Source organism: Pinus tabuliformis, chromosome 4_1, assembly GCF_031772625.1.
Source record: "Pinus tabuliformis cultivar Carrire ecotype Pingquan chromosome 4_1, CPIR1, whole genome shotgun sequence".
Classification (NCBI taxonomy): domain Eukaryota; kingdom Viridiplantae; phylum Streptophyta; class Pinopsida; order Pinales; family Pinaceae; genus Pinus; species Pinus tabuliformis.
The window spans coordinates 383,404,993-383,477,081 of NC_142303.1; positions in this window are offsets into that span (position 1 = coordinate 383,404,993).

The window sequence follows — 72,089 nt, forward strand, 5'->3', positions numbered from 1 at the left end:
TCAGCACAACATAATGAACAGAATTGCCTTCTGTGGATCAGGGCTGAACCTCAAAATGCAGCCACTTTCATTGCACAGCACCAAAGAATGTTAAGTGACCCTAAAATGAAGGATCACATTAGGCAATTACAAACAATGGTCCTGCGAGATTGCCAACACTATGTGAGAACCAAGGCACCTTTGGCTATTAAGGCCAATAACTTATTCTGGGAAAACTACCCCAAGGAGAGGCAGGAATATCACCCTTATAATCCACCTAATTTACTGGCAACAATCTCAAGGGTACCTTACTATGTTAGATGCATGCAACAATGTGCTGAAAATTGGATTGGCTACAGATTTAAATTTCCACTTCTATGGTTATCTGGTCAGCAATACAAGGGCTAGTTTGGACTATCCAAAAAGGAGGAGGTAGCAGCATGGAGGCAAATACAGACTGTCTGTGGGTTTAGAGACAAGTTTGATACCACTTTCTATAACTACTATCTCAGTAATTTACACTGTTCATCCCAGTACTCCGACTCAGATTCAGAGTAAGCATTGCATGAGGACATGCAATCTCTTCAGTTGGGGGGGATGTTAGGACTCAGAATTGACCATTTTTGACCTTATATTTTTGCCATAATATTACCCTTTTTCAGTTCATAAGTTGAGAGCTTTGATTACATAATGACCTAATTACCCCAAGGTATGAAGTAACTCTCCGCATGACTATGTGTTTAATTATTCATTACATATTCATGTAATCTTTATATTTATCTTTGGAAAAGTTAACCAAGTGCTAAGTTGAACTGTCTAAAGTCTGCAGGAATTATAATTCATAGTTGTTGTAACACTAGAAACAGCAACTACGCAGTTGCTGCAACACCAGAAGCAGCAACCACGCAGTTGCTACAGCCAGCAACAGAAACTATCTAAAGCAGGGAAATGTTATTTTGCAACAACTGGAATGCCAGAAATAACAAACAGCAACTATCAGAAGATCGCCAGAATTCCACACTGACGCAGCATGATCAGCAACTGTCCAAAAAGGGTAAAACACAGTTACAGTTGCTAAAATATCAGGAACAACATGGGTTTACTAAATCAGCAACCATGGGGAAGCGACAAAGGATAGTGCAAGGATTCCAAGAAGACGGTCGAAGTTCGGTTACCAGTTGTGTAACAGTAAAGAGACCCAAGAAAGAATATACTGTCACATTGTTGTAACAGCATCCTGTAACAAGGATGGATTTCTTATTTTTGACAGAAAGGTTTAACTGAATGAACTATGACAGTCTATTGTAATAGATGTCTCCTCTATAAAGAGGAGACATCTACATTAGAGAAGGGGGGGAGAAAAACAGTCTGTAAGGGAAATTTTGAAAGACAACAGCAAAGTCTAAACTTTTATTGTAACTGGATCTTTTGGCAGATGAATAGAAGATTGTTATGAGCACCTAATCTAGCATTTGTGTTCTGGGGAATCTTGTGAGAGGGACCGGGCCCACCTTCCTCACAAGATTCACCCATTTACTTTTCTGTCAAGTGTGTAAGTGTGTTTGGTAATTTCTTTTTGCTGGTACTATGTTTTGGATTCTGTAGCATTACCTCTGATGATTTCCTTTTTTCTGGTACTCTGTTTTGTTAAATTGCTAGAAGCTGTAAAAGAATATTTCACCGGTGAATTAGAGTTGCAGTGTGTATTAGCAATCTGGTTACAGGGGCAGGTGCTGAACGTCCTTACCTGGAGGATAGGGTCCTGATCCTCTGCTAACAGAGCATCCATCACTTCTCTTTTTAGAATTGTATTCTTAGTTAACTGCTTTCATTTTACTTTTGCAATGCACTGTTATAACATAGAGTGAGAAACAAAATCGTGTATACTACAGCGCTTTAATGCTTTTAAAAATTAAGTACATACAGTACGCGGTAGCCTTTGAAATAAAATACTTTCCCAGGTTGACAAATTAATGTGGTACTTGACTGTTTAATTGATAAACAATTCAACTAGCCAACACAGATGACCGAAGGTTGAAAATCCCTTCTGATGTGTTCTTCCGATATGATGGACTCCCTACCCAATCTACATAAGTGAAGCCCTGTAGCTTCAATCCCTATGTTTGTCTCTACCATAATCCATACTAAGATGTGCCTCTAAGGTATCTCAATACATGCTTTGTTGCCTTAAAAAACATCTTGGTAGACTAAACCATCACTTGACTCAGATGGTTCACCACATAGCACAAATTTGGTCATGTGTTCACTAAGTACATCAGTGAACCCACAAGCTGCTTGTACATAGTAGCCTCTACCACTTGTCTTGATGTAGCAACCTCCATCCTCCAGTTATCTGCTAGAGGATTCTGCATGGGCTTGCACTTCTCCATGTGGAATCTCCTTAGTATCTCTTTGGCATACTTGCCCTGAGACACAAACAACTCCCCATTCTTCTGCCACACTTCCATGCCAAGGAAGTAATGCATGAGACCCATGTCTCTCATCTTGAATTCTCTTGCAATGTCCTCCTTGCAAGACATGATCAACTAATCATCACCAGTCAATATGAGATCATCAATATAAAGTATGATGATCAACAACTTACCTTTCACCATGATGTGGTACAGGTTCACATCCGCTTCACTCTTTGTGAGGCCCAACCTAGTGAAGTAGTTGTTTATCCTGGTGTGGCAAGCACGAGGTGCTTGCTTTAACTCGTACAACACTCTTTTGAGTCGACACACATGCAACTCACGATCGAAGGTCTCAAAACCTTCCGGCTACTCTATGTACACCTCTTCCTCAATCTGGTCACTGAGGAATGCAGTCTTCACATCCATCTGATGGATCTTCCAACCCATCTGTGCTGATAGTGCCAACATAGAACTGATAGATGAGTACTTTGCGATAGGAGAAAAAGTCTCATCATAGTCAATCCCCTCGACCTGTGAAAAGCCATGGGAAACAAATCTTGCCTTATGCTTCTCCACACTACCATCAACATCTTGCTTTACCTTGTAAAGCCATTGGGAACTCACAACTGACTTGTTCTCCGGTCTCAGAACCACGTCCCAAACACTATTATAAACAATGGAGTCATACTCCTCCACCATAGCATCAACCCAAATCAGCTGCTGCACTACTTCCTCAAAGGAAGATGACTTAGTCTCAATGCATTACCCAGCAAGGGCCATGTATCCAGTGTACCTCTCAGGTGACCTCCTCTGTCTGTGCTAATAAGATGGTGCTCCCACATTCTCTCTCGCATCCTCCAACAATCTGTCAATCTCTCTTGTGCGCTTCTCTCCATCTCTGGAAGACTTTGCTTGAGTGGATGTCTCCACTCCTAGAACCTCTGCATGCAGCTACTCCATATCATTTTGAGGCTCCTCCTCCTTAGGAACCAACAGTTCCTCCACAGCCTGTAGTTGGAGCTCCCTCTCAAGGGAAACTCGCATGGCCTTCTGCTCATCAAACTTGAAATCTCTGTGAACCACTGTCCTCCGACTGGTAGGCAAGTACACCCAATAGTTGTGAGGTGTATCAGTGTACCCCACAAATACCCCCAACTCTGTTGTCAGCTAAAGCTTCTTCCATGCATTCTTTCTCACATGGTAATATACCAATGAGCCAAAGATCCTGAAGTGAACCACATCTGGTCTCTTACAGAAGAAAGCTTCTTTTGGTGTCTTCATCCCAAGTATGCGATGCGGGCTTCTATTCTAAAAATAGACCATTGTGTTGCATGCCTTATCCCACAAGTGAAGTGGTAGGCCTTGATCATGCAGCATTGCCCGTGCTGCCCCTACAATAGTTTTGTTCTTCCTCCTGGCCACCCCATTCAGTTGTGGGTTATGAGGTGTCGTTAACTCTCATTTAATTCCTTCCGCTACACAGAAGTCCTTAAACTCTTGAGATACATATTCTCCACTATTGTCGCTTCTTAAGGCCTCGATCTTCTTCCCTGACTCTTTCTCAACGAAAGCTTTGAACTCACAAAACTTTGTGAAATTTTGGTCCTTCTTTTGCATGCAATAAATCCATCCTTTACAAGAATAGTCATCAATGAAAATCACATAATATCTTTGCTTCGTTATCAATGCTGTCGAGAATGGTCCACACAAATCAGTATGAACTCGCTCTAAGATAGCCTCTACTTGACTGTATCAATCATGAAAGGAGTACTTGGTGTACTTTCCCAAGGTACAACCTTTGCATGTGTCATCTTGCTCAAGTTTACCTTTGGGAAGTCCTGTAGATATCTGTTGCATTATCTTCAAAGCCCCATGATGCAAATGGCCCAATCGCCTGTGCCACAACTCACCAATGTCTTGGCTTTGCACCAATTCTGCTTTCTTACTGAATGCTGCACAATCATCTACCTCTAATTATAGAGATTCTTCACCTGAATCCCTATCCTCTTGGTTTGACCCGTGGCTACGTGTCTTAGAAACACCTTTCCTTTATTGAAGACAACATCGTAGCCTTTGTCCTCCAACATTGCGACCAATTTAAAGTTCTTCTTCAGTCCAGGCACATACATCACATCTATCAAGGTGAGAGGAGCTCCATGCTCCCTCTGAAAAGCAACCGTGCCCACTCCTGAAACACTATACCTTCCGTCGTCACCCATCTCTATGCACATATTGAGGTCTTTCTCCTCCAAGGCACTGAATAAATTTTTATCACCAGTCATGTGGAATGAGGCTCCACTGTCAAGATACCAAACAAAACCCATCATCAATGAAACCATGCATGTAATGAGGGTAAAGTACATTTAGAATTGAGAGGTTAATGCCTCACCTTCTAATCCTTCCGAGGATCCCTTCTTGGACTTCTTTGATGGGCAATTAGTTGCATAATGTCCCATCTTGTGACAATTAAAGCATCTTACTTTAGACATGTCACTCTTCTTCCCTCCATGAGAAGAATTTGATTTGAAATGGGAAGCCTTCCCCTTCCCTTTCCTTGCCTTACTTGCTAAGGCCAGATTTTCTTCATCATCATTCTTGGATGAAGAACCATCTCATGTGCTCCTCCTGATCTCCTCCTACATAAGATCCGGCCACCGTGTTTCCCAATCCGACAGTTTCTCCCTTCCATTCATAGAGTCATGGTAGCTATTCCAACTCTTTGGAAGGCCAAGGAGAGCGAGTCTCACCATATAATCATCGACAGTAGTTATTCCCACACTACCAAGCTCATCTTTGCAGGTGGTGAGCTTGTTCAGATATGTGGAAATCGTATCACCCTTCTCCATATTGATTGTTCGAATCTTATCCTTGAGTGCCAATTTCCTCTGGTCACTATTGTTTTGGTATAGGTCCTTCAATGTCTTCCACATTGAAAATGGAGTATCCTTCCCATGGAGACTCGAGACAATATGGTCTCAAACTCCCTCAAAGATGATCTGTCTCACCTTCACCACACACTTCTTCCACTCAGCCAACTCTTGTGCATTAGTTGAAGCTAGCTTTGGGATTTCTTGATCAATGAATTCCTTCAAGCCATTATCTTCTAATACAGCCTCCATTCTATCTTTCCATGCTATGTACTTCGAGCTGCCTTCCAAGGCATATTCGAGTCTCAATCGACAGAATGCCATTGGCCAACCTTGAAGTATGATATGAATTCGATTTGCACCTGTAACCCCGAACTTCAAACTTCGAATTCTCTTCTCAGTACACTATTCACATCTCCGATACCATGTAGAGATTTCTACAAATCTAGCTCTGATACCATGTAGAAAATCTCTACAAATCCAGCTCTGATACCATGTAGAAAATCTGCTGGTATGTTAACCTGACAATGCAATATAAATGAAAGCAGAATACTATAACCTACTCCTACTATCAATTTACGGAAGCTCAAAGATTGAGCTAAACAATATAACCAGAAGAAGAAGAATCAATGGCACAATACACATGAAAATACTTTGGGGAAAACCTTAGCAAAAAACCCCACTATTGTATTATCATACATGGTGAAAAAACATAGGAATTATACAAAGCCTTAGCTATCACAACTAGCCAACTCTCAGTACAATCCTCACAGATGCTCATAGGAAATCTTTGATTCTCTCCAGCCTTCCTCTCTATCCTCCAAGCTCCTATTTCCTTGCACTGTTCCTTGTGGATGATTCCCAGTTACCAAGTGGAAAACCCTGCCTCCAAAACTGTGCAATCATCAAGGATTTATCCTTGACCGCATGCATGAGTTTTCTCCATGAGAAAACACATGCAACTGATAGTACACTGTCCTTGAATTTTAATCTCAACTGGGTCTTTCTCAAAATAGACATGCATGAGTTTCTGATGAGGGAATCTTCAGTTAACTAGAGTAGCACTAGTTGAGTGCATTAATGCATCAACTGACTGTTAACTCACTATTAGTTCCTCAAACAATTTGGAACTAATTTAACTGGACTTAACTCAGTAAACTGAGTTAACTAATTACAACTCAAATATAACTCAATCTAATCTCCTTAATTTAAGGGATAACTCTTGCATGACCTCAGAAAGACTTCTAACTTGAATTTCTCCAACTAATTAATTTAAAATAAATCAATTAATTATTTTCAAGTAGTTGTTAAGCCTAAATTAGATTTTAATTCACAATTTAATTCAAGGACAAATTAAATTGGAATATTCTTGTTGCCATATTTCAACGGTATTTGTCTTTCTTTTACAATTGTGTTTTTATTTGAGTGAAAGACCATAAACTATCATTCTTCATGCAGGGTAGTAGGAGAAACTCTTACTCTACTAATTGGTCATAAGGCACTAGTATGATTTTTTCATTCACATATCTTTATTTAAAATATTAACTATGGTTGGATTCATATAAATGAAGAAAACTCATTGAAGTATTGCTCATCTTTAGCCCACCAAGTGATTGGTTACCATGTGCGTGGTTTAGTTTTATGTTGCATTTGATTTTAAGCAATTTTTATTTCTACATTGCAAATTTTCCAATACCATATGTTATCACCTAGAACTGCAGTCACATGTATATAAGTCGAGTCCAAAATTTCATTGTTAAAGATGGATGTCAAATGGTTGTTATCCTATGTTTACCACTTAGGGGTCATGTTTTTCAATGATATTGATGAGAATCATTTTCAAAACCATTAGTCATCCTCCATCATGATTGATTAAGACATGTCTTATCTCGTATATGTCATTTGTCCTTTTCGCATTTTCGCAGCGCAGTTTGATTGGTTGATTTGAAGCGCAATGATGTTTTAGCCTTTTCGTAGCGCCAGCCATTTCGCAGCACATGTCGCTAAGTTATAACTATCTGCGCTACGAAATCGCGGATTCGGGGATTTTGCAGCGCAGATCCTTAAAATGTCATGTCCGGGAATGAGTCATTGTGTCCGGTCGGTTGTTGTCAGTTGGTGTACCTTCCAAGCACTTACGAGCCATCATTCCACCAATAGGTTCATAGTCATGCACATTAAGTTCACTCAAATGTTTTTGTCATGCATAGTTGTGTCATGATGTTCTGTTAATATTGCATGAAGTGGTCAGCTTATATGTTAAGACATTTGAATTGAAATGAACCCGAGTTTCTTCTTCAAGAGAGCCGCATTGCAAGCGAGCCTGCGTTCCAAAATTTGAATTTGCTTTTCGAGTTAAGGCTGTCGGTGTGTCTCTGTGCAAAAGATTTCAAAGCGTAATGGAGAAGAAGGAGCATCGGTCTGGAAGGTGTCAAAGGGCAGAGCCTGAAGGATTGGACCTGGCATTGAGGGATGAAGGCGTTAAAAGGGCCTTCAAAGACGCTGGTTGCTGGAGTTTTTGTGAAAAGCTGAAGGGAGGCTACACTCAGGTAACAAAAGAGTTTGCCTTGAATTTTACAGGCTTAAATTCCAAGGTATCTATGTTAGAATTCCCAGTATCTCCAGAAGCTATTGCTAGTGTAACTGAGATTCCCAGAGGGGGGCAGGAGTGGTTTAAAAATTTCAAATTTGATATGAGCCCCTGTAAAGAATTCTTGAAGGAAGCCTATGTGAATGAAGATTTAACCAAGGCTGTGCCTAGAAGTTATGTTAAGGAGAGTTATGCTATGCTTCTTACTTGTATTCAAAAGTATTTAACTTGTGAGGGCAGATATAACAAAGTTTATTCCTATCATTTCAAGTTGTTGCTGCATTTTATGGGTAAAGCATCTATAGACCTCCCATTTTACTTGTTTCGTAGCCTCAGTAAGATGTGTGACAAAGTTCAATTGAAGAAGGATGATTGTGAGACATCATTGTTTCACCATGGTTTAGTCAAATTGTTAGTGCTGGATGCTCTTCAAAAAATTGGCAGGGATTGGAATTCTTTCATATATATGGCCGGTTTCCAGAGTAAGACAGGCCTCACCCCACAGCCGGTTAGAGAAAGAGAAGAATCAATGGCAGAACTTACCATAGCTGAGCTTAGGAAGGAGGCTAGGGAGGAAAAGAAGGTTAAATCTCAGTTGAACAAACCAGTCAAGCCCTTGGTTATTAAAGAGCCACCTCAGCCACCTCAATCATCATCAAAGGAAAAGGTCAAGCACAAGAGAGGTGTACCTGGATCAGCTGGGTCTGAAAGTGTATCAAGAGTTAAAACAAGAGGTCAATTAAGCAAAGAGAAGGGCAAATCAGTAGCTGTGGAGGAAAGTCCATCAAAGGCCAGCTTAAGTGATTTACTTGAGGCTATTGAATTTGAGCAGGAAGAACCGGTGCATCTTGAACCCATGCATATTGATCTAACTCAATCATCCCCTGAGAGCACTAAGAAATCAAAAGCTTCAAAGAGACTAAGGTTTGATGAACCTAGTGAGGAGTTTGTTTTCAAGCCAAGAAGGCCAGTTACAAGGAAACAAATTAGAGAAGCTGAGAAAGTGCATAAAGGAGAGGAAGTTGTAAAGTCACCCAGAACAGAGGTAATTGAAGTATTAACCAAAACAGTGGAGGCAGTCAAACATAAAGACAAGAACAGAAAAGTTATCATTACCCAAGGAGGAAACGTGATAGCCATAAAGAATCAAGTGGGAGCAGCCAAAGAGGAAATTGTCAAAGCAAAAAATGTTATTAAGGAGCGTGCAGTTAGGTATGCCAACTATAGAAGAGTTGTGTTAAAGGGTAGCAGAAGCCTAGTGAGTCATGTAGATTCAGTGGCTGATGTATATACATGGACGGTTCCAGCCCCCAAACAATCTAAACATATCAGGAAAATGAACATGACCCTGAGAGCTAAAAACAAATCTTTGAAGAAGGAGATTGCAAATTTGAAGACACAGCTAGGTCAACTAGCTCACTGATTTGAGGAGAAGGTGATATTCTTAGTTTTGGTGAATTTTGTTTAAGTTCCACTATTTTGAGTTCACCTAAGTCTTTGACACCTGTAGAAGAAGTTTGAAGAGTCATAAGTTCAAACAAAAGACGCTTTAGTGCAAATGTACTCTGTTTTAGCAAAAACAGCAGTTTCGTAGCGCGCTACGAAACTGCTGTAGGTGCTGTTTTATAAGAAAAACAAAGAGTTTAATGATGAGGTCAGCAAATTTTTGAGGGAAATGCCTCAAGAACATAAGGGAGACCATAAAAGACTCTCTTAGCTATTCAGAGAATGACAGGTGTGCATTTTGGAAAAGGTGAAATATTTTGTTTTTTGCTAAAGCTTCGTTAAAGGTACTTTATGACCGAATTGTTAGGGTTCTGGTTAAGGTTACTGGAGATTTTGGTTTGTACACCTGTTCAGTCCACAAGGTTTCCAGCTCATTGGCGAATATGGTGATACTCGTTGTTTTTGAAGAATTAAAGAGCTGGGAACATGTTCTTTAAGTAGTGAAGAATGATGGGAGACAAGGACCGTGAAAACAGGGCACTTATCTTGATTGATTAATGAGCCATCTACGCAGCCAGTATCCAAAGCCAGCTTGTTCAGTGTATTCTCCTCCAAGATATCTCAACCAAAACAGAAAGAAGACATGTGTCAAGAGCCAGGAAGGAATCATGCTACGAGGAGGACAGATTTTGAGTTTTGAATAAATTAGGACCCTTTGTAATTACAGTTCAGCAATTATGTAATTAATGAATTAGTTACACAGTAGATAGGGATAGTTAATAGCAGCCTTCGATGCTCCCCTCATGCTGGAGGAGGAAGCTCGAGGTGGTTAAGCATGTATTCCTATATATGGATCAGACTTGGATGTAATTGAGGTTGGATGTTTTGATAGAGAACTAGTCTATTTTGGTTTATGTAAAGCAGATTTCAGTAATGCAAATGACTGTTGTTTTATTCTCAGGATTCTCAATAGATCTTATTGTTCAAATGTATGGTGGTTTATTCTCTTAGTGTTCTTTTACAGTCTTGTCATTGCATAATCACTCAGAACTCATGTATCATGCTCTGACTTCCTGTATGTTTTGGCAAACTGTGTTTTATGTAAGTTGTGTTTGAACATTAGATGTAAAGAGCCCTGATTTCTATGAAAAGATGGTGTTTTTGTTTGCTGAGATGTGTGAGACTCCATAAGCCCAATGGGAATTAATTTGATATTTGTCCAGCCAGCATATTTTCTTCATGTGTCTTATAAGAGTTAGCCATCTTTCCTTGTCATTAATCAATATTCATAATCTGTGAGAGAGCCCTCTCAGACTAAGGAGGCTAAGCCTTAGTCCAAAGCTTGGTTTGAAACAGTTACACATAATCTAGCTGATTGGCAGCCTTCAGTGTGTGATTTTGTGATAACATTTTGGTGCGTCTGCCGGGAGTCTGAAGATTACTCATTCCCGTAGTGATATGATTGAATTTCTGAAGGTAGCAGGAGTTCAAAAAAGGTTTTCGAGGTTGCATTCTACCTTGGTGACTCCATGAATTTTAAAGTTTGAAAGGTGGCTTCGAGAGGAAGGTATACAAGGAGTAATCCTGACCCAAACCCACCTAGTCCTGTGGAAAATCCTAATATCATCTCAAGGAGTAAACAAAGATTTTCTGACATACCAGGTACTTCAAATATTTCAAAGTCTTTGTTTCCTAAGTTTTCTAGAAGTCCTGAAAATAAAATTGTTGATGATAAAGTCCAAGAAGTGTTGTTGAGGTCTGAAAATGAAGAAGAGCTTATTGGTATTATATTAGATTTACAAAAGAAAGGTATTGATACTTCATCTTTAGTGTCACAAAAAGATAAAGAAGAGTTTTGGGAAATTGTTACTTCTGAATTGTTATTAGAGGAAGAGGATTTGAAACAGCTCAAGGAGCTTGACCCTTTTGAAGTTTTGCTTAAATCAAAAACTGGTTTACCTCTCCCAAATTGGAGTTCTTTTGTCAGTGGTTTACAAAGTCCCAATAGCCCTTTCCGTACTCATACTTTATCTTCTGCCTCTGCTAGTCCAAATACTCCTCAGTCAACATCTCATACTAGTTCTGGTCCTCCTAGTCACACAGTACCTGTTATCCCTGCTCCTCCTTTCATTATGGTTGTACCTGCTAGGTATGCTCCCCTAGCTCTCCCTGCTGTTTTGCATGATCTCCCTAGTAAATATGCTGCTAGGATTCCAACATGGGGTGGAGATGAGGACATTACAGCTGAGGAACATGTGGATAGATTCAATGACTTTGTTGATAGGGAAGAAGTGGATGATGAAGATGTAAAGCTAAGACTGTTTTCTCAAACCTTTATTGGGGAAGTCCGGAAATGGTTTAAAGCCCTTGGAGCTGGTAGCATTCATAGTTGGCTTGAGTTTGAAGATCTTTTTTTGAGGAAATGGGGGAATAGGACCAATCCTGTTCAAGCCCTCACTGAATATAACAGTTTAAGAAGAGCTCCAGATGAAACTGTCCAAAAATTTTCTAAGAGGTTTAATAAAGTATATAATTCCATTCCTGCACATTTAAAGCCTTCTGGAGCTTTGGCACAGTTAAGGTATGCTGAGTCATTTGATTCAGATTTCTCTCTTTTACTCAGAGAAAGAGAGTCTACTACTCTTGCTGATATGCAGAATGATGCAGTAAAGGTTGAGGTAAATATGCTAGCTGCTAAGAAGTCAAAGATGGCAAAGGCTAAGATAAAGGAAGAGGAGAAACCTTCTACATCTGCTCAAGAAGAAAAGTTTGAAACCATGATGAAAACCATGGAGAAATTGATGGATCAATTAGCACTTGGGAATACTGCTGCTCCCCAAGCACAACAAGAGCCTAGGTTTAGGAATCCTCAGTTTAGAAGGCCTCAAAATCAGCAAAGACCAAGGGACAATAGAAACCAGCAAGCAGATCCTCCAGTGAGACCTCCTTTCCAGCAAAACATGGTGGATGAAGAAGAAGAACCTGAGGTACCTGAGGAGTCTATTCATTGCTTGGGTGAAGAAGACTCAGAAATTTTCTTAACAAAAGAAGAGCATGATGAGTCTAGTTTGGTAAAGGCAGAAGAGGAGCCTTCAGATTTCTTGAAGGGTTATCAGCATGCCATATTTGAAATTCAGAAACAGTACAACCTCAGAAACCGAGATGTCCCTATTACAGCAAATAAAGCACAACCTAAGAAGAATGTTTCAAAGGCAGTTGAAGATAAGAAGGAAAAGACAAAGCAGACTGATGGTAAAGGTGATTCCTCTGGTGAGAGAAAGGATATTCAAAGCCCTACACCCCCTAAGGAACTTGAAAAGTCTACTTCTATTTTTAACATAGAAAATGAGATTGCCAAGATTAAAATATCAGTTCCATTTAATGAGATTCTGAAAGTAGACAAATATAGAAGCAAGATTGTGGAAATGCTTAATTCTCCACTAGGAGGGGCTGATATTCTAAGTGTGCAAGAAGATAATCCTATTATCTGTTTAGGACCAAGACTTGAAGATGAACAAAGTGATGAGTTTCCTCCTTTCTATATAAGCATCAATATCCATGATATGACTCTTCATAATGCTATGCTGGATTCAGGGGCATCACATAATCTCATGCCTAAGGTAGTTATGGAAAGAATGGGATTAGAAGTAACTAGGCCATACAAAGACTTATTTTCTTTTGATTCAAAGAGAGTTCATTGCATTGGGTTGATAAAAGATGTGGTTGTGGCTCTAACACAAATCCCAGCAAAAACAACTGTCATGGACATTGTTGTTGCAGACATTCCACCTAAGTTTGGGATGCTTCTTTCAAGGTCGTGGGCTGCAAAGATCAAGGGTACCATGCAAATGGATCTGACATATGCCACTATCCCAGTGTTTGGCGAACAAAGGAGGTTGTATCGTGAAACAAGGATGGCATACATGGTAAGTAGCAAGGACAAGCCTCAGAATTTTCCTATCTACTCATGTGATACAGGTCTGGGGTCAGCTATCTTGTTTCATGAATCAGTTGGTAAAGAATCACAAGATGAGCATGCAGAAAATCAGTATCAGGAGGAACAGCAAAGAAATGAAAGAGATATCAATGGTTGTTGGTCCTTATACTTTGATGGAGCAGCAGGAAAAGATGGTGCAGGAGCTGGAATTTGGATTATTAGTCCAACAGAAGAAAGTAAGTTTCTATCATACAAACTTAACTTTGATTGTACCAATAACATGGCTGAGTACGAGTCTCTGGTGTTAGGCTTGGAAACCTTGATAGAGTTGAAGGCAAGGAACATTGTTGTTTGTGGAGATTCTGAATTAATTATTAAGCAAGTACAGGGTGCATATCAAACAAAGGATGTAAGGATGAGAGCCTATAGAAACTTAGTGTTGGAGCTGTTAGAAAAGTTTCAATCCTATTCCTTCAGCATTAAAAATAGAAATCAAAATTCTATTGCAGATTCTCTTGCTGTAGCAGCCAGTCTTTTTGTTATTCCCAAACATTCTTCTGACAGCTATGATGTGAAAGTTCGCCATAGACCAGTCATCCCAGATAATATCATAAATTGGCAAGTATTTGAAGATGATCAGCAGGTAAGAAATTTTCTTGAGTTGAAAGAGGAGTTTGAAAATAATCAAATAGATCAGCAGAATATGTTAGCTGAGACAAAGGAAAAGTCTGAAGTGTTGCAGTTGCAAAATAACTTAATCCCTAAAGGCCTCATTCCTCTTGAAAAGTTATTTGATCAGAATGATGTGTTTAAAGCACCAAGGTTGCAAGCTAATGAAGAGGAAATAGAAAGCTGTAATTTAGGTGACTCAGTTGTACCTAAATTAGTCAAGATTTCAAAGTTTTTATCAGCTGATATGAAGGTCAAGTATGTTGAAATGATGAAGAAATTTATTGATGTTTTTGCATGGAGCTATGCTGATTTGAAGCAGTATGATTCTTCAATCATACAACACACCATCCCAATTAAGCCAAATGAGAAACCTTTTAAGCAGAAATTAAGGAGAATTAATCCCCTTCTGATGCCACTGATTGAAAAGGAGGTGAAAAAGCTTTTTGATGCAAAGATTATTGTTCCAATCAGATTCTCAAATTGGCTTGCTAACTTGGTTCCTGTCAGGAAAAAGAATGGGGAGATTAGAATTTGCATAGATTTCAGGAACCTAAACAAGGCTTCACTGAAAGATAATTACCCTCTTCCTAAAATGGATCTTATTTTGCAAAATATTGTTGGTTCCCAAAGAATGTCTATGCTGGATGGTTTCTCAGGGTATAATCAGATCCTTGTTCATCCAGAGGATCAGGAGAAGACAACTTTCACTACACCATGGGGCACATTTATGTATGCAAAGATGCCCTTTGGTCTCATGAATGCAGGCGCGACCTTCCAGAGGGCTATGGACATTGCTTTTGCTGAAGAAAAGGATAAATCAGTGGTGGTATATCTTGATGATATCACAGTATTTTCAAAGAGGGAAGAAGACCACTTAAAGCACCTAGAAAGGATCTTGTTAAAGTGTAGGAGGTTTGGTATTTCCTTAAACCCAACCAAAAGCATCTTTGCTTTAACCTCTGGTAAGTTACTTGGGCATATTATTTCTGAAGGAGGTATTAAAATTGATCCTAATAGAGTCAGTGCTATTCAAAGACTGGATTTGCCAAGAAGCAAGAAAGAGGTTCAATCTTTTCTTGGAAAGGTTAATTTTGTTAGAAGATTCATTCCTAACTTTGCTGAAGTGGTCAAATATATAACCAAGATGTTAAAGAAAGGAACAGATTTCAAGTGGACAGCTAAAGCAAAGAAATCATTTGAAGAAATTAAAAAGGCCCTCACTCAAGCGCCAGTCCTCATCAGCCCAGATTTTACCAAGGAGTTCCTGATATTCACATTTGCTTCTGAAGATACAATTGCTGGAGTTTTGCTGCAGAAAGGAAGTCAAGGTACTGAACAACCCATTTCTTTCTTTAGTAAGATATTGGGTAATGTTGAGTTGAAATATAACATTTTAGAAAAGCAAGCATATGCATTGGTGAAGGCCATTAAGGATTTCAGAATTTATGTGTTGCACTCTCATATTGTTGCATACGTGCCAAGTGCTGTTATAAAAGATATTCTTACACAAGCAGACCCGGATGGAAAAAGAGGAAAGTGGACAGCCAAGCTGTTAGAATATGATATTGAGATCAGGCCCACCAAGTTGGTGAAGGGTCAAGGCTTGGAAAAGTTGCTAACTCAGTCAAATCTGGACTGCCTTGGTATCAATTTTAGCACAGAAATTTCAGAAATTTCTGAGAATGAGGAAGAGTTGGTCCAAATCAATGAAAAATTTTTGACATCAGAATGGTATAGGGATGTGGCATTTGTGTTGCAACACAATAGAGCCCCTGGTAACCTTTCCAAATCTAAAGCTCGGTTCACCAAGCTAAAATCCCTTAGATATTTTGTGTATGAGCAGAATTTGTTTTGGAAGGATGCAGGTGGGATTTTATTAAATTGTCTCATTGAAGAAGAGGCTGATAAGGTAATTGATGAATTTCATAAGGGAGATTGTGGAGGCCATCACTATTGGAAGGCCACTGCAAATAAAGTTTTGAGGGCTGGATATTTTTGGCCGACTATGTTCAAAGACATTTATAAAAAGATAACAGCATGCCATGAATGTCAAGTATTTGAAGGAAGGAGAAAACTCATGCCTTTGCCATTGGTTCCTATTTATGTTGAAGCGCCCTTCCAGCAGTGGGGATTAGATTTTATAGGGGAAATCCATCCTCCTTCATCAGGACAGCATCGCTGGATCCTCACAGCCACTGATTATTTTACAAAGTGGATAGAGGCGATACCTACCAGGCAGGCCAATGACTTAGTGATAATATCCTTTCTGGAAAATAATATTTTATCAAGGTTTGGTTGTCCAATCAAGATTATCACAGACAATGCCCAGGCTTTTAAGTCTAAAAGAATGATAAATTTTTGTCATCAATACCACATCTCCCTGGGTCATTCCACTGCTTATTATCCACAGGGGAATGGTTTGGCTGAAAGTTCAAACAAGAGTCTTGTAAGGATTATTAAGAAGCTGCTGCAGGATAATAAAAAGGCTTGGCATTTGAAACTGAAGTATGCCTTGTGGGCTGACCGAATTTGCACGAAGAGGTCCATTGGAACATCTCCTTATGAACTTGTGTATGGAGCAGAGGCAATTTTCCCAACATCTCTTGGGGTACCAGTTATGAAGCTAATTCAGGGATTAGAAGAGGAACCAAATGCCATACAACGAAGAATTAATCAGTTGATAGCTTTGCAGGAGAAAAGGAATGAGGTGTTTGAAGATCATCAACAAAACCAGAATAGAGTCAAGAGAGCATTTGACAAGAAGGTCAAAGAGGTCACATTTCAAATTAATGATAAAGTCCTAAAATGGGAAGCCAGAATTGAAGAGAAAGGTAAACATGGCAAATTTGAGAATTTATGGAAAGGGCCATATCAGATTTCTGCTTTTCATGGAAAAAACACTTACATTCTGCAGGAAGTTGATGGAACACCATATGCTGGAGGGCCTGTTAATGGCAGGTTCTTAAAGCATTACAATCAGTGAAAGTCTGCCAAATATCTCATGAGCATTGTATATAACCGTTTTATGAAGTTTCTTGTTAAGAATAAATGACAAGCTGAACAGAAAAGCTTTAGCCCGAGGAGAAGGCCCACAAAGCTTGAAAGGGATGCTTGCCAGTTGTGTGTGTGTTTTTTTTAAATGGACAAGGCACTGGTTCTACGAGTTCTTAGTGTACTACAGGAGCAAACTATCCCACGTGGAGCCACTGTTATCACCTAGAACTGCAGTCACATGTATATAAGTCGAGTCCAAAATTTCATTGTTAAAGATGGATGTCAAATGGTTGTTATCCTATTTTTACCACTTAGGGGTCATGTTTTTCAATGATATTGATGAGAATCATTTTCAAAACCGTTAGTCATCCTCCATCATGATTGATTAAGACATGTCTTATCTCGTATATGTCATTTGTCCTTTTCGCATTTTCGCAGCGCAGTTTGATTGGTTGATTTGAAGCGCAATGATGTTTTAGCCTTTTCGTAGCGCCAGCCATTTCGCAGCACATGTCGCTAAGTTATAACTGTCTGCGCTACGAAATCGCGGATTCGGGGATTTTGCAGCGCAGATCCTTAAAATGTCATGTCCGGGAATGAGTCATTGTGTCCGGTCGGTTGTTGTCAGTTGGTGTACCTTCCAAGCACTTACGAGCCATCATTCCACCAATAGGTTCATAGTCATGCACATTAAGTTCATTCAAATGTTTTTGTCATGCATAGTTGTGTCATGATGTTCTGTTAATATTGCATGAAGTGGTCAGCTTATATGTTAAGACATTTGAATTGAAATGAACCCGAGTTTCTTCTTCAAGAGAGCCACATTGCAAGCGAGCCTGCGTTCCTAAATTTGAATTTGCTTTTCGAGTTAAGGCTGCCGGTGTGTCTCTGTGAAAAAGATTTCAAAGCGTAATGGAGAAGAAGGAGCATCGGTCTGGAAGGTGTCAAAGGGCAGAGCCTAAAGGATTGGACTTGGCATTGAGGGATGAAGGCGTTAAAAGGGCCTTCAAAGACGCTGGTTGCTGGAGTTTCTGTGAAAAGCTGAAGGGAGGCCACACTCAGGTAACAAAAGAGTTTGCCTTGAATTTTACAGGCTTAAATTCCAAGGTATCTATGTTAGAATTCCCAGTATCTCCAGAAGCTATTGCTAGTGTAACTGAGATTCCCAGAGGGGGGCAGGAGTGGTTTAAAAATTTCAAATTTGATATGAGCCCCTGTAAAGAATTCTTGAGAAGCCTATGTGAATGAAGATTTAACCAAGGCTGTGCTTAGAAGTTATGTTAAGGAGAGTTATGCTATGCTTCTTACTTATATTCAAAAGTATTTAACTTGTGAGGGCAGATATAACAAAGTTTATTCCCTTCATTTCAAGTTGTTGTTGCATTTTACGGGTAAAGCATCTATAGACCTCCCATTTTACTTGTTTCGTAGCCTCAGTAAGATGTGTGACAAAGTTCAATTGAAGAAGGATGATTGTGAGACATCATTGTTTCACCATGGTTTAGTCAAATTGTTAGTGCTGGATGCTCTTCAAAAAATTGGCAGGGATTGGAATTCTTTCATATATATGGTCGGTTTCCAGAGTAAGACATGCCTCACCCCACATCCGGTTAGAGAAAGAGAAGAATCAATGGCAAAACTTAACATAGCTGAGCTTAGGAAGGAGGCTAGGGAGGAAAAGAAGGTTAAATCTCAGTTGAACAAACCAGTCAAGCCCTTGGTTATTAAAGAGCCACCTCAGCCACCTCAATCATCATCAAAGGAAAAGGTCAAGCACAAGAGAGGTGTACCTGGATCAGCTGGGTCTGAAAGTGTATCAAGAGTTAAAACAAGAGGTCAATTAAGCAAAGAGAAGGGCAAATCAGTAGCTGTGGAGGAAAGTCCATCAAAGGCCAGCTTAAGTGATTTACTTGAGGCTATTGAATTTGAGCAGGAAGAACCGGTGCATCTTGAACCCATGCATATTGATCTAACTCAATCATCCCCTGAGAGCACTAAGAAATCAAAAGCTTCAAAGAGACTAAGGTTTGATGAACCTAGTGAGGAGTTTATTTTCAAGCCAAGAAGGCCAGTTACAAGGAAACAAATTAGAGAAGCTGAGAAAGTGCATAAAGGAGAGGAAGCTGTAAAGTCACCCAGAACAGAGGTAATTGAAGTATTAACCAAAACAATGGAGGCAGTCAAACATAAAGACAAGAACAGAAAAGTTATCATTACCCAAGGAGGAAACGTGATAGCCATAAAGAATCAAGTGGGAGCAGCCAAAGAGGAAATTGTCAAAGCAAAAAATGTGATTAAGGAGCGTGCAGTTAGGTATGCCAACTATAGAAGAGCTGTGTTAAAGGGTAGCAGAAGCCTAGTGAGTCATGTAGATTCAGTGGCTGATGTATATACATGGACGGTTCCAGCCCTCAAACAAGCTAAACATATCAGGAAAATGAACATGACCCTGAGAGCTAAAAACAAAGCTTTGAAGAAGGAGATTGCAAATTTGAAGACACAGCTAGGTCAACTAGCTCACTGATTTGAGGAGAAGGTGATATTCTTAGTTTTGGTCAATTTTGTTTAAGTTCCACTATTTTGAGGTCACCTAAGTCTTTGACACCTGTAGAAGAAGTTTGAAGAGTCATAAGTTCAAACAAAAGACGCTTTAGTGCAAATGTACTCTGTTTTAGCAAAAACAGCAGTTTCGTAGCGCGCTACGAAACTGCTGTAGGTGCTGTTTTATAAGAAAAACAAAGAGTTTAATGATGAGGTCAGCAAATTTTTGAGGGAAATGCCTCAAGAACATAAGGGAGACCATAAAAGACTCTCTTAGCTATTCAGAGAATGACAGGTGTGCATTTTGGAAAAGGTGAAATATTTTGTTTTTTGCTAAAGCTTCGTTAAAGGTACTTTATGACCGAATTGTTAGGGTTCTGGTTAAGGTTACCGGAGATTTTGGTTTGTACACCTGTTCAGTCCACAAGGTTTCCAGCTCATTGGGGAATATGGTGATATTCGTTGTTTTTGAAGAATTAAAGAGCTGGGAACATGTTCTTTAAGTAGTGAAGAATGATGGGAGACAAGGACCGTGAAAACAGGGCACTTATCTTGATTGATTAATGAGCCATCTACGCAGCCAGTATCCAAAGCCAGCTTGTTCAGTGTATTCTCCTCCAAGATATCTCGACCAAAACAGAAAGAAGACATGTGTCAAGAGCCAGGAAGGAATCATGCTACGAGGAGGACAGATTTTGAGTTTTGAATAAATTAGGACCCTTTGTAATTACAGTTCAGCAATTATGTAATTAATGAATTAGTTACATAGTAGATAGGGATAGTTAATAGCAGCCTTCGATGCTCCCCTCATGCTGGAGGAGGAAGCTCGAGGTGGTTAAGCATGTATTCCTATATATGGATCAGACTTGGATGTAATTGAGGTTGGATGTTTTGATAGAGAACTAGTCTATTTTGGTTTATGTAAAGCAGATTTCAGTAATGCAAATGACTGTTGTTTTATTCTCAGGATTCTCAATAGATCTTATTGTTCAAATGTATGGTGGTTTATTCTCTTAGTGTTCTTTTACAGTCTTGTCATTGCATAATCACTCAGAACTCATGTATCATGCTCTGACTTCCTGTATGTTTTGGCAAACTGTGTTTTATGTAAGTTGTGTTTGAACATTAGATGTAAAGAGCCCTGATTTCTATGAAAAGATGGTGTTTTTGTTTGCTGAGATGTGTGAGACTCCATAAGCCCAATGGGAATTAATTTGATATTTGTCCAGCCAGCATATTTTCTTCATGTGTCTTGTAAGAGTTAGCCATCTTTCCTTGTCATTAATCAATATTCATAATCTGTGAGAGAGCCCTCTCAGACTAAGGAGGCTAAGCCTTAGTCCAAAGCTTGGTTTGAAACAGTTACACATAATCTAGCTGATTGGCAGTCTTCAGTGTGTGATTTTGTGATAACACCATAGATGTTCAGGAAAATTATGGCAAACATAATTAGGGTTTCTTTTATAATGTTTTCTCTTGTTATATTGACAATTCTTGTGATATAACGTTAGTTCATCATCATCATCATTATTTTTTGTTCATCATCAAGACAATGCCAATAGATAAGATCATAATACAAACAATAATACCATAAATAGGCTCTAGGCTAGGGAAAAACCCATCCATGGGGGAAAACCCCAAAAACTTCTCTTCTTATAGAAATTCAGGCAATACTTCAAAGAACTTTAATCAAGACAACTTACAAAGTGATAGGAAAGCCACCAAAAAACAATGCTTCTCTCTATAACTCAATATGTTACTCTTTTCTAGCTTGAAATCTAAATAGAGATAGCTTTCTACCCATACATGTGAGCTTTCCAAACAAAGAATTGATGCACAATCCAAATAAATATACCTTCTTGCTTTCCTCGCTAGCCTTCACCTCTTTCTCACTCTGAATTTGCCTCAAACTTCTTGAAGGGATTGGATTACTTGTGTGACTCAAATGAGGTCCAATACCATGGTTGACCCTATTTAATAGAGAATAAACTATGATTTGGATAATCTTGGAGAAAAACACCCTCAATCCAACAAAGCAACAACAAATACAATGTCGATTTTGTTGTTACTTCATCAAGTTGAGGGATATTTTCTCGACCAATATTAAGCTACTCCAACAATTTATTCTTGAAACCAAGAGGATCTCATTCAAGTATTCATATTTTCTATATTAGAATCTCCATATTAGAACTATTTTGCTTCATATTTTCCATATTAGAATCTCCATATTTCCTTTATTGTCCTCTTCTTGGAAAATACAATGTCCATCCATTATAGCATCTCCATAATCTATTAGTGATTCATGTTTTAAAAAAAATGATATACATTAACAAAACCTAGAACTCATCTTCAAAACTTTAAAAAAGGAAACAATTACCACAATATAAAAATTGAAAAGTACAATTCTATAGATACTTCTTCAACAAAGCATCAATATTGATCAAGACAACCAATATTGTCTCCCTTCTTCACTAGTAGTGTTTTGGGCATCTATGAATTCCAAACATACTCCTCCATACATGCCATACACACTACTAGTGAAGATGGGAGGCAATATTGATTGTCTGGACCAATATCGACGCTCTGTATGAGAAGTATCTACAAAATTACACTTTTATGTTTTGATATTGTGGTAATTGTTTCCTTTTTTAAATTATGATGTCAAATAGTGCACGAGGTAAGGAAAAATCTAATGTTATTTTTATTAATGAATATTAACAAAAAATATCAATTTGATAATTCTTTTTTGTTACAGTTGATGATCTACCCCTCTTGTGGCAACCTCAACAATGTCATGAGTACATGACCATGCCATCAATAACATATAAAAAACAAAAATAAATGATTGTAATAGTTATATCATTAGAAACATCTTGTACCATATTACGAAAACATATTTTTGATGATAATTTTTTTTGAAATGAATTATTTTGTGTTTATGATTAATGAATGAATGTTATATGTTAATGAATAATTGTTATATGTATCTTTATGTACATGACTTTGTTTCATTTTATGTAAACACATTTTTATGTTAAAATATACTGAGATGACATATTTTGCGGATTTACAAATGAATGAATGAATGTTTGCTATTTTTTTTTATGTATCTTAATGTTTTTCTTTCAACTATTTCCTATACAGTAGATAGATTGGGTACTGGATAATTGAGAGTGATGTGGGGGGATGGGGCACATGATAGATTCCAGCTTCACATGGTTGGCCTTGTTCAATAGAGAATAAATTAAGATTTGGATAATCTTGGAGCAAAACACCCTCAATCCAGCAGAGAAACAACAAAGTCAATGTTTACTTATCTACTGCTTCATCAAGTGGAGGGAGGTTTGCTCCGAGATTAAACTACTCCAACAATTTATTCTCGAAACTAAGAGGAGCTCATTCAGGTTTTCATACATGAAAGTCTATTTAATTATTATTTATTCATGCAATTAAATTTAATATTTGGGTAAATTTAATCTAAGCCTGCCTCATTGGTCTAGTGAATATGTGTAGGAAAACTAGTTTCAATTTGGATGTTCAACTTGAATAAATATCTGAAGAAAATAGCTAAAAATTCTAAGGGTTTAGGGGAGAACAATTTTTTTTTGATATTTTTCTTGTATGTCTTGGCCATGTGGGAGTTACATAAAGTTTTATAAGAAATAACAAACTTTTCCATGAAAAAAAGGATGTAGTATTTTCCTTTCTATGACAATTGTGGTTTTATTTGAGTGAAAGACCATAAACTATCATTTTTCATGCAAGGTAGTAGGAGAAATCCTTGCTCTATTAATTGGGCATAAGGCACTGGTATGATTTTTTCATTCACATATCTTGATTTGAAAGATTAACTATGGTTGGAGTCATATACACAAAAAAAACTGATCAAAGTACTGCTCAACTTTAGCCCACCAAGTGCTTGGCTACCAGGTGTGTGATTTAGTTTTGTGTTGCATTTTATTTCAAGAAATTTTTTATTTATACATTGCAAATATTCCAAGACCATAGATGCTGAGAAAAAATACAACAAACAGAATTAAGTTTTCTTTTATAATGTTTTCTCTTGTTATATTAAAAATTATTGTGATATAATTTTAGTTTGTCATCATCATTATTTTGTTTTCATCATCAAGAAAAATCTAATAAATAGGATCACAATGCAAACAAGAACACCAGAAATAGGCTCTAGGCCAGGAAAAAGCCCATCTGTGGGGGAAAAACCCAAAAAACTTCTCTTCTTATAGAAATTAAAGGAATACTTCAAATACCTTTGATCAAGACAACTCACTAAGTGATAGGCTAGCCACCCAAACAACAATGCTTCTCTCTATAGCTTAGTCTGCTACTCTTTGCTAGCTCAAAATCTGAATAGAGATAACTTTGTTCCCATACATGAAAGCTTGCCAAGCAAAAAATTGATGCACAAGCCAAATAAATAGAACTTCTTTCTTTCCTCACTATCCTTCACCTCTTTCTTGCTCTGAATTTTCCTCAGACTTATTGAAGGGACTAAATTACTTGTGTGACTTAAATGAGGTCCAATACCTCTCCTTTGTTGAGAAATCTATGGCATTATGTGACTTAGATTCTTTAATTTCATTTCTTTTATATTTAAATTTACTTGTGAAATTATATGTTGATTATGTTAGTGTTCCTTTCATCAAATAAATTCCAACATGAAGATCACAAAGACAAGAACACGAGATGTAAGTGCACAGCTAGGGAAAAACCCCTACAAATGAGAAAACCTAGTCAAATATTTCTCTAGTATATTAAATCAGGTTGAGACACACTTGACCGTTTGACTAAAGAAATAGAATTAATCCAACCATCACATTAGTTACTCTTGCAATTGTCTCTGTAATCATTGTCCTTAGCTCCTTTTATTTTAACTTCAAAATTTTGACCCTCCTTTTGCAATAGTCTTAGCCCTTCTACTTCAGAAATCTTGAACTTCTCGCTTTAGAAATATCTGCTTCCTTCTACAATAGTCACAAACCTTTTTGTAATCATCTATGCAACAAGGAACTTTGGCCTCCCTGTAATTATTTTTGCAATTCACATTTTCAGCTTCCTCCCTATAATAGTCTTCTAAAATTCTCTGCTTCCTCTCCATTTCTTGGTCCTATAATAATTTATCTTACTTCTTTAATGGATGCTTCACTTCTCTCCTTCAAATGGTGAAATAGTAGTCTATTTGTACTTATTGGTCATTGTTCATTTGAGCTGACTTGAACCAGACTTGTAGGCTTGTAATGAAGTTCGACTTGATTATCTTCTGTTTGGAGGTCAACTTTGAAGGATTAATGGTAATCCTTTTGGGAGAGGAAACTAATTTGATGGAGGATATATTTAGACACAATTTTTTTTCCTTTCTTCACCTTAAGGACCCTGTTGTGGCCATCAACAACCCCCCTCTTTGTTTAGTATTAGCAATAACACTAAGCAAATGGGGACCCTTAATAAAAAATCCAAAAAACATTTTTATAAAAAATTTTGTATTTAACTCCTTAAAACTATATCGCATCGCGAGAAGAGAATAAAGCATTTCCTTATGAGCATAATAAACTGCAAAGAAGCGATGCGAAATTCATCGCATCGCATACATTATGAAGCGCTCTTAAATGAAAATCTTAAGAAATCTCCGACGGCCGATGTGCGACGTCGCATATCGCAACGTCGCATAAGCAGCACACAATGATTGAATGACTAAACGCGATGCTGCGATTTGCGATAAATGCGATTTGCGATAAATGCGATCTGCGATGCTGCGATCTGCGATTTGCGATAAATGCGATCTGCGCTAAGCTGATCATGAAGCTCTGCGATGACACATCTTGATAACGTGATCCGTGATGCTGCGATGCGAGTCGCAGAAATCACCCATCGCAAATTTTCCTCGGCGCATTATTCAAGGAAAGCTGTCCGTAAACCAAAAATTGGGCGCGCGCCTTAAAAGAAATTAATGAATGTACGCCAAAGTATTCAAGAAGGACAGTTTTGTGTTTTTCGAAGAGTCAGTTCGCTATGGGTGTCATAATTTCATACATTTCTAGAGCTTAGAGCTTTTGTGTCAATATTTATTATCATTACTCTGTTCCTTTGTGTGAACTGCAGAAATGAAAAACAGGAAACAATATGAAGCAATGAGCAGGAAACATCTAAGGAAAAGGGGAAAGTGTCAATGCTCGGAGAACAGAGAAGAGATGCCTTCATAAACGGATGTTGCATGCAACAGAACCGCAGATTCCAGAGTATCACTCAACAGATGCTGATGTTAATAGGTGATTCAACATTCAGGGTTAGAAAGCTCACAAAAGTAGCATGTTTATGAAAAATCCTGAAACTTCTACCCGGTGAAGGAAAAAGCGCTAAAGGCGGAAAATGCACCAGAAAAGCCCGGAACAAAGAACGGGGGCAGTTTTCGATGCGCGATTAGCGCTAGGCTAAGAAAATTGTTCATAAAGCAAAGTCCTTAAATTGCTTAGTCATTCGAAAGGCCGGAAACCGAAATAGCAAAAGAAGAAGCAATTTGAGCGAAATTTGGGTTATTACCAAGTATACACGCAGTAAATCCACCTAGCCAAAGGAAGATTCTCAAAAATATCTTCTAGTTTACTAAAAAGTGGTGCCAACGCTTGCCATTTCTATTTTCATAGCTCAAACAAAAGCAGAAGACGACCAGCCGACTCTTCCCAGGTGAATGTTGCATGCTCGCAGCACTGAGGAGAAAATACAGAAATAGTTAGGAATTAGATTCAATTTTTAGAAATAGTTTTGCTTTAGAAAAAGGGCGGTCATTTAAACCGTATCCGAAATTTATGTAATTAAGTTATTTTAGTTAGCAGTATTTAAACCCTTCTCATGCATTTGGAGAAGGGTCCAGAAATTTGTCAAAAACTTGTCCTCAGAACATGCACTTCTGCACCCTCAGAGGAGGTTTCGATGAATGGATGGATCAAGGTTTATTAATGTTTGCATTTGATGTCTGCTACTGATGTTGCACTTTTGTACTCTTAGTAGATGTTAGAACAAGTAGAGATAAATCATTTTTGCTTGAAGCTTATGAGTAGGACCAGTCATAAATGGTACTTTTATCTCTTGGCCATTTCTGCTCATATTCTTAAAGTGATATACAGTTTTTGTTGTTTATATGTTATTGCATGAATGTGTGAGTTACCATTTGGCACTTTTGTACGGTGGAGCCATTTATTTATGTCTGATATATGAATAACTTATTATGCGATATACTGTTCAGAACTGTTTTGCCTAACTTTTTATGCAAAGTGGTTTATCTTAATTGATTTCCATTCTTCTGATAGCTGAATGATCTTTATTACCAGTTATTGTTTGAAATCTCTTTAGATCGCATAATAGAAGAAATACACCCCGGGTTAGCATATATTAGATGTGCTGTTTTTCATTAGATTACAATAGCATAGAGTTAATTTAAAAGTTTGAATTAGATTAGCTTTAAGTATTCTTAGATCAGCAACATCCAACTCTGCACACACACACACACACCCTTAGATTGGGAAACTGGTCCCATTATCCCCAGTCATACCCACTATACCAAACGGATAAGGAGCTGCCAACCAAGGTCCGGACCGGGTGGGTATCCCCCTTGTTGTTGACCTGATTTTTGGGGCTTCAACATATTTGGCGCTAGAAGGAGGGCATGAACTATGAATGGCACCTAAATCAAAATCTAAATACCATTCTGAGAGTAAATCGCCCTCACCAACTCCCCCGACTTCCCCACTACGCTTAAATCCAGAGTCAGAAGTTGCTCGAGTATTAACCGCTGCTACATACCCTAATATTTCAGACCGATCGACCATTGAACCTCCTGAAGTTCAAACTCTGATTCACAAACTTAAGAGATTTTCCATTTCTACTCAGAAGTCTGATAAATCTCAAAGCAGCGTGACTTCGCAGTACAATGCTGCTCATCCCCTGACCAGATTAAAGAGTGAAAAAATTGGCATCCAGCCAACTGAATTCCCTCTCCCCACCAGGAAAAGAGCAAGGAAAACACCACAAGAGTCTGACAGTGAGACTCTTTCATCTACATCGTCCATTTCAACTCCCTCACCGTGAAGTCAGCCACCCACACCTTCATTCCAAACCATCATCCATCCATCTTCCACAACCCCTCTTCTTCAATCATCTAAGATCATAGTATCCTCATCTTCCCAGCCACAGGGATCATCTTCTGCACTTTCATTCACTAGCAACTCAACGATGGCCCAGTCTCCATGGAACAATCCTGGGGCAGTTTTAATGCCTCCACCCTTGAGTCAAATACCGGCCCATCCTGAGAAATGGCTACCCAAATTCAATCCAGAAGCAGGCATGCTAGCAGAAGAACACATAAACAATTTCATGCTTTCTGTCAATCTCAACGGCGTTACTAACGAAGATGCTGTTGTTCAACTTTTTCACTATACAATGCAAGGAACAACCGGGTCATGGTACTTTTCATTACCCTCCAGGTCTATCACAAGTTGGGACATTTTCCAAAGTCAATTCCTTACCAAGTTTGGTGATGACAGATCAATGACAACGTTAATCAATGACCTATCCAATCTTAAAGCCGAGGCTAGAGAACCCATCAAAGATTTCAATTTACGGTTCAATAAGATCCTCAACAAAATTCCCATTGCTTCCCAACCCAACGAAGAAGTACGATGTGAATGGTATATTATGGCCCTACCATCAAACTTAGCAATCTTCGTGGATAGGGCAAATAAAACAACCTTAGTTGAAAACTTGACAGAGGCGATAGTAGTAGAGAAATGCGTAATATCCCTGGAAAAGAGATCTGCGATAGAGGAACGCAAATCTAAAAAAGTCACCTTCAACGAAGACTCCAAGAAGAAACAAACGAAAGACCCTTTCGATTTGGAAGGATTGTAGAAAGTATTGAAGACCATGTCCAATGAGATGATTGACATAAAAAAACAAGTAGCAGAAAATTCTTCAAAAAAGCCCTATAGAGATTTTAAAAGAGGTCCTTCAATGGATGTGAAACCACTCAAGGCTATTTCAAATGTCGAATCCGAAGAAGAGGAAGAAGAAGAAAGTACCACTGTAGGGCAGACTGATGACGAAGAAGTTGTGGAATTACAAGGAATGTGGGATTTCATCCTCCCACAAGAAGAAGATCAAGAAGCATTTCCAGTTAGCACATGAAGCAAAAATCAACTTGATCCTCCCCAAACTACCCCTAAGCAGAAGAGCGCAAGCTCTGCAATAAAAGATAAAGTCGCAACAAAAAAAACGACCACTAAAGCGACTCAGCCTAGCCCGGTCCAATCAGATCAAACAACTCCATCAAGAACACTGATAGTGTCGGATGAAATGGAATACAATATTATTGATGACATGAAAAAGACTAGGGCTAATATTACCCTTTACGAATTGAGCAAATTGAAACATCAACAGAAGATAATGATGAAAGAATTACATGCTGTGCCTATTACATCTTTGCCTACAGCTGTAGCTTCCCACAACATGGGAAGACCTCCAACCAACATGATCAATAAGATTGATCCAAATTACATCGCCTTGATTGGAGGAAGACCAAGGTCTCACACTCCCCCTTTTCTTCTCACTTATGAAATTTTCAATAAAAATGTGCACAATTGTTTGGTAGATTCTAGTGCTTCAACGAATATTTTACCTAGATCAATATGTGCCAAGTTAAATGTTCAACCACAAAAATCCGCAGTGCGCATAGTTCAGCTTGATCGATCTCAAGTCGAAGTGATTGGTGAACTTAATCAAGTAACCATAAGATTGTCATCCAACCCGAAGGTATGTCAGGTTATAGACATTCTAGTGGCTGATATCCCAAAATTCTATGGCTTGATTCTTAGCAGGGATTGGCCCGAGAAGCTCCATGGATACTTTTCAACCGACTGGTCACACATGTGGTTACCCTATAATGGTAAACCGAATCAAATAAAGGTTGAAGGAGAGTTACACCAGAAGTACATAGTAACGGAATTGGAGGGAGAAAATGAAGCAATAGCGTATAGCAGCAGTATCATAGGCAATTACTCGGTAGATTCTTTTCTCGGCAATTTCAATGCTCATACATCACCTTACTTAGAAAATTCAGTTTTATCCCAAGTCAAAAACTTTTCCCAAACTGATAATTCAAAGTGTGTTAATTTTGTAGATAAACTTGTAAATACATCTTTGTTTTGGAAATTATATTTTGATGGATCTAAATCTAACGAAGGAGCAGGATCAGGATGCGTTCTGATTAGTCTAGAAGGAAATAAGACCATGGTTATGTGCAGACTCGAATTCGATTGCACAAACAATACAGTAGAGTATGAGGCCTTGGTGCAAGGCCTATACAAAGCAATCGGGTTGAATGTCAAGTATCTTCAAGTCTTCGGAGACTTTGAGATTATCGTCAAACAGGTACGTAACACTACTCACTGCCTATCAAGTCATTTAAAACACTATCAATCTTTAGTACAAGATCTGACTGAGCATTTCATAGCATTCAATATTTCTTCAATCCCAAGACTCCAAAACGCAAGCGCAGACCTTTTGGCTAACGTAGCCTCTAGGCTTATTCCCTCCGAAGAGTTTAGTCCAGATAGATTCTCAATAGAATTAATCTTTAGACCATCCATCCCTGACAACATTACAAATTGGAGAGTATTCAATGACGATCCTGATATTGTAAAATTTCTCACTTCTGAAGGATCCTACTCCAATCAGATAATTGACGAAGACCATCACGATCGATAAATACAACAAAATAGCACTGATAATGCTATACCTAAATCGGTGGTTAAGTTAGAAGACTTATACGATTTGAAAAATCGGTTTAAAAGGTCTGCCAATTCAAAGCTCTACAGTTCGACTCTGAACTACAAATTAGTAAACCTAGGGACCGATGATAAACCACAAAACGTTACTCTAGGCATAGGCCTGGCCCTGGAAGAAAAACTAGTGTATATTCGTCTATTGAGACAATATAAAAATGTCTTTGCATGGAATTACGATGAGCTGAAGACATACAACACTTCTATCATTCAACACACTATTCCTATGATTGACAACGAAAAACCTGTTCAATAGAAACTGAGAAAGATCCACCCCAATTTAGAAAATCAGATAAAAACTGAGCTAAACAAGTTATTAAAAGCCAGAATAATTTTCCCCGTCAGACATTCCAAATGGGTTTCCAATATGGTACCCGTTAGAAAGAAAAATGGAGATATTAGAATCTGCATCGATTTTCAGAATCTCAACAAAGCCTGTCAAAAAGACAATTTTCCTCTCCCACCTATGGAGCAGATATTACAGGCAGTAGCAGGCTCAGAACTGATGTCTTTCTTAGATGGATTTTTAGGATATAATCAAGTGCTAGTACATCTCGATGATCAGTTGAAAACCACATTCAGAACTAAATGGGGCACATACGCATATCAGAAGATGCCATTTGGTTTGATCAATGCCAGTGCTACATTTCAGAGAGCCATGGACATCGCATTCAAAGGTTTAGTCAATAAATCCGTAGTAATTTATTTGGACGATATAACAGTGTATTCCAAGAAGCGAAGCGACCATCTCAGAGACTTAAAGCAGATCTTTCAACGATGTTTAAGGTATGGGATTTCACTTAACCCAAAGAAATATTTTTCCACATTAAGTGAAGGAAAACTTCTAGGATTCATAGTGTCAAAATCTGGTATTCACATTGAGCCTGACAGAATCAAAGAAATTTCTGAAATATCCCTACCTCATAATAAAAAAGCCATGCAATCTTTCCTTGGTCAAATCAATTTTGTAAAGAGATTTGTCCCAGATTTTTCACGAATTGTGTCTCCTTTGCAAACCATGATTAAAAAGAATTCAAATGTTAAATGGGGTCAAGATGAACATGAAGCATTCAACCTGATCAAACAAGCTATTATTAATTCTCCATCTTTAGCAACCCCAAATTTTTCAGAATCTTTTATCTTATACACATTTGCCTCAGAGAAATCTTATGCTGCGATTCTAACTCAAGCAAATCAAGAAAAAGCGGAAGCTCCAATTGCGTTTTTTAGCTCAAATTTACAAGGTGCTGAACTCAATTATTCAGACATGGAGAAATAGGCCTATGCTGTTTTCAAAGCGGTCAAATATTTCAGACCTTTCTTACTTAAAACCCATACTAAGATCATAGTACCGTTTCCAGCGGTAAGAAATCTTCTAGTACAGAAGGATGTGGGTGAGAAAAGAGAAAATTGGATCACTGCTTTACAGGAATACGACCTTGAGATCAAACTAGCGAACATTGTAAGAGGTCAAGGCTTCTGCAAAATGTTGGCTGGAGCATCGCAAATTCCTGAAGTCCCATCTGAAGAGGTACAAATGTATGAGGTAAGCCTAAACGATGCAGAATCATTATATGCTGATATCATTTATTATCTTAAGAACGGGTATGCTCCATCACACCTGGATCACACTAAGAAAAGAGCTCTGAGATTGAAAGCTAAACAATATCAGCTCATAAATGTTGTTCTTTTTAGAAAGAATTATGATTCTGTTCTTCTTAGATGTCTTGAGAACACTGAAGCTGAAAAAGTTTTGCAGGAACTCCACAATGGACCAGCAGGCGGACACTACGTTGGAGATGCTACTGCACATAAGATCTTATGTGCAGGATATTACTGGCCTACACTGTTCAAAGACTCACACAGTTACGTGAGGAAATGTCAAGTCTACCAGACAACTGCTGGAAGACAAAAGAAGCTGTCCCTGCCACTACAGCTGGTAAACATCGAGCAACCATTCAGTCAGTGGGGCTTGGACATAATAGGTGAGATCGTTCCTCACTCTTCTAAGTAACATAGATACATTCTCACGGCAACAGATTATTTTACTAAATGGGTAGAAGCAGTTCCTCTCAAGACAACTAATTCTGAAAATATCATTGAATTCATAGATCAATTTATAATCACTAGGTTTGGATTGCCAACGGCTTTAATGTTTGATAATGCATCATACTTTTCTGGAAATGCAATGACTGAGTTTGCACTTAAAAGAGGATTCAAACTAAAATATTCGGCCAATTACTATCCGCAAGGTAATGGGCTAGCTGAGTCAACAAATAAAAACCTAATCAGGATTATTAAGAGAACAGTTGACCAGAACCAAAAGAATTGGCACAAAGCTTTGGTAAATGCTCTATGGGCAGATAGAATAACAAAAAAAGCTTCAATCGGCACTTCTCCCTTTAATTTAGTTTATGGGAAAGAAGTGGTTCTTCCAACTCACTTAGTCGTCCCCTCTTTGTCTTTAGTACAATACATCGATGAAGTATCTACTTCCTCCATACAACTAAGACAAATGGAAATAATTAAATTAGAAGAACAGTGAGAACAAGCTAAGAAAACCCATGCTCATCACCAAGCACTGATAAAATCCTCTTTTGGTTCAAGCATAATGACCAGAAAATTTTTTCAGATGGGAGATTTAGTTTTGAAATGGGATCAGGCTCATGAAGAAAAGGGAAAACATACGAACTTTCAAAAGATGTGGCTTGGTGCTTTTCAGATTGTTGAAGTCATAGGTCCATCAATGTTTGTGTTGCAGGATTTAGCAGGTAGAAGGGATTCTTTGCCTGTTAATGGACAAATCCTTAAAATATATTTTCCATAGAAGATTATTCTTCTATTTTGTAGAATAGTTTTGGTTTTTCTTTTCTTTTTTCATAATAAAACCAGTTGTAAATGGTTACTACAGGTATTCACGGAAAAGACACCAATTCTCTTTCAGATTTTGGGCTTTTCGCTTGTATAAATAACACAAATTTTCATAAATCTGATATTTATTATAGACAGATAGAGTTAAAAACTTTGGCCTAGATATGATACTAGTTTCAGCTTCAAAAATTTGATGAAAGCAACCTTTGGCGAAAAATTGTTTTATATCAGCACAACGAAAGGTATCAATAATAATATAAAGATTCTCTGTAAAACTGCTGTTTTCAATCTCTATTATTGTCGTCCAGAGCTTTCTTAAGGAAAACAATGATTTCCTCCATGTTAAAGAAAATCGCAGCATTCAGAGGAACAATCCAAGAAGCACTATATCTCAAAGAATAAGAGGTCTCATCATGAGCCGACTTGTCATGATCATAGATATTATAACTCGCTAACTTTTCCAAACACTGTCCATCAAAACAGGGCAATGACTCAAGATCGTTGAAATCAAAAGGCAAGGGGTCTCATCACGAGCCAGCTTGTTCAGCGAAAGTGTAAATCAAGTGAATGACTGTGTCATAATTTGGCTACCAAACCAAGACATTGTTCTTTGAGAATAAAAAAGGAAAAAGTGTCAATGTGGATTTTTCTTCGAAGGTTGTAGATAGCGTTAAGCAGGATAAAGGATCATTGCTGGGTACCAGGTAACCCTGTCGAGGCTATGGACGCCTGCTGGCAGCAGAGGCTCTACCTACGACAAACGAGCATATTTTAAAAGCCGACACATAGAGAAGGCTTTATTTTATCTTTAAAAGACCAAGTAATGGCTGATGTAAATGCAAGGACAAGGCCTGAGGAAGCAAACATTTAGAATAGAAAAAGGTTGAAACAAAATATTATTAATAGGATAAGGCATAATGTACTCTATCTGTCCATAACAAAATTTAGACTTATGAAAATTTTTCTGTTTTGGAAGTTAAAATTCAATAGAAAAACAGAGATAACTGGTTCTTCCAGGTGAATCGCCATTGTTGTGGCCATCAACAACCCCCCTCTTTGTTTAGTATTAGCAATAACACTAAGCAAATGGGGACCCTTAATAAAAAATCCAAAAAACATTTTTATAAAATATTTTGTATTTAACTCCTTAAAACTATATCACATCGCGAGAAGAGAATAAAGCATTTCCTTATGATCATAATAAACTGCAAAGAAGCGACGCGAAATTCATCACATCGCATACATTATGAAGCGCTCTTAAATGAAAATCTTAAGAAATCTCCGACGGCCGATGTGCGATGTCGCATATTGCAACGTCGCATAAGCAGCACACAATGATTGAATGACTAAACGCGATGCTGCGATTTGTGATAAATGCGATCTGCGATGCTGCGATCTGCGATGCTGCGATCTACGATTTGCGATAAATGCGATCTGTGCTAAGCTGATCATGAAGCTCTGTGATGACACATCTTGATAACACGATCTGTGATGCTGCGATGCGAGTCGCAGAAATCACCCATCGCAATTTTTCCGCGGCGCATTATTCAAGGAAAGCTGTCTGTAAACCAAAAATTGGGCACGCGCCTTAAAAGAAATTAATGAATGTATGCCAAAGTATTCAAGAAGGACAATTTTGTGTTTTTCAAAGAGTCAATTCGCTATGGGTGTCATAATTTCCTATATTTCTAGAGCTTAGATCTTTCGTGTCAATATTTATTATCATTACTCTTTTCCTTTGTGTGAACTGCAGAAATGAAAAACAGGAAACAATATGAAGCAATGAGCAGGAAACATCTAAGGAAAATGGGAAAGTGTCAATGCTCGGAGAACAAAGAAGAGATGCCTTCATAAATGGATGCCGCATGCAACAGAACCGCAGATTCTAGAGTATCACTCAACAGATGCTGATGTTAATAGGTGATTCAACATTCAGGGTCAGAAAGCTCACAAAAGCAGCATGTTTATGAAAAATCTTGAAACTTCTACCCGGTGAAGGAAAAAGCGCTGAAGGCGGAAAATGCACAAGAAAAGCCCGGAACAAAGAACAGAGGCAGTTTTCGATGCGCGATTAGCGCTTCATAAAGCAAAGTCCCTAAATTGCTTAGTCATTCGTGTTAGCGCTTGAGATTTCACCCTACGCTGAGGAAGGTAAACCTTCAAGGCTACATCAAACCATTTCACCTCGTAGCTAGCCCTACGAGGTATGAGAAGGCTCTCTCGGGTCAGATTTGATAGATCTTTCAATATGATTAGGCTGACCAATTAAGAATAAATATTTTAGGCTAGTAAATTGATAGGGGGGTTGATTTAATGATTTTTGGGGTTTTTGGTGGCAATTGGAGGGAGTGCAATTCAGGGTGCGGGGATTGGGCTCAGTTTTTGCAGGGGGTTCTTTGGGGCAAGGTAGGAACTTGTGCTGATGCCTTTGGCTTGGATGAGTGATCAGAGAAGAAAGAGAGGAGGTTAAAGAGGGCAAACAAGGACTTTGAATCCTCTTTAAATAGTGGAAAACATAGATATTGAACAGAATTAAAAGCTGAGCATGGCATGCATGAATTCAAACTTTATCACTTCATCTTGTTCAAATAGCAGCAAAGAAAGAGAGATGTAACACATAAACAAACTTACAGTAACAATTAGAAGACACACCATCAACACAATGATCCACAAGAATCCACAATGAAATCTGCAAAACCCTGGCTTTCCTTTCCTTAAATTGCAGAAATAGATGTACAATACACAATAATGTTTCTCCCACAAGAGTCCAACCATGAAAATGAGAAGGAGAGAGCATAATATAGACCATCTAGACCATCTAACTCCTTTCCCCACCTCTAGGGGTCGAGCTCAGCTTCCTAGGAGTAGTTTGAACTAGTTCTAAACTAAGAACTAGAAAATAGGCAGCCAAACAACTTGCCTCTATTACTTAGCTAACTCATCCATGCATTAATTTTTCACTTTTTACATCATGGAAGCTTCTAGAAGGGTAAAGAGAGATAAAATCTATCAAAGTGCCATGAAAATATTACATTTATCCATCATCTACAAGTAAAAATGGTCAACCATAGTCAAAACAGTGTTTTTTGACAAAAAAGGTCAATTCTGGTAAAGCTGGCTCGAATGGTCGCGCCCCTTTTCAGCTAGTTTTGAGTGGGTTCCACTGATCCAAATCAGGTGCAAGATGGCTCATTGGAAAGCTTGTTCTGTAAACTTTCCATCCCAAGTGGAATTTCTGAATTTGGAGTTGTTTTGCCCCCTAAAAAACCATTTCTCCCAAGGTCACTTTCTGCAACTCAAAAAGTGGGCAGAAAGTCATTTTTTTGATGTATTTTGAGCTTTTGGAGGCTCAAATCTCAAAATCAGGCTTCTCCCAAGTATTGGTAATTTTTCTCTTTGCATGCCCTTTCCAAAAATGCCAAGTTTTCAAAATTCCGAGCAGTCCTCCAAAATGGTCTCACCCGGGGTGAGACCATTCCACGGGAAAAACCTGTAAATTGCACAAAAAATTCACAAATGACAAAATTTTCTCCAAATTTCTTGAAATTTGGGCTGGGAGTCCCCAATCAAGTACTATGCTCATTCAAAGAGGCTTTGGCCAAAGTTTGGAGTGGATCGGGCGTTTTCCTTCGTTTTTGTGCTTTGGCCAACCGTCCTTGGAGCACCTTCGTTCTCGCCGGTACTTTTGACATTTCTCTCAAACCATGACACCTGTGTAAAAATTGAAAGAGGTTTTTCTTTTTGGCATGTTTTGGACAAAAACCTCTCTCAGTTTTGCAAAATTCATCTTTTATTGCTCTGGAACATCATTTGAGTGCGACTTGTCCCGATGTGTGAAGCAAGGAATTTTGTTGAAATGGAGCGAGATGAAGGGGATAGAGGGCTTCTAAATTCTTGGGGAAATTTTTGGGAGTGGGGAGGGATGTTAGGAAGCATGGGAAAGTGGAATCTCAGAGATTGAGTGAGGGGAAGGGGTCGAAAAGGGCAAAACACAGGCCAAACCTAGAAAATTGCCAGGTTGTACCTAGAAACTAGGGTTTGTACAAAAATGAGGAATTTGGCGGATCTAAGGGATGGGAAGTGTTTGATAAGGTACTTTAAGGATAGGGGAAGGTGTATGAACATCAGGAAACAAGTTTTGCCGGTGATTTGTCCATCCAAGAGAAATTGCCTTCAAAACCCTAGGAGAGGGAAATGAACTTGCCAAAGCACAACTGAAGCGTGAACAAGATGTAAAATGACTCATTAGACACTGACATGATAATGACAACCCTCTGAATGATGATAGGCTCAGCTGAATGATGACATGGACTGACATTTGGGCAAACCCTAGACCTAATGCCTAGTGACCAAATTTTGGCTTGAAGACTCACTGAAATGAAAAAATTTGACCTTGACACTTCAAAATCACTTTGTAAGAGCATATTTGATCACTGGAGGAAGGCTGGAAAGACTGACACTAACATTGGCTCCAATGGGGATGGTAGCTCCTTGGAGGTGCCAAGAACCTTAGACATCTGGGAGAGCAGACCAGTGCTTGCAACCATTGGGCGATGGAGTCATTATTTACACCTTTGACACAAAACTTTGACATATTTATTGAACGAAAACTTGACTGAAAACTGACTGAAACTTAACTGAAGCTTGACTCAAACCGACTCGATGGCAAACTGAAATAACTTGAAAAAACTCACTCAACAGACCAAACACAAATGACTCATGACTGACTTAACTAAAACAAGAACTTACAAAGCTTTTTGAAGGGCAGCAGTCCATCAAGATTTGAAATCATGATGAAAACCACCTGTGTTTCTTACAAGACAATATCCATCAAACTATATCATAATGCCAATGTAACCAATCAAGCAGATGCCTTCTTGACTGATTCTCCCAATCAGATCTCATGATCAACAATAGATACTGGTAACCGGGCATGCAACAAAATAGCTGACCATGATCTCCTTCATCACTGAACATTGCAATAAACACTATCACTGCTGGCTACAACAAACTTGCTAGAGGATCGTGAAAAACATGAAGATTTGCCACTACCAACTCATGTTGAAAGAACAAGGTGTCTTTTGCTTCAAATTTTGATCTGCCTTCATCATGTGCTTCAGTAAAAGTATGCTCATGGGCTTCAAAAAATTCTGAACAAGTAGGTGAGCAAATCTCCTCTTGAAATAACATTTCAAAACATGAGACATATGAGGAAGAATCTGAAATGGAATCCTAAATGCTATGATCTTCAGTAGTTTGACAATATGGTAGGTCATCTTCAAATGATATGGCAGCCGGATTATCATCTTTTTGAAGGAAAACATTATCTATTTGCTGATCTATAAGACAGTCATCTTTTTCAACAGAGGAAAAAGTTTTCCCAACACTTTCCTGACTGTGTGCGCACTGCGAATCTGCTGTAGCTTGGGCTGTAACAAGACCTTTCAAAAGCTGATCTATCTCCTCTTCAGACAAAGGAGACAATGCCTTTTGTTTTCTTTTGCTTAAACAATAATTATCTTCATATGACAAGGCATTCAAACTATCCAAATTATGATTGAAAGAAGAGTTTTCACTTACTTGAACAAAGATCTCATCTTGCTGTTCATGAGCTGAATGAATGACCTCCTCATGAAGATCTAGTTCCAGTGGCATAAGGACATTTGGATCAAGAACTTTGTCCATGATCTCAACAACAAAACTCTCCTTTTCAGGATTCGGCACAAGGTATGCTTGGTCACCATGATCTGAATTTTGATCTGAAATAGCTGAGTTGACTGCATTACATTCTAGAATTGAATCTTGGCTATCTTGCACGCTATTTTCTTCTGTAGGCAGATCTAAAACAAGCTCTTCTCTTTCATCAATTACAGCCATATGGCCATCTTCAACCTGCTGATCTTGACAAATATCTTCTAAGATTTCTATGTGCTGCTGAAATGGATTCTCAGATAGGGCTTCCATGATCTCTTCATCCATGAAATTATCATCTTCATAAAACTTCTCAAGGCTTTCAATAAAACTATAGGCATTCTTGCAACAGTCTTGAACTAAATTCAATGATGGATAAGATGCTTGATATCTTTTAATGAACATAGCATGAAAATCCTTTAAACAGTAAATACAAGCAGGCGGCAAACTTTCATACCATGATTGAGCTGTACCTTCCAGAGTGGCCAAGAATATCTTCATCAAGCAATCTTCAGGAAAATCCACCTTCAACTTGCGAATATGCATATGAAATCTAACCAAATGTAAGGCAACATCTTTCTTACCATCATCATTAAATGTAGGCAAATTCCTTGACCAATCTACCTTTGGAATTTTATTCGGAAAACCTGGAATGTGATCTCGGCTCAAGGGAGCATATCTTCTTGCGATTAGGTCCATCATGAAAATCTCACAGCTACTGATCTTCCTGCAGTGAAGTCACCATGAAGCATAGGTTGCTGGATTCTTCAGTGAAAGGAGTCGCCAAGTGAATGATTCAGCCTTTCAAGTGTCTGATCGTTGTCCACTATCAACAATCAGATCTGAACTTGATACATGTACTGGGGTAAAATGCAATCGAAGTGTTTTTTTCACAAGCTCACGGAGATTGACTGAAGCAGCGTTTATCTACTAACGCTGATGTAAAACAAGAGCGTTTTCGAAGGCTTTTGGCGTAACTTCAGGCTCCGTCTAAGACTTAAGAAATCACACTACAACCCACAAACAAGTTTGTTCTCCCTAGTATGGTCGCCACTATGTTAGCGCTTGAGATTTCACCCTAGGCTGAGGAAGGTAAACCTTCAAGGCTACATCAAACCATTTCACCTCGTAGCTAGCCCTACGAGGTATGAGAAGGCTCTCTCGGGTCAGATTTGATAGATCTTTCAATATGATTAGGCTGACCAATTAAGAATAAAGATTTTAGGCTAGTAAATTGATAGGGGGGTTGATTTAATGATTTTTGGGGTTTTTGGTGGCACTTGGAGGGAGTGCAATTCAGGGTGTGGGGATTGGGCTCAGTTTTTGCAGGGGGTTCTTTGGGGCAAGGTAGGAACTTGTGCTGATGCCTTTGACTTGGATGAGTGATCAAGGAAGAAAGAGAGGAGGTTAAAGAGGGCAAACAAGGACTTGGAATCCTCTTTAAACAGTGGAAAACATAGATATTGAACAGAATTAAAAGCTGAGCATGGCATGCATGAATTCAAACTTTATCACTTCATCTTGTTCAAATAGCAGCAAAGAAAGAGAGATGTAACACATAAACAAACTTACAGTAACAATTAGAAGACACACCATCAACACAATGATCCACAAGAATCCACAATGAAATCTGCAAAACCCTGGCTTTCATTTCCTTAAATTGCAGAAATAGATGTACAATACACAATAATGTTTCTCCCACAAGAGTCCAACCATGAAAATGAGAAGGAGAGAGCATAATATAGACCATCTAGACCATCTAACTCCTTTCCCCACCTCTAGGGGTCGAGCTCAGCTTCCTAGGAGCAGTTTGAACTAATTCTAAACTAAGAACTAGAAAATAGGCAGCCAAACAACTTGCCTCTATTACTTAGCTAACTCATCCATGCATTAATTTTTCACTTTTTACATCATGGAAGCTTCTAGAAGGGTAAAGAGAGATAAAATCTATCAAAGTGCCATGAAAATATTACATTTATCCATCATCTACAAGTAAAAATGGTCAACCATAGTCAAAACAGTGTTTTTTGACAAAAAAGGTCAATTCTGGTAAAGCTGGCTCGAATGGTCGCGCCCCCTGTTCAAATGGTCGCGCCCCTTTGCAGCTACTTTTGAGTGGGTTCCACTGATCCAGAACAGGTGCAAGATGGCTCATTGGAAAGCTTGGTCTGTCTACTTTCCATCCCAAATGGAATTTCTGAATTTGGAGTTGTTTTGCCCCCTCAAAAACCATTTCTCCCAAGGTCACTTTCTGCAACTCAAAAAGTGGGCAGAAAGTCATTTTTTTGATGTATTTTGAGCTTTTGGAGGCTCAAATCTCAAAATCAGGCTTCTCCCAAGTATTGGTAATTTTTCTCTTTGCATGCCCTTTCCAAAAATGCCAAGTTTTCAAAATTCCGAGCAGTCCTCCAAAATGGTCTCACCCGGGGTGAGACCATTCCACGAGAAAAACCTGTAAATTGCACAAAAAATTCACAAATGACAAAATTTTCTCCAAATTTCTTGAAATTTGGGCTGGGAGTCCCCAATCAAGTACCATGCTCAGTCAAAGAGGCTTTGGCCAAAGTTTGGAGTGGATCGGGCGTTTTCCTTCGTTTTTGTGCTTTGGCCTACCGTCCTTGGAGCACCTTCGTTCTCGCCGGTACTTTTGACATTTCTCTCAAACCATGACACCTGTGTAAAACGTGAAAGAGGTTTTTCTTCCTTGGCATGTTGTGGACAAAAACCTCTCTCAGTTTTTCAAAATTCATCTTTTATTGCATTGGAACATCATTTGAGTGCGACTTGTCCCGATGTGTGAAGCAAGGAATTTTGTTGAAATGGAGCGAGATGAAGGGGATAGAGGGCTTCTAAATTCTTGGGGAAATTTTTGGGAGTGGGGAGGGATGTTAGGAAGTAGGGGAAAGTGGAATCGCAGAGATTGAGTGAGGGGAAGGGGTCGAAAAGGGCAAAACACAGGCCAAACCTAGAAAATTGCCAGGTTGTAGCTAGAAACTAGGGTTTGTACAAAAATGAGGAATTTGGCGGATCTAAGGGATGGGAAGTGTTTGATAAGGTACTTTAAGGATAGGGGAAGGTGTATGAACATCAGGAAACAAGTTTTTCCGGTGATTTGTCCATCCAAGAGAAATTGCCTTCAAAACCCTAGGAGAGGGAAATGAACTTGCCAAAGCACAACTGAAGCGTGAACAAGATGTAAAATGACTCATTAGACACTGACATGATAATGACAAGCCTCTGAATGATGATAGGCTCAGCTGAATGATGACATGGACTGACATTTGGGCAAACCCTAGACCTAATGCCTAGTGACCAAATTTTGGCTTGAAGACTCACTGAAATGACAAAATTTGACCTTGACACTTCAAATCACTTTGTAAGAGCATATTTGATCACTGGAGGAAGGCTGGAAAGACTGACACTAACAATTCGCAAGGCCAGAAACCGAAATAGCAAAAGCAGAAGTAGTTTGAGAGAAATTTGGGTTATTACCAAGTATACACGCAGTAAATCCACCCAGCCAAAGGAAGATTCTCAAAAATATCTTCTAGTTTACTAAAAAGTGGTGCCAGCGCTTGCCATTTCTATTTTCATAGCTCAAACAAAAGCAGAAGACGACTAGCCGACTCTTCCCAGGTGAATGTTGCATGCTCGCAGCACTGAGGAGCAAATACAGAAATAGTTAGGAATTAGATTCAATTTTTAGAAATAGTTTTGCTTAAGAAAAAGGGTGGTCATTTAAACCGTATCCGAAATTTATGTAATTAAGTTATTTTAGTTAGCAGTATTTAAACCCTTCTCATGCATTTGGAGAAGGGTCCAGAAATTTGTCAAAAACTTGTCCTCAGAACATGCACTTCTGCACCCTCAAAGGAGGTTTTGATGAATAGATGGATCGAGGTTTATTAATGTTTTCATTTGATGTCTGCTACTGATGTTGCACTTTTGTACTCTTAGTAGATGTTAGAACAAGTAGAGATAAATCATTTTTGCTTGAAGCTTATGAGTAAGACCAGTCATAAATGGTACTTTAATCTCTTGTCCATTTCTGCTCATATTCTTAAAGTGATATACAGTTTTTGTTGTTTATATGTTATTGCATGAATGTGTGAGTTACCATTTGGCACTTTTGTACGGTGGAGCCATTTATTTATGTCTGATATATTAATAACTTATTATGCGATATACTGTTCACAACTGTTTTGCCTAACTTTTTATGCAAAGTGGTTTATCTTAATTGATTTCCATTCTTATGATAGCTGAATGATCTTTATTACCAGTTATTGTTTGAAATCTCTTTAGATCGCATAATAGAAGAAATACACCCCGGGTTAGCATATATTAGATGTGCTGTTTTTCATTAGATTACAATAGCATAGAGTTAATTTAAAAGTTTGAATTAGACACACACACCCTTAGATTGGGAAACTGGTCCCATTATCCCCAGTCGGACCCGCTAGACCAAACGGATAAGGAGCTGCTAACCAAGGTCCGGACCGGGTTGGTATCCCCCTTGTTGTTGACCTGATTTTCAGGGCTTCAATAGACCCCAAGAAGGGTCTCTTACAAAAATGACTTTGACTTTGACTCAACAAAAAATTGGCTTCACAATTCCCAAAAAATGTATTTAAAGGAAAACATTTAAGCAGTTAGATTTCAGAGGCCGACCCCTTGCTCATTCAATGCTATAATGGCTATGTAATTAAAGGAAAATTTATTATTAATAGAATATTTCCATGTAAAATGACATATTTTCAAGAGTCAATGATAAAAGTTTGAAGAGATGAAAATTATGTTTGTTACCCAAGTATCAACTTCTTGGAAATTTGTGGAAAGGGATATAAGTTGAGCATAACATCCCTTTCAAGATGTTTGATTGCATTTCTTACTTATGGAGAGGTTCCAATTTTTTTTTTTTTTAATCAAGATTGTAATCAATGCTATAAAAAATATTCAAAATCAACTTAAAGATGAAACAAAAGCTTGGAAAGTTGTAAAGCAATATAGACATTTAGATGACGACCACATATGTCTTAGACTGTTATCATGTGGAATTACTTTGCATGAATGAATGATTATTGGATTGACTAGAATGACCCTTGGGTTACCATGAATGAAATGTGAAGCATCGATCTCAAAATAGGTATCTGGAATAAGCACATGCTGCTAGGTGCGATGAAGGGGGAAATATATGGATAGCTATAGACATAGATCCCATTAGAGTTTACACATAACTAGGCCCTTATTTAGTCCCTTGATGTTGATAGTAAAGAGAGAGGAAAAGCATATATACCCAAAATCAATCGAAATGAATATGTACTCCAACTTATCCAAAGTATGGAAAACCAGTGGTTGAATGAGCCCATGATGGGATAACAGCTCATATTTATCCCTTCCTTTTCTTTAGAAATAAATCCATTTATGGATTGTAGGAGGAAGTATGGTACATTTATGGTCTCTATAAGTTATAAGAGTGGTTGGTGTCAAGTTGGTATAGGAATATGAATTGATAAACATAAAATATACTTAGCCTTCCTTCATAGGAGATGTATTTCTAAAATATGATATGCTATTTCATCCTAGATACCTTAATAATAATTTCTTTAGTCACAAAAATTTCAATCCCCTTAACAACATGCATATATCTAGATAAATTCTCCCAGATCTAAGAGAGGCCTATTTAGTGAGACTCTCTCAAGGGTGAGAGGAAGAATTAAAGAGAGATGGCCTAGTAATTCTAGTAAAATATCACCATAAAACGTTTCTCTTGCATCTCAAATGAGCCTATTTTTTCTATCAGTTGAGGGAAGAGGAGAACTAAGAGATCATAGGAGAGTATACACTATGATCAAGGTATAATATCTTTATGTAACATTCTTATTATATGAATGGAAAATTTATTTCCTTTTCCATTTCATATTTGTATATGTGATACTATGGTTTACTTGTTGTAATAGTTCATAGTGAAATCTAACTCCCCTTCTGTGAAGTTACACTTTGTCTTTTTTTGTTTTTTCATGTGTGTAGGGGTTCAAATCAAGGATTTGGAGTGATATCCATGGGTTGTAGTAGGGCTTCCATCTGTTATGATGAGCTTTCAGTTTATGCTAGCCTATGAAGTTTGTAAGGTGCCACAATTTACATACTTTCCTTCCTTGATTTCATTACTTGTTATTACATCGTGAGTAGGAAATTAGTTTTTATCTTGAGGTAGGATCAACTTGGAAATAAATCCTTTGATTTTTTGTGAATTCAAAGAAAAATCCTCCCCTCCTAGAAAATATCAAATCCAATACCTTAAAAATCTCTAACTATCCCTAAAACTACTAAACTCCTCCAACTATATGTATTCTAATTACATTGGTTACATTACATAATATACAAAAGAAACAAGCTCATTCATTTGTAGATCAATATAGAAAACTCTAGGTCCTATTACACAAGGAAAGAAAATTTAAATGATGCTCATGCATTAGCTCTTAATAACACATTAATATATGAACTTAGTTTTATAGATTCATTGAAAATTCAATGCATCATTTCCTTATAGTGAGGGAACCAAATCCCAAATTTTATAATCCATCAAATATTTGTAAGTTTATCCATAACATTTTCTCGTCCAAGTTAATCATGTGCATCTACATATATATGAGTATCACATGCCTCTAATCCACATGCCACTAAGGAAATGTTACCACATTTTTCCATTCATCTACTCTCCCTTAAGTTATGTAATCACTTTCTTGAACGTCACTAGTTTCAATTGTATTAGTCACTCTTTAGAAATGGTTAAAACCCCTTGTAGAAGATCACCTACATCTCTAAGGGTCCATAGTCAAATATTTAGGAGAGTCGTTTCTTTTAGTCAAATATGTTGTTCAATGTAAATTGTAAGACAATTCTATTAGGATATTTGACTATCAATTTGACAAGATGACTGACATGTTGATCAATGTTGTGAAATATTTATTCAAATCCAAAATTATTTAAAAATTTCAAATGGACCATGACTTAATCATATAGAAGGGGAGTTTGATAGAGAAGCACCAAAATCACTATAATAAAATACAATATTCTTCATACACATAAATTACTAATTGAATGGATCAGGCAACCTGTTGTAGCTCCTAGAGACAACCACTAGGTTGATCATATGGGTCAGTGCCCATGACATCTTAAAGTGTGTGAAGAATATAGAGGTAGTATTCAAGATTTAAACATAATATGAGTTAAAATTGGTTCACATATCTTATCCAAAGGAAGATTCAATAGACACACATATTGAGTGTTATTTTATAGGATTTAACATTCTAATTTGGGGGAATACCCATAGAACATGTAGCTATATTATCATGGTAGTATAGATGGAACAAAAGAACATAAATAAAGGAAATTGATGCAAATGGATGATATCATAATCTTATACATTGGAATTCAGTTGAGATACGAAACAGGTGATGTAAATTAAATTCAAAAAGCATGGAGCGTATTTTAAGGATATTCTACCTCAGACATCATGAGCACCATTTATCAAAAACATGACATAAATGAATCCACAACTTTGATATCATGTCCAACAGCTACAATTACACGCCTTTTGAGAGGAAAGAAACACATATGAAAAATATAAACAAACAGAGAATTACATACTACACAGTTCAACATTTGGAATTACCAGAACTTCATTATTAATATTAAAAAAGAATACATCTTGTACTTATTCAAGTACCTGCAAAATTCATAGGTCAAAGCCACCTTTGGATCAGAAAATTCATAACCATGTTAATGAGTCTCTCAAACCCATTTATACGGTCCCATAGATAAGGACCAATTACAAAATATTCCTTCTTGAGAATATCACAAATGCCTATCCACTCAACAACTAAAGAATGTTACTAGAACAGTTGTTCTAATTATCACATAAAAATCTTGATTCTATTCTTGAAACAAAATATTTACAAAAACATCAAAATAACATGGGATGTCATGATTGACACAACAAAATATCTTCACTGTTGGCCTATCGGGACCTTTGAAAGGGGCCCCAAATCAATGATTCAAAGTTGAGGTGGATTAACAAATTGATCACACTTTTGCCACAACATTGGGCTTGACAAGGGAAAGTGAAAGAAGTTTTGATAAGCTATCTTCAGGTTGTTGAGCTCGATGTAATTTGGCTTGTCAATGAACAAATATTTTACCAACCAGAGTAACTGTAATTCCCTCCTTAGATTGTTGACTATATTTTTCCCCTTTAGGGTAGAATTCTTCTCATGAGAAGAGTCTACTTTTCTATTTTCTTCCATCAACAATTCTTGATTCTCCTCCCATGCTAAAAGGTTCCCTAGGGCAGATGATGGGCTATAGAGTTGGCCTTTTCTTACTTTACTCTAGTGGCAACATTTTCTAATAACTTCTCAACCTTATTGACAGTCAAGGCACTCATGCTTAGCTCACTATAGAGCCTTTCTCCAGCTTTCCTGTGCCAATTGATTTTGTCCTACAAGGTGATACTAACCATATGTAGTGATAGGTCCACAATCGTAAACTATGCCCTTGATGGTAGGGACTGTGTTGAGGGGTGGTACAAAGAGAATTTGATCTCATTCCATTCTAGGTCCATAGTATCTAGGAGCCTGGTTTGATAAGGAACTAAATATGATTCCATCTACTGCATCATTTCATCCCTAAACCTTCTATTTTTATCCTCTATTAGTTTCCTTTCTTCCACTTTTGGCCTTGTATTGCTATCTCTGTAGAAGTAGAAGTGTCAACTTGTTGACGGTATTCTAGGATTACCTGGAAGCCTGAATGGTCCAGGTTCCTCTCAGCCAACTTGGTTTCAATCTCCTCCTAAACTTGTTCCTAGAACTTGGCCTTCTTGTTGGATGACACCTCTTCCATATTTGTGTCTCCAACTTCGTCCACTCTCCTATTTTGAGTATTTTCCATTGAATTTGGTGTTTCAATCTCCATTTCTATATTAACAGGCCAAGAATCCAAATTAGCTGATGAGCCTCATCATTGGGTAACTATATGGACCTTAATACACCTCCAAGCTTACTGAAATCAACTCTTCTCATAATTCCTTAGATGTTTTAATTATATTTTGCTTAATGAGATGAGTAAAAGTAAGATGTTATGTCTAGTGGTCTAATGTGCATTGATTGCAGTTTTTGGGAGCAAATCATGGAAATTTTGGCTAATTAAGGTACAGGAACTCAAATGAGACAAGAATGAGAGATTATAGGAGGTGGATCTTCCTCATTAAATCCTCACTCATTCGAATATCCCTCAATCAAATCACACTAGCTTGGAGTTGCATGCAACTGAGTCATGGAGATCATGGGAAGTCGAGCCAGTGACAGTTAAGAACCGGTTCATCTTGATTTTTGGAACCAAGCCTCCCTAGATCTAAGGAAGTTGTTGGAGACTTCATTTGTATAAATCAGGAGGCCTAGAGCCTCATTAGGATTTGGATTTTTCATGTAAGATCACTAAGCATTTTCGAGCTAAAGGATTGTGGCAAAACATTGTTATGTAATTTTTGATATGATAATGAGAATGAGCATTTCCTTGAACCAACATTGAGTTGACTTAGAGGGTTGAAGTTCTTAGGTTAGGGCACAACCCTAGAAGTAGAGGTTCCTCTTATTGTACTTGTATTCTTAGGTTATTTGATAGATTAATTGTTGAAATGATTTTGGCATTGTTTCATTGCAAGTAGTGGTGAATTTGATTAGTTTTCTTCCATTTGTGCATAGCTTTATCAATAGATTTAGAGAGATAAAGGAATACCAAAAAGGCTAATAGAAGGTGGATTTGGCCTCAATCCTTCCTTAAGCGACCATGGTTTGAGGAAAAACTCTTATTTAGTTGCAAAAAGATAGAATTCTGATTTCTTATGGAATTTAGGGTTCTCTGCTAATTAGACCAGCGTATTTTCAGTTTCTGAGAATAGGTTTAAGTTTTTATCTCTGATATCTCCAGCTTTGTCTTAGATCCCATGGTGTTTCACAAAACTCTGCAAGTATTTCCATGCATGAACTAGGCAATTAAATAATGGAATTGTGTTTACTTAGGTTAATTGGAAATCTTTTTTGTTTGACATGATTCATGGGTAAATGCTAGTGATGTGTGTATTGCAAGAGTTTGAATAGTGTAGGAAGACCTCATGTCAGTAGCCCCAACCTAACCTCATCCATTATCACCAAGAGCCACTAAGTCCATCAAAAAATTCATCATTCCATAAGAACAACTTTCCAGGTTTGTTGAGCAAATCCAACCATCTCACAAACTTTGGTTTGAGCCTTGAGGAAGTCCAAGCAACTCCCTTGACTTATTTCTTCCATCATTCACCTTCCCTAAGCCTTATACCACCTTCCAAACCCCTCCTTATGATTTCAGCCAGATCTTGTAGGAATACAGGGGATCTTGTAGGAGCATTAAGACATTTTGTAGGTGCATTAGGACATCTTGTAGGATGACCTATAGTGGCCTGTTTTGAGGTTGATTTGAGGAAAACACATCTAGAAAGTCAGGAGAAGGCACTTTTTTGCCTCCTAATTCATATGAATCTTTACAACCATCTCTAACCCACCTTCCATACCAGTAAGAAGATTTAGCATTCACATTTTCACAAAAAAGGGACAAAAAGGAGAAAAGAGTTATTGTGTTCATTCATATGTACAACAGTAAAGTGTTTAATTATCTTAGATTGCATGCCTAGGATAGTTAGGAGTACACACATGTTATCCTAGAATTCTTTTGAAGCAAGATATCTTAACAAATAGTTAGCTAAATGGTGTGTTTAAAGAATTTATTTCAATCTTTCATTACTGCAGTAGACAATATTTCAATTCTCTCAATTAGGGTAAAATTCCCCTTTCTTCATTGGTAATCAAACTTCTTCTAAATCAATAGAAGGTTGGTTTGAGAAACCACATCGATCTATCCCCATCTCAACAGTGACAAAGAGTGGACCCATTGCATATGCTTGTGTATACAACACTATCACTTCCAAGTTTGCATGAACCCTGAGTTGATAACGTAAAGTTGGTAGCCCCAGGAGTTGCAACATTCTTTCTGCAATACTAGTGCTCATCACTTTTTTGGCACCGTTGCTAGGGAGGTGTCTAAGTAGATTCTTCCATTCATTATCTCTTTCATTCCGCTATTAGATTCATTTCATCAAAAGTAACTGTAAGCTGGTTTACTTTCCTTTCCATTCTGCAAGTAAGATTTCATTCAATAGTTAGTTTCCATTCATTTTGTTATTTCAATTTTGCAACTAGTCTTAAATCTTGAAAAACAAAACAAAACAAAAACACTTATTTCATGCCTCATAGGAATAGGGATAACTTAGGAAAATTTCTACCGAATACCCCACCACTTCAAACAGCCAACCTTCCCTCTTCTTTGGTGGCTCTAAATTGGAGGTCGCCTTAGGCGAGCAACCATAGATTTTTGAAGAACCTACAGGAGGAGAAGAATAATGAGAACCCATTCCAACTGATCTAATGGCTGAAAATATAAATGACATCAAAGATAGAGAAAGAATTGAGGGTGCTTTTCCCATCAGAGAAACCAATGGGGATGCCAAGATGAAAAACATAAGCCCCTCTGCTCTTCCTCACTTCCATGTATTGACCTCAAAAGATCTAGATACTTTCTTGTTTGAGCTTGCTATCATATGAAGAACTTATGATTACACCACTGATGATCAGAAGTTGAAATTATTCCCATCCACTCTCAAGGATGCAGCTCTGCGCTGGTTCATGGGTCTACCTGGGGATAACATCACCACCTAGGCTTAGATGGAGAGCAAGCCTTCAACAACAAGCATCAGGACTACTGTAGGTCCAAAGACACTAAAGAGGAAATTTTTAGAATGACGTTAGGGCATGATGAGTCCTTAGAATATTATGAGGAAATATTCCATCTTAGCTACAAAAGGGCTAGGTGCACACTTGATCCTGAGTCGCTGAAGCTAGCCCTACTCAGGGGGGTTGAGGACAATCTTCTAGATACCCTAAACTTGCTAGCAGGAGGGGAAATCTATCAACTACCCTATGAATATATCAAGACTGTCTTTAAGAACCATTCAAGGGTAGCTACGAAAAAGAGTAGGGGTAGTTAACTAATGGCTAGCTCATCCTCTTCCCAAACATACATAAAAGGTGAAATTGGAAATTTGTTGGAAGATTTCAAGAGTGAAATGTTGCAAACCCTTTCTCTCCAGATGGACACTATGCACATCAAGAGAAAGAAGGAGGGAGCAAACAGAGCATTTGCCATCTTCTGCCCCAGATGCATAAGGAGGCACCCTAGGAATGAATGCTCATTAAACCTTATAGAAATCAGCTCGGTCTTTGAAGAAAACCACTCCACATACAAGTTCCCTTCTCTACCTACACTAAACATTGTGTATCAAGGAACTTAAGGGGTAACTAAACAGCTCTGCTACAAAAATCAAAGGAGGCCTCATGGGCCTCGTCCGTACTAGTAGGGCATGCAAGGGTCATCCTATGCATATTAAAAGCATAACCAAAACACATCCATTCCCTCTTGGGCCCTCCTGCTCATCCCTCTTGGTCTACACCTTCTCCTTGGTATTTTGCACCTTAGTACCATTCCCAGCCAACCAACCAACCATTTTAGCCGTATAATCCTCCATAGCCTTAGTGGAATGCACCACCCTAGGGGTGGAGGACCCCATATAACAATGCTCCAACTTTATTACCTTCATCTCCTACTCAACCACAACTTCTACACCCTGCTCCACCTAAACAACCTCAGATTCCTGCCCAACCAAATCCGAACCCGAACAACAGACATGCACAACAAGTATACAGTGGAGAGACATCCTACCCTGCTTTTGTTGTGGAGATTTAGGAAATCAACCTAAGGTCTAGGAGAGTACTCCCAAACATACAACTTCCATCTCCGCCAAGGGAGAGTGCGGGGGAAAGAGAGGAAAGTATACTCAGAGTGAATGCACCACCCTTTCCTGAAAGATTAACTCATCCAGTCCAACCTACCCTAGAAGAGAATGAACTTCAGGGTGAACTGAAAAATATATGTGTCAAAATTTCACTTCTCCAAGACATTAAGGATGTACCTATTTACAATAAACTGATTAAATAGAAGTGCTTCAAACATCCAGGGAGGCAAAAAAGAGACACCCCTACCATTAATGTCATTTGGCAACTGTCTGACTTAATGTTGGGGCAGGTAATTTTCCCAAAGTATTTAGACCCTGGAAGCCCTATAGTAGATGTGCACATCAATGACACCATTTTCCCTTACACCTTGATTGATCTTTGGGCTGCCGTTAATGTAATGAATAAGGACACCGTGCTCAAGCTAAATCTGAAAGACCACAATAGTCTTGTAGCTTGCAGACTGTTCCACAACAGCCCTTGAGGGGATGTTTGAGGATGCGATGGTCTCCATTGAATCTTGGGAGTACCTTGCCAACTTCCTAGTTCTTCAGCCTAAGGCCAAGCTTAATGGTTATCCTCTCATATTTGGGAGGCCTTGGTTAGCCACTGTCGATGCCTACATCAACTGCAGGGATGGAAACATGACTATAAAAAATGGGCATCTATCCAAGCAGTTGATCTTGTACCCTCCTGCTCAGCCATCTTTAGAACATGATTTACCTTTATGGTTGGAAGAGTAGGAATAATATGGATTTTACTTAGCCCAACTCTATACCCTAGAAACTTCCATGGAAGGAGGACAACCTAATGAAGATGATTTGATTCAACACATCTTCCAAAATACAACTCCCAACACCTTGTCCTTAGAGGAAGTTGTAAATGAAACCAAGAGAAACCATCATATTGATCTATGCTTAGCTAATTCACACCCTACTCGTGTCAATACAATAGAATTTGACCCTCAAATAACTTTGAAAATCAACCCCTCTCTTTCTGTACACCAAGAAGAAGAGTTGTGCAACATGCTAAGGGAACATTTGGATGCTTTTGCTTGGAGTTACAAAGAAATGAAGGGAGTGCACCCCTCAGTGTGTACTCACCACATTTATATCAAAGAAGGTTACAAACCAGTCTAACAACCCTAAAGGAGAATGAATCCAGCTCTCATGAATATAGTGAAAGAATAATTCCAAAAGCTGTTGGATGCAAGATTGATTTACCCTATCTCAGACAATGAGTGGGTTTCTCCTTTAGTGTTGGTTCTAAAGAAAAATTGGAAGTGGAGGATTTTTGTTGATTATAGAGAATTAAACAAAGCAACAAAGAAGGACCATTTCTCTCTACCTTTCATTGACCATGTGTTAGATGACCTGGTAAGGAAAAAGTTCTTCTCTTTCTTAGATGGGTTCAGCAGATACAATCAAATCTAGATTAGCCTAGAGGACCAGGATAAAATGACCTTCACCTGTCCTTGGGGTACTTTCACTTATAGGTTCCTTCCTTTTGGCATATGCAATGCCCCTACCACTTTCCAAAGGACAGTCCTGAGTATCTTTGTTGATGACTTTACACCCTAGGGGTGTGATTTCCAAGAGGCTCTCTCCAGGTTGGGTGAGTTCTTGATGACTGCAGGGACTGTTCTAAGTCACTCAATATCCCAAAAAGGACTGCAGGTAGACCCAAATAAGATAGCCATCATCTAAAGGGTCCCAGCTCCACAAAAACAGAGAGATGTCAGAAGTTTTCTAGGTTTAGATAGATACTACAAGAGATTTATAAAATACTTCAGCAAGTTAGCTTCTCCCTTATTTGGGTTATTGGCCAAGGACTTTGAATTTGTATGGTCAGAAAGCTGTCAAGAAGCCTTGGACACCCTAAAAAACAAGTTGACTACTGCACCTATTCTCCGAGGCCCAAATTGGGCTCTTCCTTTCCATATACATGTTGATGCCTCTCACAAAGCCATAGGAGTAGCTCTAGGCCAACTAGATGACAAGCTACCTTATGCCATTTACTTCATCAGTAAGAATTAGTCAAAATATGAGTTGAACTATACAGTGACTGAAAAAGACCTCCTAGATGTTGTGCATTCATTGAATAAATTTAGACATTACATTACTGGTTACCAGACATTTGTATATACTGACCATGCTGTAATTAAATAATTGATGAATAAACCTGATGTAAATTCATGGATTATTAGATGGTTACTTTTATTGCAACAGTTGATTTAACGATTATTGATAAGCCTAGCAAGGAGAATGTTGTTGCAGATTTTTTTATCCAGATTGACTTTGCCTACAGGGGAGGAATGAATGGTTGATGATCAGTTACCAGAAGAAGACTTATTCGCCATTTCAATTCTCTCTCCATGGTTTGCTGACATAGCAAATTACTTGGTGTTTGCATAGACATTTCCACCAAATTTGTCCTCCAAGGAAAAGAGAAAGATTGTAAGGAAGAGTGCCCCATTCACTTGGATTAGGGGCAACCTATTCAAACTAGGCCTGGATCAAATTCTAAGAAGATGTGTCAGGGAGAAGGAAGTCTTTGACATCCTTCTGAACTATCAGGATGGGCCTTGTGGAGGTCACTTTGCAGCCAAAAGAACAACATTCAAGGTACTACATGCTGGCTATTATTGGCCCACTCTTCACTAAGATGTGAGGAGGTATACTAGCCAGTGTGATAAATGCCAAAGGATGGGGAAACCTACCCCAAGGGATGAAATGCCTCTACAACCTCAAGTGACTTTTGAGCCATTTGACAAGTGGTACATCATTGTGTGCACTGAGTATTTAACGAAGTGGGATGAAGCCAAGGCCATCAAATCAGCAATAGAAGAAAACATGGTTGAATTCTTAAGGGAAAATGTATTTTATAAGTTTGGGTACCCTAGAAAATTGGTCACTGATCAAGGTAGTCAATTTACATCTCACATGATTGAAAATTTGTTAGGCCAACACAAGATCAAGCATAGAACATCCACTCCTTTCCACCCATAGGCTAATGGGCAAGTGGAGGTAACCAACATAGCGCTGGAAGGCATTCTAACCAAGGTGATTAGAAACAGTAAAAAGGATTTGGTAGATAGATTAGTTGAGGCCACTTGGGCCTACAATACCACCTGGAAGACCACCACTGGATTCACTCCTTAGGAGTTGGTCTATGGGAAGAAAGCCTCATTGTCCATTGAATTTGAATACAACACCTTAAGAATGGCATAACAACTAGATCTAGATCTCACCAGGGCACAACAAGAAATATTTCTCTATCTGAATGGGTTAGATGAATTTAGGATGCATGCCCTCCTGCACACAGAGGTGACTCAAGTTCAAAGGTAACTTTGGCATTACAAGAATATAAAGGACAAGCAGTTTCAAGAAGGTGATTGGGCTTTGTTGTATGATTCTAGGTACAAGGATTTTAAAGGCAGTTAAGGACTAGATGGTTATGGCCTTATGTCATAGAAAATGGTCATGATAATGGTTCAGTACAGATAAGGACCATTGGTGCAGAGGCTATCCCTTTACTTGTCAATGGGTACAAATTGAAGGTCTACAAGAAGCCCTTGTCAAAGAAAGAATTCATCAGTGGCATCATCAAGATAGTGATGGTGGTGGAGAAAGTCTTAGCTTGCACCTTATCAAGTCCCTGACAAAAAAAAAGAGAAAAAAAAAGAATAATAAAAAATAAAGAAACTCAGGTGAAAACCTCCATGAGGCACCTAAATCCCATTGTTGGGTTGAAAACCTCTTGAGGTGGCCCAATGGTGTTGAAAAAAAGAAAAAAATATAGAGATCTTTGGGTGAAAACCTCTTTTGAGGCACCCAAGGTAGGAAACTAGAATGGAAACCTCCTTGGAGGTAGACTAGTTGTTTTCTAAAAAAAGAGAAAAGAGAAAAAATGAAAAAAGAGAGAAAAGCTATTTTTTTTTTGGAAATGTTTTTTGCAGGTCAGAAAAAGGAGAATAAGCTTAGGTTGAGAGGAACAGAAGGACCTACAAAATCCATATTTCAATCCCTCCATCTCACATTCTTCATTATTCCATCTATTATTCCATTTATGAACACCTCCAGCTCAGTTTACATAAGCTCTGCGTTTTCTACAGGATTCCCTGTAAACCTACAAGAGTTCCCTGAGGAATTACAGTGGCCTTGAAATCCCAAGAAAAGTGATCTTAGAGAAAAGGGGATGACAAGCCTGTGTCTAAAAATAAAACATTTAGTCTACCACATCATCGCCATGCCTTCCATCACCATGTTACCCCTACATCCATCCAATAAGTCAATTCAACAAAAAAAAAATATATCTACATTTTTCAAAAAAAAAAATAGAGAGGGAGAGAAGGAGGACAAAGGGACAGAACCTGAAGACCACAACTCTCACCTACCATTCATTACAACCCTTCTCTACTCATGTCAAAAACCCTCATGCTCTAGAAGTGAGAAAAAGTATGAAAGTTTAGGGGAGAGGCAGCTATAGGAAATCTTGTGGCAACCTATCCCACAAAGGAAACTTCCCAGGTTTGCATCCATCTTCAGAACAAAGATTCCAAGGTTTAGGAAGCTCCTCCAGAGCTCAACAATAGAAACAATTTCACCAACATCACTCTCCAACACCTGCACACCAAAAGAAACAAGCATCAAATGAGGCTAATACAAAGAAGGATATGCATCAAATACATAGCACAGAGACATCATTCTCTAGCATGCATCATCATCAAATCATCTTAACCATAGGTATGTTATCTTAGTCATGCTCTCTCATTAGTATGATATCATCAAAACTATAGGATTATGTAAGAGTTGGTTTTATAAGGAAAGGTGGCCAGTTAACTTGGCCACCTTCGGCTAGTTGACGAGGAGAAGATAGTTATACCAATCCACATGTGGTAGGAGTCAAATCAAAAGAAAAAGGAGATAAGGCCAAAAATGGTTAAGTTATGGAGGAACGAAGTGGGAGATGATTACGAGGTAAGGTGGAATGATGGATTGATAGTGGGACCAACGGTCCAAAAGGAGGTGCTCGTACTTAGATAGACAACACACCATCCCACATGATCATCCATATAAGGAAATAGAACATTGATTACCATGCAAAGAGAACATTAGAAATATCAAGAATTCATCGAAAAGAGGTTTCTCTCGGCCTCTTGAAGCAGCATCTATAGGAGACAGTTAACATTTTGTAGCACAGGAAACATACGAGATCCTACAGGAAAGCCTACATGATACAGAGTAGTCAATCTACAGGATTATCAGTGGGCACTAAATGGAGGAAAAATCAAAGGTTGTCATCAATAGAATGTAACAAGTAAGGTAGGAGCTATACCTTCCATGTTTTCTAGTTAAAAAGAAGAAAAATCCTCATTTGATTAAGGAAATTGCAGTATAGGAGAATTGTATTGCAAAGTTAACACTCCAACCTCTCTTACCCACCAAAATTCTTGAATTATATCCATCCAATACTCCACAATTACTAGGGAAAGATGACAGAAGGCTTTAACAAGAGAGAACCCACAAACACAGTAAGAATCCACCAACATCCTCCTGTAGTAGAAATTTTCACAAGGCACCAACAGATGGGGTTCTTTGAGAGGATGAGAGGATATGATGATGAGGTGGCCAGAGACTTTTCTCTCTCACTCATACCCCTCAGTAGGACCCATGCCACTAGTTTGGTAAAAGGAATATCAGTAGAAATCAGCCCTGAAGTTATAAGTAGAATCACTACACTCCCTTTAGGGTTACCTTCGAGAAAAGAAGATAAGGGTAACAACACCCTTTCAAAGAATAAATTCTTTTTTGAAGGGGAGGAGCCAATGGAAGACAAAAATGGGGTCAGAAGAGGAAGCATTCCATACCCTTGGAATGAAATTAGTTACCACCTCATTAAATACATATCATGTGAAGGGACATATTGTGTGGTTTATGGATACCACTTCAGACTCCTCCAAGAATGGATATTTGGAGCAGACACACCTCCTCAAGAGAGATTAAGTATAGCCTAATTTCTTCTTCAATCAATGATAGGCATGAGAATCAAAGTGCAGGAGGGAAAACATCAACAACTAGCCCATCATGGGTTGACCGAACTCATCCTAGAAGATTCTCTACAAAACCTAAGGCTCCCTATTACATGGACAACCTTCAGAAACATGTAGGCAGGAGGGGCAATTCAAGCTCTTGAATATGAAAAAATCCCCATTACTAGTGAGAGGGAAGAAGAAACATAAGAAGAAAATGAGGAAGAAAAAGAAGAAGAAAATGAAGAGGAAACAGAAGAGGAAAAATAGGAAGAAAAGGAGGAGGAGAATGAAGAAGAGATAGAAGAAGAAACAAAAGAAGAGACAAAGGATCAGAGCAAGGAACTATAGGAAGAAGAGAAATAGAAAGATAAGAATGATAAGGAGAATGGAAAAAAGAAAACAAAATAGAAGGAATAACAAAGGCCTACAGTACAAGACAAGGAAGGGGAAGAATCACCAAGGGTATCTCCAGAATCCACTGAGAAAGAGGCAACAACTGATCTTACTTCCCTAAGTACACATATCAAGTCAAAAGGGAAGAGGCAAAGACAAGCCCCACTATACTTAAAAACAAGAAAGAGCACAAGGATTAGGCAGGGAATTCCTCAAACCTCCACCAAAACTCCTATTGTCATTGAAGACTCACCAAAGCAGCAAGAAAGGTAGCCCCTCTAGAGAAAAGTCAAGGAAAAGGATCATCAGGACAAGCCTCTCCCAAATCTCCCATCACTTATGTTAGGAGGCCTATCACAAGGTTTGCCTCATCAAAAGGAAAAGGTCTCCTACAGGAGACATAGGCAGAACTATAGGAAGCAGATGCCATCCGACAGGAAACACTATCAAACCTACATGATGTACAGAAAAGGGCCCAAGAAGGTATCACTCCACAAGAAACAAAGGAAGAAGACCAAGAACTAAGGGAACCTAGTACACAGTGCAACCTCAACTCCTACTACATATTCATTGAATGAGGTAGGGTAATCCCACAAAAGTTTTCCATCCCCTTACTCTTTGAACATGAAAAAGAGAGGGCAAGGACACACAAGTGGATGAAAATTTCCAAATCAAAAGGAGTGGGGGATGTAGGCCACATGGAGGAGAAATTGAAGGAGAAGGGTAGAGAACTGAGAAGCGTAAGGACATAGAGGCAATGATGAAATCTTAGTTAGAAGTAGAGAATGCATGGCTAAGGGGACATCTACAAGAAATGGAAAGCGAGTTGGAAACTATGGTTAATTTATCCTTGGAGGCAATCCAGTGCAAGATGCCAGCAAAGTTTTATGCCTTGTATCTCAAGGAACAATGGCTACAATTCCAAATCAAGGCTTTATCACAAAGGGGAATTATGCCCTTACACGACTCTAGACAATTCATTGATCTCTATGATCAAAGCACCTTGGAGGATAGAGAAAAAATGTTCGATTTTTACCTACACAACTTGCCCTTGACATATTTGAATGTGTGGGACCCAAATTCAAAACTAGGAGACTTGCAACTGGTGGCCTTAGCATCATGGATGAATTATGAGGAGGCAAGAGCTACGAAGATGAAAAGGGTAATGGCAAGAGAAGAGATGAAACCCCTCATGGTCATAGCTAAATAATCCAATCCAATGGCTGTCATCAACACCCACAACCTCATTGCAAATGATCTTAAGATTACACATAGTTACCTTGCTGCACAAGCACAAGCAATCACTCACTTTGAAGACATGTTGAGATTGCTAGGAGATGACAGAATGCAAGCTTGCCAAAGAAGGTATAACACCTTGCCTCATAGCCTAAAAATTAGGAATATCATTCTCCTCAGAGAATGAGAGAGGCACTAAATAGAAGACCCATGTATAAGAAGGATCTACAAAGACTCAGAATCAATTGGATTGGCTTGAGACTCAATCCACCACTACTTTTAGGAATGTTGGAAGGGAGGAGAGAAAAAGAAGAAAGAAAGTAGTGGGAAGAGATATAGAGAAAGGCATTATTTTATCCACAAGAAGAGGAAACTACAGCAGAAGCATGGGATGTCAAGGAGGCCACCAGAGAAATGAAGGATATGGATATAGATTAAGTTGCTCAGAGGATGAGCAAAACTTTCAGTAGGTGGGTGATAATGAAACTCATCATTGGGTAACTATATGGACCTTAATACACCTCCAAACTTACTAAAATCAACTCTTCTCATAATTCCTTACATGTTTTAATTATGTTTTGCATAATGAGATGAGTAAAAGTAAGATGATATATCTAGTGGTCTAATGTGCATTGATTGCAGGTTTTTGAGAGAAAATCATGGAAATTTTGGCTAATTAAGGTGCAAGAACTCGAATGAGACATGAAGGAGAGATTATAGGAGATGGATATTCCTCATTAAATCCTCACTCATTCGAATATCCCTGAATCAAATCACACTAGCTCATGTTGCATGCACCCAAGTCATGGAGATCATTGACAGTCGAGCCAGTGACAGTTAAGAACTAATTCATCTTGAGTTTGGGAGCCAAGCCTCCCTAGATTCAAGGAAATTGTTGGAGATTTTAGTTGTATAAATAAGGATGCTTAGAGACTCATTAGGATTCTAATTTTCATGTAAGATCACTAAAAATTTTCGAGCTAAAGGATTGTGGAAAAACACTATTATGTAAATTTTGATATGATAATGAGAATGAGCATTTACTTGATCCAGCAATGAGTTGACTTAGAGGGATGAATCTCTTGGCTTAGGGCCCAACCCTAGCAGTAGAGGTTCCTCTTATTGTACTTGTATTCTTAGGTTATTTGATAGATTAATTGTTGAATTGATTCTAGCATTGTTTCATTGCAGATAGTGGTGAGGATGATTAATTTACTTCCATTTGTGCATAGCTTTAGAAATAGCTTTAGAGAGATAAAGGAATACTAAAAAGGCTGATAATAGGTGGATTTGGCCTCACTCCTCCCTTTAGGGACCATGGTTTGAGGAAAAACTCCTATTCAGCCCTAGAAAGACATAATTTTGATTTCTTACAAAAATTAGGGTTTTCTGCTAATTAGACTAACATCTTTTCAGTTTTCAAGAAGAGGTTTAAGTTTTTATCTCTGATGTCTCCAGCTTTTTCTTATATCTCATGGTGTTTCACAAAATTTTGCAAGTATTTCCATGCATGAATTAGGCAATTAAATAATGGAATATTGTTTTCTTAGGTTAATTGGAAATCTTTCTTGTTTGACATGATTGATGGGTAAATGCCAATTATGTGTGTATTGCAAGAGTTTAAATAGTGCAAGAAGACCTCATGTTAGTAGCCCTAGTCTAACCTCATCCATCCATGATCACCAAGAGCCACTAAATCCATCAACCAATTCATCATTCCATAAAAACAATTTTCTAGGTTTGTTGAGCAAATACAACCATCACACAAACTTTGGCATGAGCTCTGAGGAAGTCCTAGCCACTTCGTTGCCTTATTTCTTCCATCATTCACCTTCCCTAAGCCTTATACCACCTTCCAAACCCCTCTCAACATCTAGGTGCTGTGTAATAAATTCTAGGGAAAATAGTCTCATGAGCATAAAGACAAGCAAGCAGTACGGGGAAGTTTTGACCCATAGACTCTGATTTTAGTATAGTTTTCAGCTAGGTACCAATCACCCACCCTGGTATCTTCAATAAGTTGGAGGATTTTCATTTGCTGGAGAAAGATTCTATGAGGAGAGATGTTATTTATAATTTTGTAGGAAATAGACATAGAAGTGGAAATAAACTGAGAAAAAACCTCATTGTCAGGATTCTCCTTTCCAACACTATCCTAATCAAACAAAAATTTTCTATGTTTCTAGGAATCAATAATACTAAGGCCCAAGTACTAAAATTATTCTATATGGGTGTACAAGAAAAGGTAGAACATAATATAATAATATCTGAAATAAGTAGTAATGGGAAAATGATACAACTGGAATTTTATGGATTCAACAAGGTATGAGGGTATGTCAAAGATGATGTCTGGCTAAATCATTGTGCACAAGAACCCTATGGTCACTTTAGTGATGTTGCTGGTTTCCTCTTCCCCAAAGATTAGTGAAATGGCAATCAAGATGGGAAGTGCAACTTCATAAAACATAGGCACGGGGAATGTGTCTGCAATAGGGAGGGTTTGATAACTAGAGGCTAGAATCAAGTAAAGGAAGGCTTGTTGTTCTTCAGCTAAGAGTGAATTATAGCTATAAAATAGGGATATGAAAGCATTTTGAATCAATTATGGAGTTATTTCTAGAAATTTCACCTCATAGAAGGATATGAAATGATTCTTCTCCTTGACGTATGATGTTGCAAGCCAGGAAACGAATTCTGGAAAGTAGTAGACTATGGCGGAGACTGAGTAGTATAACCTTGACTCTACAACCCTAAAGGTGTCCTACCCTTTGAGATGTTGGTCGTACATGTCAAAACGAAGGTCTGATAAGTGGTAGGAGTAGGGTGGATCATGAATCTCAACTTCTTTATCCATGAGGGGCTCAACATTACTAGAGGTTTTCGTCTCCCAGGATTTGGGGGTTTTAGGCACATGTTTCTTCATTTTAAGCATAACGAGAATGATTAATTCCAAACGGATTGTATATTACTTGATGGCTAGGTGCAATTGGGAGTAGCACTCGAATGGATTCGTGTTGGTTGACAATTGGATAGTGTGGTATGCAAACATAGAGGTAAAGAAATTCAGTGGTATAAAACAAATTTTAATTCAAATGGATAACAAGTCATGGCCTTATAGGTGGTGAAAGCAATTATGTAACTTGTGGGGCAAGATGTGATGGGAAAAGTGGGGGGAAGGACATGTGGCACCATAACACTTATTCTTTAAGACTTATTTCCAAATATACCTAGAAAAATCATTAGTAAAGTTCAAAACATATGTTGTGCACGTTAATAATGGTTTTCTCACTATATAAAGGTCAATATAGATAAGCTCTAGTTGGGTCTTTTCTCTCCAAACCTTTCTAGTCTTAAATGTATCCTATTGATTCTTGCCAACAACACACCTTTTACATAAACTAACAACAATTACTCCACTATTTAGTGCATTAACCATATAAACTTCACCATTAATTTCATACCTTATAAATTTAGATGTCTAGGTTTCTCATGAGAAATTCATCTTGGGTCATCGTTGAGTGTAGTCAACCCTATATATAGCTTCTTGAAAATAGTACTATGTGTGTATATATATATATATATATATATATATGTTTTACATGCATATCTTCGTTGAATATTTGAGGAAGAGATAGGTTGTGAATATTTATTAACCGTCAGTCAGAGTACTCATTGAATACATGACGACAAAATCGATGGAAGGAAGCATCAATACCTTAACACTCCTGTTGTAAAAAATCCCATCCGTCGCATATTTGATGCTTCACCGTTGGCTTGAAATCATCGCAGAAACAACAATTCTATTAGACAATTTACTTACATCATCGCTTACTCGATGCTTCATTGTCAGTTTGTTTCGTTGGATAAAATGACCTATGTGTCAAATATTCGACGCTTCATCATCATCTTGAAAGCATCAAAGTGTCAACACTTCTATCACAATTTACTTATGTTGCCAATTACCTAATGCCTCAACATCAGCTTGTTTCATTGAAAAACATAGCCTATGTGTCGAATATCCAACTGTGGAATGGTGCATGACTAGTGTCGCAAGAATGACTTAAAAACATAAGTTTTTTAATGACCATTTTGACCTTTCTATTTTTCGGATAATCAAAATTTGTGCCATCGAATATCTGACGGTAATTAAAATGTTGACAATTAGACATAATTCCAATTAAGATTTGATAAGCACCAATGTGTCAAATAGCCATCACCAATAACTCACATATCTGACTAATAGTCATTGGATTTGGGCCCCATTTACTGAAACCTCACAACACCAAACAACACCCTCACTCACTATTCTGGCATCATGTACGTATATTGTGAGTGGGAATCATTTGTTTGATGTAGACTACTACTTTTTATAGATCTTCTTTTACAAATGAGTACCATTTATCTTCTTCCATTGACCCTCGAATGGATGCCAAACAATTGTATTCATTCTATCCATTGACAACTGTCATCAATATTTTAATTTTCATTTTGTTCAAAATTCATGATTAGATGTGTAAATACAATGCCTGTAAATACATTTTTTTATCCATTTGCCTCCAATGACTTTTTCTTTTTACTAGTCATTTACATTCACGTGTACTCATGTTTTCTTTTATTTGATCCATCTTTATCATACAATCAAGAGTATAAAAATTGGTGATACACCTTTTTACCCTCCATTCATCCAAGCTTAATTTAACTTTCGTATTATATGAGAATTTGACTTTGTCTTAAGTAATTTTCTTTTATTAGTACATTCCAATAAACCTCACATTAAATTTTGGTATTTATCACTAAATATTCTTGTATTTTACAATCTTTTGACGTATTTAGTACATACCCAATTCATCACATTGTTGAGTCTCTGAATTGTCATATTTTCATCCTCTTTTCCTTCCATTATTCTTATCCATATTATATTTCTCCATTCACCATTTAACATACCATTTTCATGCTAAATATGGCTCTCCCTTATTATTTTCCAATTTATTTATTTTCATGCACTTTAAGTGAATTTATGATTAAAAGTTAGAAAAATAACATAGATTTACTTATACCTAAAGGTGGAATAATTTTGGTGACATGTAGGTGATTTTGAAGCTTCCAAGACACTCTTATGTGGCCTCCAAGGTTCAATTTCGAATTCTCTTCAAGATTGAAAGAAGATTTGGGATGAGTAAAACATATCTCATGGGAGAAAATATCTTAATAAAGGATTATTCTTTGAGGAGATGATCATTCAATCCCATTTCAAGGAGAAGATAATGAGGAGATGGATATCTCATCCAATATTTGTGTGAGAATTTGAAGGGATCATGTTTTGTAATTATGTAAACTGGTTGAGAGAAAAGTGGAGTTTTATTTATGAGTTGCTTATCTCCTTTTCAAAAGAAACTCATGTATAAATATGAGTGCTCTCTCTTTATTTGGAAGAGGAATGTAATGTTAGGTTATGTTATGTTATGGTTGGAGAGGATTGTAAGTCATTACGATGTAATAGATTGATATTTCTTTATTGTGAATGTGAGCTCATAGTGTTTGTTTTTGCTATTTTTTTATTTATCCTTTGTTTCTTTTCACATGTTGTTTTTCTTCTATGCAATTTAATATTTATAGATTAATTTAATTTATGCAATTCAATTTCAATTGTGTGCTTCACATTCAACCATTAGATTAGGATTAATTTGGCTCCAATTCTGCATATATTGTGCATGTGCCTTGTAAGTCTACGAAATCCTTGGGTTGACAATTAATTATTGGGAAATTATTATACGACAATATTTTCACCCAACATTATGGTGCCATTGCTAGGGAGACACAATGAATTGAAGTTAGTCTACTTTTCCGCAAGAGTGATTTCATTTCGTAGGTTTGATTTGATTGTCATTAAATTGCTTGCTTACTAGCTATCCTAGTTTGCTTGCTTGGCAACTGAATCACTACTTGTTATTTACTACTTTCTATATTATCATAGTTTGCTTTAGTTTTCTTGTTTGATAACCACAAGTGTGTTTAATTTATGCAAAGTATGACTTATGGTTTTTGCAAGAATAGGTACATGAAACTAGTTTATTTTCATTTAGTTTTACATTCAAATTTTAGTTTTGGGTGCTCCCACTAGTCCATATGTATATCACTAATCCATATGTGTATCATTAAGATGATTTCACGATGAGTATGAATTTGGAACAACTCAGTCAGGTCCTTGCAGAAGCCAGGTTCTCATCTTCCCAAGAAGAGGAGATCTTGACGACAGTCAAAAGCTTAACTACTCTTGCAGAAGAAAACAAAGAATCAACCTTCGAAGAATCTTGTACATCTAATGAGGAATAATTATTTGAACAAGAGATTAAGGAGGACAAAGAGAAATTGCAGCATGATATAAATCAGAGTGGAAATCACGCCTATGGAAGCCTTATCGAAAGATGGTTTCGATTGTTTCAAGCAAATAACAAGTTAGATCAATTTCTTTTTTGTTTTTATTTCACTAAATCATAGTCACAACAATTATATTCAATCATTCTTGTATATTTTCATTTTAAATTCGAGAAATTGGAAATGAATATATTTTTATTACTATTGCGAGAATGGTTACATTGGAAATTTAATTACATGTAATGATTTTTGATTTCCAATTAGCATAGTGTAGGTAGGATGTTGTTTTCAGTTTTGAATAAGTATGTTCTCCTCCCACATCTTTGCACGATATCAAGGATCAAAAAGTAGGATGTCTATAAACGTTTTTAGGAACGAATAAATCAATGGTTTGCAATATGCTTAATCAATTTCACCTACAAATTAGTTTGTCTACATTTGCTAAAAAAAGGGATTTCTCTTCATCCTAAATCAATAAATTTTCTAGTTTGTTTTAGAGATAGAATATTTTTTTTTTCCTTTTAATTTTTTTTAGTTTTTAATGAAATATAAAAATTAAAAAAAAATGGAATAAAATATAAATTCTTTTTTATAGTTTTTAATACAATACAAAAAAAAGAAATTAAAAAAAAAATAGTTTGCAAAATAAAACATAAGTCAAAGGAGTGTCTTTATATGTTGGAGTAATAGTGGTGATAGTGGTTTTGTGAGTAGTTTCTTTGACTGGATATGGATGATTTATCGCCATTACCTTCTAAAAAATACTAGACAATATGGAAAGACCTTTTTATGTGCTCTTATTTCCTAGTGAGCAAGCCCAAATGCGAGGATAAAATACCCATCTATCCATGAGTGCAGATCTTCCATCGTCATTTTGCCAAGTCTATAAAGAGATTGCTTATTTCACCTCGGCGCTAGTTCAAAGCTTCATGCAATTTCTATGTTTGGTAGGAGATCAACAAAAATCTCGAAAACCTATCTGTCCATGAGAAAGTTGAGCTTTCTGTTCACGGAATGAGGAAGAAATCTTGAAAAATATCCACACGATCAGGATGCACATAATGATTAATCAATGGATTCAACATCTCCGCTCCTACTAGATAATGAGAAAATCTAGCTACGCAATGGATGCATCCTTGCAAAAGAAATTGCAAAAATGGGTATTATGCTTTGTTGTATGGCCACTTTCACCCTTTTCAAGTCAAAACCCATACGTTGACACCCCAAAGTGGAATTCACTTTTACTCAAAACTATATATATGTCATTACGCTACATGCATCCTTATATATGATGCTTTCATTCAGCTCACAATTGACCAATGGTGTGAGGCAAGTATTTTTGCCTTGAAGAGGAGCTGACCTGACTACTGATAAAAGTGCACCAATACCACTAATTCTGGGGATAAAAAAAATTCTTAGCTAAAAACAAACTTCACCCCTCAGCATTTGCAAAACTTGGTCATGAAAAAATCCTCAAAATTCATGGAAAGTCCACCTTTCTGTTGAAGTAAAAGCTATCCTATTCACATGATTTACTGTCATCTCTCTCCCTAGGACCTCAATTGCCCCAGTCCACCATTGTTGGGAGCGGGATCCCCCAAGGACAGTTTTGGGGCTAAAAGCCCATGTTTTGGTCAAATTTTGTAATAAACTTGTAAAGACTCTGCATTTTGTGTTCGCGGAGCGCGAAGGTGTCATAAGTCATAAAGGGTTGTCCACCATTAGTTTTGTAAAGTATAGTCGGCTGTAAAAGATATACCCATGGTCCGCGGACCATGGGATTGTATAAAAAGAGTTAATCTCTAAGTAATTTGAGAGTCATATCATGTAAGAGAGTTGTAGTTCTAAAGTAAGAAGTCTAAGTTTCGGGTCGTAGCATAGGTAGAGGCTCTGAAAATGAGTGTGCAGAGGCCTCAGGTGGAATTCCACAGCTGAGTGCCTGGACCCCTCCAGCTGTGTGCGTAGGATGGATAGAGTCTGTAATCACTTCAAGATATTAATAAAGAGAAGTATTCAGCAATTTATGTGTCTTTATTTCGATTAATGCATCTTGTCAGTTTATCTATGAATTTCCTTTATAATGCCTATATGGTGCGCGAATGAATGTAATTATGTTGCATAACTAAACACAAATAATAATATTTGTCTACGTGGTGCTAACTATGAGTATCTAATAAGATAAGTAAGATTCTTAAGATAACTTGACAATCTGAGCAATACGCTACCTTAGCAGCGCAAAAGTATCCGAATCAAAGGTCAGAGTTGCGCGAAGGTTGGTCGTACCCTTTCGTGGAGGTATTCAAGGGTGGAATAGAGGGCTTGCCCTAGAGTGAAGTGACCTATGTGAAGGAAGGAATGGAAGGAATAAAATGACATCATGACCATCTCAGGGTGCGGAAACTTGGTTCCAGCATCCCCCCATACTGCTTTGGGTGAGACTTCAGTCCACTCTCTGCGGGTTGATGCCGAAAGGGCGAGTAATGTAGCGATTTGTTTGGCTAACTAATGCTGAACCTAGGTTAGGCCCCCACAAGCCAAGAAACATTTCTGTTGCCAGGACCAAAATCTACATAAGATATGTGTGATGTCATATCACCGGAATCCAACTAAGAAAGTGATCGGAGACTAGTTGGATAGGAAGATCCACAAATTTGTGGCACAGGAGAACAAAAGTCTGCAATTAACAAAGGAATAGTGGCTAGACAAGTACCTATATACAAAAATACATGAGATCTTTTTCTACTCCTTTTTGATTGAGCTATACGAGTGGATCATGAAGTTAGAAAATGGCCAAGGAAGGTGGAAACTTGACGTTCCTATTGTGTGGACCCCAGAGCTAGTATAGAGTTTAGAAGCATCTGAGGATAAGATCGCCTGCGCTATCGATCATTGGCTCGATCGCGTCATAGGAAGATTTGTAACTGAATTCGCGATCAATACCTTAGTCAGCTACAGCGAGGCGAAGCAACGCTTTTTCAAAGGACCGCCAGGTAAGTACTTGAAATATTTGAATACTTGGATTAAGATGCTATTGTGTGAAAAAAGGGTTATGCAGCTACCTTGATGTTTGGAGCTACGTGAAGTGGAAAAACTTACAAGAACGAAGGAAAAAAGGGTCCTGAATATAACCCATTGATTTCACCTCCGCGAGGTGATGAATAAGGGATAGCGCAAGTTTCTCTGTGAAGTGTTATTCAGTTAATAAGGCAAGGATTCTCGTGACTACCACCTCCACCCACACCACCTCCAACTTCACCTCCATCATCTATGACTTCACTCGTACCACCTCTGCCTCCACCGCAGTTCAGTATGGAAAATTCACTGAAGCTTCCTTTATTTAAAGGCTTGGGGAATGAGGACCAGGACAAATTCTGGTTCATTGTAAACGCTGTATGGGAAGCCCAGGGCATTACAAATGATAACCTGGTATATCAAGTACTCTAATGATAGGCTGAATGTTGGAGTGGCAGACATCCAGACGACGCTAAACAAAGAATTTAGTAGACCTAAATCTGAAGCACAATCTATTATGGGGTTCAAGGAAATCGCGATGCAACTAGGTGAGACACCTTGGGAATTAGATCAGAGGTTGAAGTGTAAGATCTGTGAATCTAATATGAATTTAATAGACGGAAAACATCACGAATGGTTTGTGGCTTCGCTACTACAACACTTAAGGATTGCGCTATCACAATAGAAGATAAAAACTGAGGTAGAGGCCTTGGAGATTTCAATGAGACTACATGAAACACTGATGCAAGATCCAAATCTAGGGGTTCAGCATATCCCTGCGCAGTTTAAAAATCTTTGCCTTAAAATGCAAAGTTTGAAGCAGGACATAACAGTTTGACCAGAGGCGAACGAAGAGGTATGCTGCCTGAAATGCAAGAGTCAGGGGCATGAAAAATACCATTGTCCAGTCTTTGAAAACTATATTGCAGGAGGAGGACCAATGCCTTTGAGGCCGGAAGCCCAAGCAGGACCGAGCATGGGGCCTCCATTATGGTGCACTATCTATTAGGTAGTAGGAAAACATGCCATAGAAAACTGTCATTTGTTGCAAACGTTTGTACAGACACTACAACAGCTATTATGCAACTTTTGTAGGTCGGTAGGTTATGATGAGCATAAATGTAGAAGTTATGAATTGATGATGGATAGAACTCTCGCCTATAGGGTCCACACATAAATGCGGCCCCCTAACCAGGGCGCGAGGATGGCACGAATGGGCTTTCAGGGGTGTGGACGAGGCCGAGGAGGAGGGGGACCTAGAAGAGGTCGGGGACAATTGATTTGCTACAATTGTGTAGGACCAAGACACTATGCCCACGAATGCACTAACCTACGTGTCCGTCATGCAAGTATTTCACTCTGTTTGATCATGGAACAAAAGACTATCCTATTCTAATAGCAAGGATACATGATAAAGGGGCGCTACCACCTCTGCCGACTTAGAACCTGCAGATGATGAGGTCTAAGCTGCGTGAAGAGGACCTGAACATGAACATAGTGCTATGAAGTGGAATCGCAACAGGAGATGACAAAGGGAAATAACGCGAATACAGTACATGGGTATGCAAAACTCCAATGAAGGAGGTTGAGTTCAATTTGGAGCATGCACATGAAGCCTTCATTCAAGCAAAGAAGAGCTTCGTTGAGGCCTCCACCTCAGGGAGGAAGGATAAGCCTGATCAGGAGATGGACCCTTCAATGCTTACAACTTTCTAGGAGACCTGTATGAGGTTACTGCGCGATAGTAAGGCTGTGAAGGGGTTACAAGAGCTCATAAATAGATGTGCTAGAAACACTCGGGGTGAGCCTCACATAGTACGAAAGATTGGCAAGCATAAAACAAGAACGAGATGGGAGATGAGACTTACCAAACAAATAGGAGAGTATGAAATGGATTAGGTTATTTTGGACCTGGGATCAGATGAAAACGTCCTACCGAAGCAGACTTGGGAACGAATGGGGAGGCTCGTGTTGCAATGGTCTCTGATTCAGCTAAGGATGGTGAATCAGTAGAAGATCATCCACATGGGGCGGATGTAGGGGGTGACTGTAGATATTGAAGGTGCAAGATGACTTTGAAGTAACAAAAATTGTGGATGACAACAACCCCTATCCTGCACTCTTGGGAATTGATTTGGATACTAATATGAATGGTGTAATCAACCTAAAGAAGCGAAAGATGATATTTGAGAAGAAATCACTCTGCGTAATAGTACCCCTAGATCCTACTGAAGGATCACGCTATACTGAACACTCTGCGATAATGAGAGCAATGACGATCTGGACTATATCTATAAGATAACAATGTGAGACCAAGATTGGGTGAATCAAATAGTAGATGGATGAATTGCATGGGATTGCATGAGTTCCTGTACCTCGAACTCTAATGAAGAATTAGAGCACTGGTAGAATCAGTTACATGAAGTAACTACACTGAGTTGTAACATGACGACCTGGTTGTTGCGTTGTGTATTGTAGGAGGTAAGAAATATACCTACTTATGATGGCCTGAATGTTGTATATATCTTTTTGGGTGCATTTAAGAGGGAGGTACTAGAAAAGTAGCGCTTCCAGGCATTGGACTGGGCACTGCGCGCTATGCCCACAAGATGGTGGGGTACACATAATGGAAGCTTTGATTATTGGCATGAATGTAGGAGGATGATGAGAAGACACTTTGGGAAGCTGAAGGTGCGAATGATAGACAAGTATGATGGGTAGGATGATCCACGCACGCACTTGGCCAAATGGGCTCAAGCTTATGGAGACAAGCCCCAACCTGAATGGGTGAACTTGTTCTGTCACACCTTGGACATCGTCCCGATGAATTGCTACATAGAAACAGAGCTTCACCATGGTACAAGTGAATGGGATGTTTTGTGTGAAGGATTCATAATAGCATTCAGTTTTGAAGACGGGTTTGACTATATTGATGAGGCGCTACAAGAGGTGAAAGCAACAATCTTTAGGATACCGCATGATCCTTTGGAATTGGTTCAGCCTGAGTGGGCTACTAAGTTGAGTCACGCGATAGAATGCTATAATGTAATCGATGAAGAAGAGGATGAGGATCCGTGAAAGATTAACATCGCAGAAACAAAGGTCACCGCGAGGTTGAAGGTCGACAATTGAGAATCCTGATATAACCGTGCCACTAAAAACTAAACATGTAAACATTGGTACAGAGGCAGAGCCCAAATTTGTGAAGATTGGAGATTACTAGGATGATGCGACAGTGGGTAAGGT